General features: G+C 45.1%; 1 protein-coding gene across 1 annotated transcript; it reads left to right on the top strand.

Annotated features, from left to right (window-relative positions):
• Positions 1 to 39,223: 39,223 nt before the first annotated feature.
• On the top strand, positions 39,224 to 45,472 carry LOC148513815 (lysozyme C-like). Its single transcript, XM_088481250.1, has 3 exons — positions 39,224 to 39,362; positions 42,996 to 43,154; positions 45,390 to 45,472. Exons 1-3 carry the CDS (start codon positions 39,224 to 39,226, stop codon positions 45,470 to 45,472), a joined length of 381 nt encoding a protein of 126 aa, XP_088337376.1.
• Positions 45,473 to 72,089: the final 26,617 nt, after the last annotated feature.

Here is a 72,089-nt window from a genome sequence, read left to right as displayed (position 1 = left end):
TATGGCCAGCCTGCGGGGGTACTGAAATGGAGAGAAAGAGAGCAAACAGGGGCAGTATGACACTAGGCATAGAGGTCCCATTGTGGGAATATAATAAGATATTAAGGGGTAGCTCCTTTGGCACTGCTATATTTATGTATAGGACTTAGGATCTGACTTTTATCTCATTGGAATCATTGTTATTAGTCATTAGAGGATATTGTATTATATATTCTGATCGTTTAACTTAAATTGACAGAATACATGTGCTAGAGTGAGATTCCACAGGGTGCACAGCTTATTACTGCAGTTATTGCACCAAGTTTTACAATTTTATTTTCTAAAATATCGTGATGTCTGCGGAATATTATATCTTCCCCATAATGGTGTTTAAAAATGTGAAATTATAGTAGGTAACTGTTTTTTGGTGCTGTACATGACAAATAAGAACAATACAGGGAATTACATATTTTCAATCTTTAATAATGAAGACCTAAACACTTGGTATTATTAGTGGACAGTCAATATAATATTTTAATATATACATATTTTTCCATCACAATTCACTTCTTATGATTTGGGTCAGGAATATCTTCTCCCTGCTGCAAAAACTTTTAAAAGTGGTTGGTTTATTTCATAAATGTTCTAAGAACTTTTGATGCATAATAAGATGTACCGAAAATATAATGAGATCACCAGAGTATTATAAAGCAAATATGGCTCCTTATATTCTTCTCTTTCTGCTTATATAATTGTAAGGTAGTTTAACTGAGACCAAGGATGATACCTTTGTGTTGAACTGAGCTGTACTGCAATGTACCTACAACAGCAGGTAAGTGAGTATTTCCCTACTTGTTCAAGCTATTTGAAGGCACTTTCAGATACACACAAAAATCTAAAGTCCTGAATCTCCATCACAAAGCCAGGTAGGCTCCATCACACAGGTTATGAACATCAATGATGGATCAGGAGATTGTAATATTTAGGAAACCCCTAAAACCAAATTGGCTACATTTTCTTATAGCTGTCAGAATCTGTCTGGCCCTTAAAGTTACAAGACGTTCCTCATGTTGATATTAACACAAGCCTGAGGTCTGTACTATGGGCCTGATTCAGAGGCCTTGCAAATAGCGAGCGCTCGCCCTGAATCAGGATGGCCGCTTTTTTTTTAACCCGGCCTCCTGGCCGCTCGCTAAGCTGTGGGTGACCACCCACAGCTTTAGCGGGTTGGCAGGTGATGGTCGCGATTATTGCAACCATCGGGCTTGCGACGAGACCCTTGTGGTAGGGTCTCGTTCCGGCAAGCCCCAGTGAGCTTCTTGCTCTAACAGAGCAGGAAGCTCACTACTGACATCATGAGTGATGTCAGTAGGGCTGCCCACAAATGACAGGTGTTCTTTCAGGAATGCCTCCGCTTGTCCAGCCACCCCCCCGACCAACCTACAAAATGGGGCGAGCTGTTGATCAACATCAACAGCCACCCCGTTTGTAGTGAGCCCAGGAGCGAGTGAATTTCTCACTTGCTACGGGACTTGCGCACGCACGCGCCATGCGCTGCATGTGTGCAGTGCCCCACCATTGACCCGCTTGCGAACGGGTCTGAATCAGTCCCTGTGTCTGTTGTCCTCAGATATCCCCAAATCATTAACCAATGCTTTCAAATTCATATTATAGATTGTCATGGGTCTATAGCATAAAGTACATGTGCTACATAAAATGTATTTACCAAAATTTACAAAACTGGTGTTAAATTTTTTTATTTTATTTTTTTAGATATTTAACAAAAGAATGTAAAACAAATATTACTGACATGTTTATGCTTAATTTGTGAATTAGTAGTTTTCTTCATACAGTATGCGGCAGAAATGGGAACTTTTTGAATTTGTCCAATGTTCTGTTGCCATCCGTTGTTAGGAGAATTAAAAAATATCCACCTAGATTCATACTATTAGGCGGCAAATGGTAGATTGAAAATTAAGATAGAAAATTAGAAACTAAGTTATGTACATTATACATGTTTAACGGTGGACACGTTTCTTGTTAGCACCTCTATGTATTTTCCTTATGCCATCTATTTTTACCATGCAAACCGCTATAGAAATTTTCTTTAAGTTGAACAAATTCCCTTTTATTACTATACCATACCCAAGCCTCAAAGTGTGTGTGTAAGTGCTCCTAAAAAAAATTGAAATGAAAGGATAACTTCATTTATTTGTCACTCCACAAAGTTATGAATTTTGTAAATCATTTTTCAACTGTACTGTTGTCACAACAGGATATTTGTCACACTACAGTCTGCAAAGGATGACCTTACGTTAGACCCAAGTGAAACTACAGCATAGCATTATTTGATATATTTTGCTTCTGATATCATTTTGTTATACATCTTTCTATAACAGATCTTATTCTGCTTCCAATTTAAATTCAGTCTGTAATATTGCTCAGACTATGACTGAGCAAAACTACACAACTGATAATTAATTCTCATCGGATTCCGGGATCTTCATAACTACAAGATAATACTCTTCCTATGTCTCCTTATAATGTACATCATGACAGTAAGTGGAAACCTTCTCATTGTCACTTTGGTGTCCACCAGTCACCTGGCACAGTCCCCCATGTACTTCTTCCTCTGCCACCTCTCCTTATGTGATTCTCTGTTCTCTACCAATATTGTCCCCAACATGATGCATGTGACTCTGGAAGGAGGTAGCTCCATCTAATTTTCTGGCTGTATCACCCAATTATATATTTGTGGAGCTTTCACAGCCACAGAATGCTATCTCCTCACTGTCATGTCCTCTGACCAATTTTTATCCATATGTGTTCCGTTGCGTTATGCCCCTGTTATGGAAAGTAGCGCCAAGCGTTTGCCTTGGTCATAAATCAAGGGCCGGCTGGCTTGTCCGTTAAAAGGTGCTGTAACCCCCAAAGTGCACTCCAAAAAAAATGTTTTTATTTATTTTTGTGCTTGTGAATTGTGTGTGCTGTAGCCGTACATGCATCAACAAAGTAGCATCAAGCGTGTGCCTGTGTCATAAGTAAAGGGCTGGCTGGCTTGACCATTAAAGGGTGCTGTAACCCCCAAAGTGCACTCCAAACAAAATAAAAAATTATTTTCTGTGTTTGTGAATTGTGTGCACTGTGTCTGCATGTGCATCAACAAAGGAGCAGGTCAAGCATGTGCCTGTGTCCCATAAGTCTGTTAAAGGCTGGTGTAACCCCAAAAGTGCACTCCCAAAAAAATAAAAAATATTATTTTCTGTGTTGTGAATTGTGTGCACTGTAGCCGCACGTCCATCAGAAAAGGAGCAGCGCCAAGCGTGTGCCTGTGTCATAAATCAAGGGCCGGCTGGCTTGACCATTTAAGGGTGCTGTAACCCCCAAAGTGCATTCCAAAAAATAATTTAAATTCTTCTGTTCTCTGTTTGTGTGTGCCTTAGCCGCACATATATATATATATATATATATATATATATTCCAAACGGCTCCAATTGTAGAAAAAGGAACCAGGACCAGCACACCACAAATTACTTGACATTTAATACATCACCAAGCATAGAAAGGTACATATACCAACTGAGTACAAAAATAGAATGGGTAGTACTTAGCATTTCAGATGCAGCATGATAACCGGGGAGCTGTGCTCTGAACCCGGACAAGCCCCGACGGCCGTTTCGTCAAGCTTCATCAAGGGACTACTGACTAGCTGTTCAGAACAGGAATAAATACCTTAAAGATGATAGAGCAATACCACTCACCTGTGCACAGCAACAGGTGGCACCATCAGGTGCAGGCAGGGTCCACACGCTCGTGCATGTCCCAGTCCACCGCTACCTCCGTCATGTTCGGCGCGCCTATTGATGACACGACCGAGGTGACCATGGCAACGGCTAACAACAGGATGCCGCAACATTGCACCCGGCCAACACCACGGCCATCATATGCAGGCACAGGGCTACTGCTCACAAAAAACGATACACACATACATAAATATATGGGTATACACAACAATACAACAAAGACTACATCTATATTTAGTGACAACAATTATAGTATAATCATCTAGAAGCAGCAACAGGTATAGTTAGCATTAATCATAGAATATATATGACATGTATAACAGTTGTCACAAAGGGTCACATAATGCCAAAAACCATGAGTTTAGAGAGCTCAACCATATGTTAATCATTATCAGCATCAAAAAATGTTATTATATATTAATTGATGATAAATAACAAAACTTAATAATTTTAACCCAAAAAAGCAGAAAAAGAGAATTCCTCGTTTAGTCCATGGGGAACCATGGTCCCAAGCTTGTAAATCCAACTGCATTCCTGTTTCAGAAGCATCCTATGCCTGTCTCCACCTCTCTTAGGAGGAGGCACATGGTCAAATGGCATGAAGCAAAATTCATTAATTGTGTGTCCACTTAGAACAAAGTGTCTCGCCAATGGAGGCGTATTGCTCTCTACCTGTGTGTAGGCTTTTTTAATTGAAGATCTATGCATAGAAATGCATTCCTTAAGCATGCAAATAGTCTTGCCTACATAGAGCTTTTTGCATGGACAGATGATAATGTAGGTTACAAATTTAGTATCACAACTCATTCTGTGATGAAGATTGAACACCATTCCACTGCTAGGATGTGTAAAAGTACTACACCCATCCTCATGTATTTGCAATTGACACATCCCGTGCATCTGAATGCTCCACGTTGTAAACTAGCCAATTGGCCCTATTGGAAAAACGAGAACCAATGTCAGCTGTGGTTATTCTTTCTTTTAAATTTCTACTTCTCCTGTAGCAGAAAAGAGGTTTGGACCCACATATTTCTTTTAAAACTGGATCAGTTTGCAGGATGTGCCAGTGTTTTAAAATGGACTGTTTAACAATCCCTGAGGTAATGGAGTACATGCTGCCGAACACCAACCTGGTGTCGGGTGGTGGCCGTGGTCTGGGTTTTAAAAGGTTCTGTCTGTTTAAGGATAAACATCTCTCTATTTGATTGATCAACTTCAATTTTAGAATATCCACGCTGGACAAATTTTTGTCCCATCGCCAATAGCGCCTCATGGAGTTTACTCCTATCCAATGTAATCCGAGTTACTCTAACAAGCTGAGAAAATGGTAATCCTCTTTTGAGAGGCATAGGATGAAAACTGGATGCTTCCAGTAAAGTATTTTTATCTGTAGATTTAGTGTAAACAGTAGTTGAAAAATTACCATCAATTATTTTGATACAAATATCCAAATAGTCAATAGTATCCAAACTGTATTTATACAAGAATCTAATAGACCCTGGCAATTGGTTGAGACTCTCAACAAACTCCTTGAGAGCTGTCTCTCCTCCAGTCCAAAGAAAAAACAAATCGTCAATAAACCTGACATAAAAAGAGATATAAGCCGAAAAAAATCTGTTTTGCATAATGTGTCTCTTCTCATAAAAATACATGTATAAATTAGGATAGGAAGGGGCCATATTGGACCCCATAGCTGTACCCTTTAGTTGAAGAAAAAAAGCATTATTAAACAAAAAATAATTTTTATGCAAAATAATTTCCATCAACAGTAAAATAAACTCTATGGGTGGACCTACATAATGCAGACTAGAGGAGAGAATCTCTCTAGTGGCATTCAAACCATCTAGATGTATAATATTGGTATAGAGACTTGTGACATCAAGCGTCACTAAAATGCAGTTAGTGGGTGGTTGGCCAAAACAAGTTAATTTGTTCAAGAAATCAGTGGTGTCCTTTAAGAAAAAAGGAGTTTTCTGCACAACTGTTTGAAGAAAATAGTCTACATATTGTGACAAGCCTTGACAAAGCGAACCTTTAGAACTAATGATGGGTCTACCTGGGGGTCGAATCAGCGACTTATGTACTTTTGGTAATAGATAAAAGAGAGGCACCTGGGGAAACTCTTTAGTCAAAAAATGTGCAGTATGCTCATCTATCCAACCATTGTTAAGACCAAGGGATATGACAGCATCAATCTCTGCCTTAAATTTATTAGTGGGATCAAATTCTAATTGTTTATAACAGCTGTGATCGTTGAGTTGACTCATGGCCTCGCTCACATAGTCATCATAGTCCAACACAACCATGCCTCCACCCTTATCAGCGGGTCGGATGACTATGTGTGCATTGTCCCGCAACCCATTAATAGCCAAATCCTCACCTCTGGAAAGATTTGACCGAAAAATCTTTGCTTTACGAACAGATGTAAGTGTGTCATCCCTGACAAGTCTCATAAAAGTCTCAATTGAGGCGTTATTAGAAGGAGGATCAAAGGTACTAGCCAGTCGAAAGGGACTGGTCATCAAAAAAATCTTTGAGTCTAAGAGATCTGTGAAAATTATAAAGTTTTTTCTCATAATCAAAATCATGCTGTCTAAAAGTTTTAACAAATGATAACTACTTAGGCAAAACCAATAGTTCATCAGGAGTAAGGACATGTTTAGAGAGATTGAAAACTGTTATTTCTTTGGATTTCTGGGACCCCTGCCCCCTCTTTTTGTGTTACTGGCCCCCTCTCCTACAGCATCTCTTGTTGATGGGCCGCCCTTTATTCTGTTTTGTGTAGGATTGCGCCCTACTAAAAAAGATCATTTATTCTGAGTAGAGCTATCAGAGTCACTATGCGAAGTGTGTGACTCAATTTCAGTGAAATTCACCTCCATTCTCCTACGTGGCCCAGGGCCAGTACGCCAAGGACGTCTGGTACCCTGATTCACTAACCACGGGTAAACCTTCATTTCTTTGTAATCATCGCAAACTTTCCTATATTTAGCTTTCTTAAAGGAAAGCAATTCAGTTTTAAAATGATTGATAGTACTATCTAATTTGGCCAACCAATCACCACCAGCATCTGTTCTTAAAACATCTAGACCCATTGCTTCACAATCTGCAATTTCTTTCTTAACATTTTCAATGTCAGCATTAACCTGTTGTACTACTAAAACCATTAAATCTAGGCTACATTGATTTAAAATCATGCATCATTGGCGGCAGAATTCTTTGTTACTTATGCCCAATGTCGGTTGATTACGAATTCTGAAGCCTCCAGGAATTAATCCTTCTATATGATACTGTGATAAAGTCATGCCATGTAGCTCCAATTCAACAGCTCTCTTATGCAATTTAATGAGGTCAGAATAAATTTCAGCAGGTGTATCAACATCAAAGGCCAGTTGGGATGTGTTAGCAAATAATATTTTTGACACATCCTTATCCAAAAACCTCTTGGTGCCAGTGAAATCAGCAGCCCCTAGATCCATGTTTTAAGATGATTTATGTAGCATAAAAAAATCTCACTTGTAGAGTATGTCATTAATGTCAATCATAAAGTACACTGTCAATGAGTACCAAATGTATATCCAAAAAATCAAAAATATATATATTTGTTCTCAGTACTGGTGCAATCCGGATACATGAAGTATGATATATATAGAAGACATAGAACACACACAGCTTATATATTTCCAGCGGGTGCCATGTCAGCGGGATCCATATACCAAACGGCTCCAATTGTAGAAAAAGGAACCAGGACCAGCATACCACAAATTACTTGACATTTAATACATCACCAAGCATAGAAAGGTACATATACCAACTGAGCACAAAAATAGAATGGGTAGTACTTAGCATTTCAGATGCAGCATGATAACCGGGGAGCTGTGCTCTGAACCCGGAAAAGCCCCGACGGCCGTTTCAACAAGCTTCATCAAGGGACTACTGACTAGCTGTTCAGAACAGGAATAAATACCTTAAAGATGATAGAGCAATACCACTCACCTGCGCACAGCAACAGGTGGTACCATCAGGTGCAGGCGGGGTCCACACGCGCGTGCATGTCCCAGTCCGCCGCTACCTCCGTCATGTTCGGCGCGCCTATTGATGACGCGACCGAGGTGACCATGGCAACGGCTAACAACAGGACGCCGCAATATTGCACCCGGCCAACACCACGGCCATCATATGCAGGCACAGGGCTACTGCTCACAATAAACGATACACACATACATAAATATATGGGTATACACAACAATACAACAAAGACTACATCTATATATAGTGACAACAATTATAGTATAATCATCTAGAAGCAGCAACAGGTATATATATCTCAATTAATATAACATAAATGGAGGACCAAACTATGTCCCCTAAAAATAAAATAAGGAAAGATCATGAACCACTTCCTCCTAGTGCTGAAGCTGCTGCCACTAGTCATGACATAGACGATAACATGGCATCAATGTCATCTGCCAAGGTCGATGCCCAATGTCATAGTAGAGGGCATATAAAATCCCAAATGACAAAGTTCAGGAAAATGACCTTAAAAAAAAACATTTAAATCATCTGACGAGAAACGTAAACTTTCCAATATGCCATTTATGACACGGAGTGGCAAGGAACGGCTAAGGTCTTTCCCTATGTTCATGACTAGTGGTTCAGCTTCACATGATGATGGAAGTCCTCCTCCCACTACAAAAATCAAACAAGTTAAGCTGGCAAAAGCACAGCGAAGAACTGTGCATTCTAAGAAGATATCACAAATCCCCAAAGAGAGTCCAAGTGTGGTGGTGGTTGCGATGCCTGACCTTCCCAGCACTGGACAGGAAGAGGTGGCTCTTTCCACCATTTGCACACCCTCTGCAAGTGCAGAAAGGAGCACCCACAGTCCACCTGCTGATATGCAAATTGAAGATGTCACTGTTGAAGTACAACAGGGTGAGGATACTGGTGTAGCTGGCGCTGAGGAAGAAGTTGGTGAGGAGGATTCTGATGGTGATGTGGTTTGTTTAAATCAGGCTCCGGGGGAGACAGTTGTTGTCCGTGGGATGAAAAAGTCCATCACGGTCATGCCTGGGCAGAAGACTAAACATTCCACCTCATTGGTCTGGCAATATTTCTATCCAAATCTGGACAACAACTGTCTTGACATATGTATCATATGTAAATGTGAAATAAGTAGGGATGTTAACCACCTAGGAACATCTTCCCTTATACGGCACCTGCAGCACATTCATAAAAAGTTAATGTCAAGTTAAGAAACTTTGGCTAAGACCGTATGCAGTCCAGGGACACCTAAATCCCTTTGTCGTGTTGTATCCAAGCGCCTGCAAACCACACCGTCAACTCCCTCCTCGTCAATTTCCTCCTTAGTCAGAATCGGAAGTAGTCCTGCAGGCCATGTCACTGGTATGACTGACTCTCCTATCCGGGATTCCTCCGGAGGATCCTGCATTGCTACGCCTCCTGCTGCCACTGCTGCTGTTGCTGCTGGGTGTCATTAATCATCCCAGAGAGGAAGTAGGAACACCACTACTTTTACTAAACAAATGACCCTCCAACAGTCCTTAGCGAGGAGGATGAAGTACGACAGCAGTCATCCTGAAGCAAAACATATAACTGAGGCCTTGACTGCTATGTTGGTGTTAGACGTGCGTCCAGTATCTGCCATTAGTGCAGTGGGATTTAGACAATTGATGGAGGTAGTGTCTCCCTGGTTCCAAATCCCGTCTAGATTCCACTTCACTAGGCAGGCGATACCGAGACTGTACAGAAACGTCAGAAAAAGTGTCCTCAGTGTCTTGAAAAATGCGTTTGTACCCAATGTCCACTTAACCACGGACATGTGGACAAGTGGAACAGGGCAGACTAAGGACTATATGACTGTGACAGCCCACTATGTAGATGTATCACCTTACGCAGCAACAACAGTAGCATCACCAGTAGCAGCATTTCAGAAACACCAGCTCGTTCCAAGGCAGGCTACGCTGTGTATCACCGGTTTCAGTAAGAGGCACACCGCCGACAACCTATTAGAGAAACTGAGGGAATTATTGCCCAGTGGCTTACCCCACTTAGACTCTCCTGGGGATTTGTGATATCTGACAACACCACCAATATTGTGCGGGCATTACATCTGGGCAAATTCCAGCAAGTCCCATGATTTGCTCACACAATAAATTTTGTGGAGCAGAATTTTCTGAAAAGCGACAGGGGCATGCAGGAGACGCTTTGGGTGGCCCGAAAAATTTATGGCCACTTTCACCATTCAGCAACTGCATGCTGAAGACTGGAGCACCGGCAAACAATCTTGAACCTGCCATCCATCAGCTGAAGCTTGAGGTTGTGACGCAGTGGAACTCAACCCTCTATACGCTTCAGAGGATGGAGGAGAAGCAAAAGGCCATTCAAGCCTATACATCTACCTATGACATAGGTAAAAGAGGGGGTATGCACCTGACTCAAGCACAGTGGAGAATGATTTCTGTGTTGTGCAAGGTTCTCCAGCCCTTCGAACTTGCCACACGTGAAGTCTGTTCAGAAACTAGGAGCTTGAGTTAGGTCATTCCCCTCATCAGGCTTTTGCAGAAGCAGCTGGAGAAAGTGAAGGAGGAGCTAAGACGGAGCAATTCCGCTCGGCATATAGGACTTGTGGATGAAGCCCTTCATTTGCTTTGCGAAGATTCCAGGGTGGTCAATCTGTTGAAATCAGACCACTACATTTTGGCCACCATGCTCGATCCTAGGTTTAAAGCCTATGTGATGTCTCTCTTTCCAGCCGACACAAGCCTGAAGCCAGCAGAGGTGCAAAGACCTGCTGGTGAAAACACTGTCAGCTGAAGCGGAATGTGACACGTCAACAGCTCCTTCTTCATTTTCTCCCGCAACTGGGGCTGCCAGGAAACAACTTAGTTATCCTAAGCAATCTGCTGGTGGTGATGCAGGGCAGGCAGGACCAAGTTTGGACATATGGTCCAGAATGAAGGACCTGGCAGCAATTTCTGCCATGTCTACTGTCACTGCATATGATACTGTCACCATTGACAGAATGGTGGAGGATTACATTGGTGATAGCATCCAAGTAGGCATGTCAGACAGTCCGTACCTGTACTGACAGGAATAAGAGGCAATTTGAGGCCCCTGTACAAACTGGCTTTATTTTACCTGAGTTGCCCCCCCTCCAGTGTGTACTCTGAAAGAGTGTTTAATGCAGCTGGGAACCTTGTCAGTGAAAGGCGTAGGAGGTTGCTTCGACAAAATGTGGAGAAGATGATGTTCATAAATATGAATTATCAACTCTTCCAGGGAGATCAGCCTCCAGAACGTACAGAGGGACCTATGGTGATGGATTCCAGCGGGGACGAATTAATACTCTGTGAGGATGAGGATGTACATAACACTGAAGAGGGTGAGGAATCGGTGGATGAGGACGACATCTTGCCTCTGTAGAGCCAGTTTGTGCAGGGACAGATTAATTGCCAGCTTGTTTTGTGGGGGCTCAATCGAACCAATCATTTCAGTCACAGTCGTGTGGCAGACCCTGGCACTGAAATTATTGGTTTGTTAAAGTGTGCATGTCCTGTTTATACAACATAAGGGTGGGTGGGAGGGCCCAAGGACAATTCCATCTTGCACCTCTGTTTTTTCTTTGTATTTAGTACTGTTTGGGGCCTAGTTTTTCAAACTGCCATTCTGTCTGCCACTGCAGTATCACGCCTAGATGAGCCACGTGTTTGTGCCACCCACTCATGTCGCTTAGCATAGTCATCCAGCTACCTCGGTGCAACCTTTTGGACATAAAAACACTATTGTGAGGTGTGAGGTGTTCAGAATAGACTGGAAATGAGTGGAAATTAAGGTTATTGAGGTTAATAATAGCATAGGAGCAGAAAAACCCACAAATTCTGTGATTTTAGCTTTTTTTTTGCTTTTTAAAAAAAAAAATACAGATCCAAAACACAAAACCCAGAACCCAAAATACGGAAGGGTGGTTTTGGCAAAACCTATCCAGATCCAAAACACGAAGAAAGATCCAGATCCAAAACCAAAACACAAAACATGAAAAGTGTCTGGTGCACACCCCTAGTTCCTACTATGGGTCACTGCTCAGTACTTATCTAATTCCATCAGGGGAGCACTCAAATAATATAAACAAGTCTTTGTCTCTTTTACACACATTGGGAACCCCATTGTTAAATCCTGTTATATGTTGTCTCAGGAATGAAGAAATATGAAAGCAGTTTTACTGATTATTCTATAAGACATCTATTAAAAAGTTAATATACATGTACAATAGTGTAATTTCGTATGTAAATTCTTGTTTTATTTCAATGTACCCTAGTCTTCTCATGTCTCATTTTTCCCTGGCCATCTATTGTCTCGTTATCCCCTGACCCTCTTATGTCTCATTCTCCCCTGTCCCTCTCATGTCTCATTTTCCCCTGGCCCTCTCATATATCATTACTCATTGGCCCTCTCATATCACATTCCTCCCTTGTCATCTCATGTTTTACTCCTCCCTAGCCCTCTCATGTCTCATTGCCCCCTGACATTCTTATGTCTCATTGATTACTGACACTTTTATGTATCATTGCCCCCTGACACTCTTATGTCTCATTGCTCCTTGACCCTCTTATGTCTCATTGCTCCTTGACCCTCTTGTCTCATTGCCTCTGTCCCACTCATTGCCCTTGACCCTCTCCTGTGTCATAGTTCCCTGGCCCTCTCCTGTTTCACTGTTCCCTGGCCCTCTAATGTACCATTGCCCCTGGCCCTCTCTTGTCTCATTGTAACCTGGCTCTCTCCTGTCTCATGGCTCCTGGTCCTCTCCTGTCTCACAGCCCCTTGTCCTCTCCTGTCTAATTGTTCCCTGGCCCTCTCATGTCTCATTGCCCCTAGTCATCTCCTGTCTCATTACCCCTGGCCCTCTCATGTCCCATTGCCCTTTTCTCTCTTATATCCCATTATCCCTATCCCTCTTAAGTCCCATTGCCCCTATCCCATTTATTGCCCCTGGCCCTCTCCTGTTTCATAGTTCCCTGGCTCTATCCTTTCTCTCTGTTCCCTGGCTCTCTCATGTCCCATTGCCCTTGGCCTTCTCCTGTCTCATTGTTCCTTGGCCTTCTCATGTATCATTCTTCCATGGCCTTCTTCTCTCTCATTGTTCTCTTACCCTCTCCTGTCTTATGGCCCCATGCCCTCTCATGTCCTTTTGCCCCTAGCTTTCTCCTGTCTCATTACCCCTGCCCCTCTTATGTCCCATTGCCCCAAGGCCTTTCCTATCTCATTGATCACTGGCCCTCTCATGTCTCACTGTACCCTTGTCCCATGGCCCCTGGACCTCTTCTTTCTCATTGCCATCACATTCATACCCTCACACTTCATTTTCCAATTTACAGGTCATAACAATATGTTTTGCTCCATCACTAATGGCTTGATACCGAGGTGGATGCAGTGTTGATGGTGTATGCATGCAGCTGATGTTTTAGTCTGCACATGCCTCTGAGTCTCACCGCGCATGCATCCCAATTGTCTGCACGGAGAAACACATATGAGAATCAGATGCACAGTGCCATGCCCAGATGTATATAGGCTAAAACTGCTGTAACTTGGGCCGGTGGCTAAGGGTAGCGGGTGAGTGGAAACATAAAGGCAATAAATACATCCTCTTCATACTTCTCTCCAAGGTTTTGACAAGACCTACCCCAGGGCATGAAGTCTAGTCCACTTGATGGTATTTACCATTGACCCCTCCAAGCGGGATGTGGGTTTTGCCACACCAAGTGAACAGGTCGCGGCCCCTGAGGCAGGTACCTGGAGAAAACACTGAGATAGATATGGGAGGACTATATGAGCACTGATGAGCAAGGAAGATGCTCCAAAGACTGATATGTGAGTAGCAATGGTAATCAGCACCTGGTAAGGGATGCTGAATAGCGATGTTAATCAGGACTTGGTATGAGATGCTGAGTGACAAAGGTAGTCACCACTTGGAATGAGACATTGAGAATCAATGGTAATGGACAGTTGGTATGAGATGCTGAGTGACAATGGTAGTCACCACTTGGATTGAGACATTGAGAATCAATGGTAATGGATAGTTGGTATGAGATGCTGAGTGACAATGGTAGTCAGCACTTGGAATGAGACACTGATAATTGATGGTAATCGATAGTTGATATTTGATGCTGAGTGGCAATGGTAATCAATAGTTGGTATAAGATGCTGAGTGGCGATGGTAGCCAGCACTTGGTATAAGACACTGAGAATCGATGGTAGAACTTGGAATGAGACACTGAGAATCAATGGTAATCAATAGTTGGTATGAGATGCTGACTGACAAAGGTAGTCACCACTTGGAATGAGACACTAAGAATTGATGGTAATCGATAGTTGGTATGAGATGCTGAGTGATGATGGTAGTCAGCACTTGGAATGAGACACTAAGAATTGATGGTAATCAATAGTTGTATGAGATGCTGAGTGATGATGGTAGTCAGCACTTGGAATGAGACACTAAGAATTGATGGTAATCGATAGTTGGTATGAGATGCTGAGTGATGATGGTAGTCAGCACTTGGTATAAGACACTGAGAATCGATGGTAGAACTTGGAATGAGACACTAAGAATTGATGGTAATCAATAGTTGTATGAGATGCTGAGTGATGATGGTAGTCACCACTAGGAATGAGACACTAAGAATTGATGGTAATCGATAGTTGGTATGAGATGCTGAGTGACGATGGTAGTCAGCACTTTGAATGAGACATTGAGAATCAATGGTAATGGACAGTTGGTAAGAGATGCTGAGTGACAAAGGTAGTCAGCACTTGGAATGAGACATTGAGAATCAATGGTAATGGATAGTTGGTATGAGATGCTGAGTGACAATGGTAGTCAGCACTTGGAATGAGACACTGAGAATTGATGGTAATCGATAGTTAGTATGAGATGCTGAGTGATGATGGTAGTCAGCACTTGGAATGAGATACTGAGAATCAATGGTAATCGATAGTTGATATTTGATGCTGAGTGGCAATTGTAATCAATAGTTGGTATAAGATGCTGAGTGGCGATGGTAGCCAGCACTTGGTATAAGACACTGAGAATCGATGTTAGAACTTGGAATGAGACACTGAGAATTGATGGTAATCAATAGTTGGTATGAGATGCTGAGTGAAAAATGTAGTCACCACTTGGAATGAGACATTGAGAATCAATGGTATTGGATAGTTGGTATGAGATGCTGAGTGACAATGGTAGTCAGAACTTTGAATGAGACACTGAGAATCGATGGTAATCGACAGTTGGTATGAGATGCTGAGTGACAATGGTAGTCAGCACTTGGAATGAGACACTAAGAATTGATGGTAATCGATAGTTGGTATGAGATGCTGAGTGATGATGGTAGTCAGCACTTGGAATGAGACACTAAGAATTGATGGTAATCGATAGTTGGTATGAGATGCTGAGTGATGATGGTAATCAATAGTTGGTATAAGATGCTGAGTGGCGATGGTAGCCAGCACTTGGTATAAGACCCTGAGAATTGATGGTAGTTAGCACTTGATATGAAACACTGGGAATCGATGGTAGTCAGCACTCAGAGTGAAACACTGAAAATCAATAGGGATCCTAATTGCAGAGTTGCACTGAGAAATGTAGACACAGGAATACACTGAGAATTTGTAGGGATCCTAATCACAAAGTTGCACTGAGAAATGTAGACACAGGAATACACTGAGAATGGGTAGGAATTCAATCGCAGAGTTGCACTGAGAAATGTAAGGAGATGTAAACACAGGGTGCAGCTTGACAGCTAAATTGGTAATCAGCTAGAAGGCTGACATATGTAACACATAAAGCCAGCTAGAGAGCTAAGCAGCACACTAAAAGACAACACAGGAACTGTTACATGAAACACTGGAGTTCTATGAGAGAGCTAAAGTAACACGCTGAGAGTTAGCATGGGAGTTAATACAAGTAAAACTGGAGGTCAGCATGAGGGCTGAAACAACACACTAGAGATACTTCATGGAAAACACCAGAGAGCATAACAATCACTGGAAGAGCAAAGTTGAACAGCAGTTTCCTGTTCCTGGAGTCAGACTTAAATACCCTTAGGTAGCTGGTCATTGGATGAGAGGATCAGTTGAGTGACTGCAGGGCTACCATTGGGGGAGACTAGTCAGATGATATGGACCAACATGGCTGTGCCCATGCTCGCTACCATGGGAACTAGGATGCACACATGGAAGCCCTAGCAGACCCCGGGTAGAATACTCAGTCACCACTCACCTCCACTCTCAGCAACTGAAAACCAAAGCCCAAAGACCCCGGCGAAGAGGTGAGTAGCGGCCGATCCCAGGCCGCATCCTGACAAACAGTCTGAGAATTTTAATGCCCATTCCTGGGAAGAAACAGAAGGATGGCGAAGACGTTACCAGCATGACATGGGCATTCAAAGGTGCACAGGCACTAACACAGGAGGCCCTACTCGGACACTGAAACAGCACCTGTCATTGGTCAATTTTCATAAAACTGTCGCATCGACTGCGCATGCAGACGCACCAGCGGACACAGCAGCATCCAGCTCTGATTCTATTATATTTCCCTTTAAGGACAAGGTAAAATAAATGGAAATGGTTACATGACACACCAGAAGAAATACCCAATACTTTGTATTGTACCATAGCATGAACTTACAGTACGGGTGTAAGGAAGTGTAATATAACCAGCTACTGTGACTTATATGCAGGTAATAAACAGAATTTATATATCCAAGATTGTAAAGAGAATTGTGACCATTATATACAGAGGTGTTTTGTTTTTTAATGGAGATTTTACTGCAGTAAATTTTATTTTAAGACAGTAAATTATGTGTATAAACATTTATTCTGCTTGACGCTCTCCATGAATATTTCTTACATGATTCCCTAGATTAAAACAAAATGTGCATAGAAAAAGAAAAAACAGCCATAATACAATAACCCAGTAACCCCTTACAGGGACTAATACAGATGTGTCCTCAGTTACTGGTTGTCCAGATGTCATTTGGTCAGAGACACCCGGCACAGCTGAGATTCTCTGAAAGCTGCATTGTAACAAATATTTCTTTTAATTTTGCATCTTTGTTGCATCACAGATGCAGCAAAACACCACTTTAACCGCACAGGAATTAGTTTTACACACATACAAAGCCACAGGTGAATCACAATGTAACTTGGTGTGAGGAGAAGCTGCGGCAGCTGAATCAGAGCCTTTCGTACTAGAGATGAGCGGGTTCGGATTTTAGAGATCCGAACCCACCGAATTTCTCGGATCCGAGCCAGCTTGGGTTTTCGCCAGACTCTGATCTCAAAACGTCGTCATCCCACTGTCGGATTCTCGCGGGTTTTGGTTTGTATAAAAGTTCCCCGATATCACTGCCATTTTCATTCCGGCTGTGGAAAGTGAAGAGGGAGGGGGCAGTGCATATGATCGCTGTGCTTTACTGTTCATAGGGGCTGGCTACTGTTGTCACTCAGTGGCTGGCTACTTAATGTCCATATGGGGCAGGGCTGGCTGTGGTCCATATAGGGGCTGGCTGGATGTTGTCCTGTCCATAGGGACTGGCTGGCTGTTGTCATGTTCATAGGGGCTGGCTGTTGTCCTGTTCATAGGGGCTGGCTGGCTGTTGTGCATAGGGGCTGGCTGTTGTCCAAATAGGGGCTGGCTGGCTGTTGTCCATAGGGGCTGGCTGTTGTCCTGTCCATATAGGGTCTGGCTGTTGTCCATAGGGGCTGGCTGTTGTCCATTTAGGGGATGGCTAACTGTTATCCTGTCTACAGGGGCTGGCTGGCTGTTGTCCAAAGGGGCTGGCTGGCTGTGCTATGTCCATTAGTGATGGTTTTAACCCCCAGTGTGAAAAAAATATTTGTTTTTTTTGTGCCCGTTAGCCACATTTATCAGCAACATAGGTGTGCAGGGGTGCTGCCTGTGTCATTTATCAAGTGGCTGCTGCCTCATTCAAGGGTGCTCTTCACCCCCAGTGTGAAAAAAATAAAATCAATTTTTCTATGTGTGTTCACATTAGTCACACTCAGCAAGGTAGGTGCGCAAGGGTGCTGTGCTGTCTGTTTCATTTATCAAGGGGCTGCTGCCTGTTTCATGGGTGTTTCCCTCCCCAGTGTGAAAAAAAAAGTTTTTTATTTCTGTGTGTGTGTGTGTGTGCGCGCAAAAGCCACACTTCCCAGCAATGTAGGTGCACAGGGTTGCTGCCTGTGTCCTTTATCAAGGGGCTGCTGCCTCATTCAGGGGTGCTCTTCCTCCCACCCAGTGTGAAAAAAATATTAAAAAAAAATTCTGTGTGTGTGTGCGTTTTAGCCACACTTATCAGCAACGTAGGTAGGTAGGTATGCTGCTTGTGTCATTTATCAAGGGGCTGCTGCCTCATTCCGGGGTGCTCTTCCTCCCCATCAGTGTGAAAAAATAAAAACATTTTTTCTACAATATGTGTGTGTGTGTGCACATTTTCCACACTTATCAGCAAAGTAGGTGCACAGGGTCATTTATCAAGGGGCTGCTATCTGGTTCAGGGGTGCTCTTCACCCCTTGTGTGAAAAAAATAAAAAATAATTTCTATGTGTATACACACATTAGCCACACTTATCAGCACAGTAGGTGCGCAGGGGTGTTGCCTATGTCATTTATCAAGGGGCTGCTGCCTCATTCAGGGGTACTCTTCACCCCCAGTGTGAAAAAAAAAATTCTGTGTGTGTGCATGTTTGCCACGCTTATCAGCAATGTAAGTTCACAGGGGTGCTGCCTGTGTCATTTATCAAAGGGCTGTTGTCTTATTCAGGGGTGCTCTTCACCCCTTGTGTGAAAAAAATAAAAAATAATTTCTATGTGTATACACACATTAACCACACTTATCAGCACAGTAGGTGCGCAGGGGTGTTGCCTATGTCATTTATCAAGGGGCTGCTGCCTCATTCAGGGGTACTCTTCACCCCCAGTGTGAAAAAAAAAATTCTGTGTGTGTGCATGTTTGCCACGCTTATCAGCAATGTAAGTTCACAGGGGTTCTGCCTGTGTCATTTATCAAAGGGCTGCTGTCTTATTCAGGGGTGCTCTCCCCCCCAGTATGATTTATTTTTCTGTTTGTGGTTGTGTGCATTAGCCGCAACTTAGATGCACTATAATTGCTTGGTGACACTGCTGTAAGACTGCAGTGAGTATGGAGGACAATCACATGACAGGAGAGTAGGATCCACATACCAGTCTTTTAGCTGCCCACAACAGTCATGATGATGATGCAAGTCCATCAATGTCATCTATGAAGACCAATGCACCAGAGCTTAAGTCAGGCCATGTAAAAAAAATCAACTTTTACCCTGTTAAATAAAAAAAAAATCTAAAGATAAGTCATCTTTAGAGATACAAAAAATTAGCAATATGCCATTCACTACATGAAGTGGCAATGAAAGGATAAGGCTTTGGCTTTTATTTATGACTGGTGGTTCTAGTTGTGATGATTAAAGACCTTCTGCTTGTAGAAGAGGAACAATAAAAATTTAAATTGTCTCCGAAAAATCACAGCTCCCTGAGCAGAGTCCAATTGTATCCGTAGTTGCCATGTGTGAGTCTAAACTTTCTAATACTGTACTTGAAGAGGATCCTCCTTTCACCATTTGTGTGTCCTCTGCAAATGTGTGGATGAGCAGCACAAGTGAACATGCTGATGTAGAAATCGAGGATGCTTCTGTGGAATTGCACCAGGAGGATGAGGAGGATATTCACGTAGGTGATAACAACAAGGATGATGAGGATGTTGATGATGATATAAAGGAAGTTGATGTCGAGGATGTTTGTGTAAAAACTGCAAATCAGGCAATAGTTGTTGCCCATAGTGGGAAAAATCCCATTGTTTCCATGCCTAGGCAAAAAAATCCACTGCTCTTGTGTGGAATCATTTCCACCCAAATCCAGACAACCATTGCCAAGCCTTTTGTAACTGTTGCCATGTAACAGTGAGTAGAGGTAAGAACCTTAACCATCTGGGAACCTCCTCCCTGTTACGTCACTTGCAGCAAATTCATCAAATTGGAAAGGGTATTTCAAATTCTGAAACTTTGGGGACAAAAAAACAAACAACAGTCAGTCCAGTGTCACCTAGCTGCTCCCATCTATCTGGATCCAAGCACCTACAATTTCCACCACCAACACCAGCATCATCATCAACTTGCTCATTCGTGATTGGAAGTAGTCCTGCATCCAATATCAAAATGACTGACTCCTCTCCTATACGTTGTTCCTCAGAAGAATCCATTAGTGCTATGCCTGCTGCTGCTTGAGTGCTGCACCTGCTGTGAGTGGATCTTCATCCCAGAAGAGGACCAGAAAGAACACTACTTTTAGTAGTTCAACTAAACAATTGACTGTCAAACTATCCTTTACATTTGCGAGAAAGTATGACAACAAACATTCAGCAACTGCATGTCGAATATTGAAAAAGCAGCAAGAACTGTTGAATTTGCCCTACCATAAGCTGAAGCAAGAGGTAGTAACTAGGTGGAATTCTACCCTCTATATGCTTCAGTGGATGGAGGAACAGCAAAAGGCCATCCAAGGCTACACAATGGCCTATGACATAGGGAGAGAAGTGGGAATGCACCATAGTCAAGCACAGTGGAGGATAATTTCCGTTTTGTTCAAGGTTCTCAAACCCTTTGAGCTTGCCACATTTGAAGTTAGTTCAGACACTGCCAGCTTGAGTCAGGTCATTCCCCTCATCTGACTTTCACAAAAGCAGCTAGGGAAACTGAAGGAAGAGCTGAAATGGAGTGATTACACCTGGTATGTCAGACTGGTAGATCAAGCCCTTCATTTGCTTTGCCAGGATCCAAGGGTCATCAATCTCCTCAAATCAGATCACTATATTTTGGTGACCACACTTGATCCTAGGTTTAAGTCATACCTTGTGTCTTTCTTTCCGATGGATATAACAAAGAGCTGATGGTGAAAAATTGTCAGCTCAAGCGGCAAGTGACACAGCATCATCTCCTCCTTCATTTTCTACACCTGCCAGGAAAAAACTGCATTTTCCGAAGAGACCCACTGCTGGTAGTGATGCAGATCAGTCAGCAAAAACTAATGACAACTGGTTGGGTCTGAAAGAACTGGCTACAATGAGTGACAAGTCTACCATGACTTTACCTTATACGGTCACCATTCATAGAATGGTGGATGCCTATTTTAGGGATAGCATCCTAATAAGCATGTCAGACAGTCTATTTCACTACTGGCAGGTAAAAGAGGCAATTTGGAGTCCCTTACACAAACTGGCTTTTCTGTACTTAAGTTGTACTCTGAAAGAGTTTTCAGCGCAGCCGGGAACCTTGTCAGTGATCGGCGTAGGAGATTACTTCCCCAGAATGTGGAAAAGATGATGTTCATTAAAATGAATTACAAATTCCATGAGGAAGACCAATTATCAAGTATCAACTATTCTCACTTCAGCCAGTGGCTGCACCAATTATCAAGTATCTATTACTTCAGCCAGTGGCTGCACCAATTATCAAGTATCAACTCTTCTTACTTCAGCCAGTGGCTGCACAAACTATCAATTCTACAGCCAGTGGCTGCACCAATTATCAAGTATCAACTCTTCTTACTTCAGCCAGTGGCTGCACCAAATATCAACTTTCAATTCTTACTTAAGCCAGTGGCTGCACCAATTATCAAGTATCAACTATTCTTACTACAGCCAGTGGCTGTACCAATTATCAATTATCAACTCTTCTTACTTCAGCCAGTGGCTGCACCAACTATCAATTCTTACTTCAGCCAGTGGCTGCACCAATTATCAACTATCAATTCCTCCTTCAGTCAGTGACTGTATCAATTATCAATGTTCAATTCTTCAATCCTCAAGGGGTACCCCAACCATCATCTTTGCACATTCCTCAACTCTATTTATCACTCAGTTTTGAGCCAGCTAGCTGAATGCAACCTTTTGGCCCTTAACTAGATGAAAAAAAATCAATATTGTGAGCTGTAAGTTCCTTAAAATTGACTCGAAATGAGTGGAAATAAATGTTATTCAGGTTAGTACAAAAACAAAACAAAAACAGGCCCATTTTATGTGATTTTAGCTGTTTTTATTATTTTTTAAAGGAAAAATCCAGATCCAAAACCAAAATAAAAAAAAATAAATAAGAGAGGTTTTGGCAAAACCAATCCAGATCCAAAACCAGAGGAGGTATAGATACCAGCAATGTAGTTTTGTCACTCATAGTGGTTTTATTCTTGAGAATAAGTTGCGTACACTGAGTGAGAAAGACACTTGGTGCGGCTGAGTCTCACAGGACCTGGTTTGCCGACGGGGTTATTTGGCGTGACTGTGTATCCACAGAAAGAAATTACACATCTGTAAAACAATTTAAAAACTCAGCATATACAGTAGCATAATTCAAAGTTGTGACATGCTCACTATGAGAATAGAAAGTGTGGCCGCATTGTGTGGATGTTAGCACACTGCACCAAAGTAAGAAAACTGTTACTGTGCATGCGCTGGATCATCCATACTCACACTGGCCAGAGGGCCTGATTCAGCTTTGGACAGAATTGCAATTCCACCCTTGCAATTATGGTAATTCAGCAGGTGGCATCAAACCTCCTATATACATTACTTGTCAGAGCTGCGTTGTTCAACACAGCATCAGATAATCTGCGGGAACATCATTGGGGTCATGCAAGATGACCAACGCAGTTGCTCAAAAGAGGCCAGGAAATCTCCTTCAGCAAACTGGCCTCTCACCCCCCCTCCAACGGTGGTGATACACCTCCGTTTCAGGAAATGGAGCCCTTCGCCGCCCCCTCCAGCCCAGAAATGGCAGCAGACTATCAATCATTAACAGTATGCTGAACACGCAGGACCCATACTGCACATGCGTAGTACAGGTCAGGCACCTGCGCAGATTCCCAACCATCGGGAATCTGCGTTCAGCACCACTGTGCACTGCTATATCAGGCACAGAGATCACAGAGATCACAGAGGTGTATACAGATTGGTCCGTACATTAATGGACCAAACTTTCCGTGAAATTGATGTTTCTTGGCGGTGACTGGGCGGCAATCTTGTTACCACATGGAACTGTTCCATGTCATGGGTGTATCATGGACTTGTCGTGGGTGTGTAAGCTGACTTCCCTGCTCAATCATAGATGAGAATAGATGGACATTTTGCACCCAGCATGGTCTGGGAGTAAGTTAAGATATTAATGACGCCAGCTGCAGCTGTGGAGGTAAAGACAGTGGGCAGGAACAGCTTCCGCATGCAGATGCATAGATCTTCAGCAGGTATGGGCTCTGTAGAGAGAAGAAATATGCCACCACTCAGTTTTACCCATATTGTACATGGTACCATCTGTGTGGCAATAGTAATGCCATATACAGATGGGTCCACATACATCCAGCCTCCTTGCACTTTAATTAGCCCTTCCAGTCGCGCCATGCCGTGGCATGACTCAGTAGCGCCAAGCATCTTTTTGTGTGTATTTTTACCTTCAAATGTGTCTTATTTGCACAATTATGCAAATAGATAGCACAAGCAGCTTCTGCTGATTAAAATGATATGCGGCATGCCTATGTTCTGTGTGTGTCTGCGGATGTATCTGCAGGCAAAATGCTACATAGCAGTGTCGGCGGCTGTAACCCTGTAATGTAGTGTTTCGCTACCGAGTCACACTGAGCTCCCACGTTATGTATGGAGCGACTTGTAGCATACGGAGGATAGATGTACAGTATGTGGGCACATCTGTATGTGTACAATACAGAAAGACTTTTGCTATCAGCGCTAACAATAATATATTGCAATTCTGTGTGTATCCAGTAAAAAGCATGGGGATTAGGTTCATATTTTCATTCAAACATTCAAGCTTACAGCCTATTGTCAAAGGGTATACAGTCAATATCCTGACACATGGGATGCCGACACTTAGAATACCGATCAGTAAGTGCATCACGGTCCCCTTTATTTGCAAATTAAATAATCTGTTAATTAAATGTGTCCAACAAACCTCCCATTGCTGGAACCTGCTCATTGAGAAATGTGCAGTACAGCTCAGTGAAGGCCGATTGGGAGGAGCTGCTGCAGATGGGCGTGATCAGCATCTCACGCCATACATGCAAAGCAGCTCGATTCACAGGCGGACGGTTATAGATAGAGACAAAACTGAATAGTAAAATGTTCATAAATTAAAATGTTCATATGTTGGAGTGGAAGGGGGGGGGGGTGGTTGGGTTCCAGGCACTCAGAATACGGCATGCAGGCACTTGGAGAACCACAAGTGCCAATAGGCTTGGACAGTAAGTGGCCACTGGCACCTATACCCCCACTGTGAAGAAAATATTTGAAAATATGTTACGGACATTAAAGTATTTAACCCTTTATCACTCACTCACTCAATCACTCACTCACAGGGCAGGTTGCAGCAAAGGGAGAAATGCAGTCAAACCCCGAAAATGCAGGTTTGACCGCATTTCTCTTATGCGATGCATTCCGGGGCTTGGATGCTATGGGTAAAGCCATCTCCTGATTGGCATTACCCTATAGAAGCCAGTGGGCTTTTTTGGGGAGAGTGCTGTGAGAAGGATCCAATCAGATCTCTCTGAGAATCTCCCACAGCATGCACATCATTTTGCGCATACACAGAAGAATGATAGAGGGACTTCCGGGCCATAGACCCAGAAGTCCCTCATTTGCAATAGACCGCTCTTACTGAGAGAGTAGCCCTTTGCAAATTCTTTCATGCATACCAGCATAATGGATGTCAGCATGCATGCGATCAGCATCCCACTCACACTACATACAGGGCCGGTGCGATACAGTTATCATGCCCTGCACAGCAGAGAAGCGCTTGGCTGGAGAGGTGCCACCACACCTTCTCCATTTGCCGGATGCCTTCTGAGATTTGGGGGTCTATGTATTGAGCAGTGATAAGAGACAGAGGGCCTGATTCAGACCCGCTCGCGAGCGCTCGCAAGCGGGTCGATGGTGCCCTAGTGCACATGCGCATGACGGAGGGAGCTCCGTCGTGCGCATCCACGAGACCCAAATAGCGACGGCCAAGCCGTCGCTATGGGTTTCGCACCAAAGGGGGCGTGCTGTCGATGGTGAGTGACAGCACACCCCCTATGGTGGGCGTGCCGGTGGCGTTGCTGCCCAGACGGAGGCGTTCCCATGGGACTAGTGATGTCAGTGGGAGTGCTTTTGGCTCTGATAGAGCCAAAAGCACTCCTGGGCTTGCTCAGCGAGACCCTACCACAGGGTCTTGTCGCAAGCCTGATGGTCACGATAGTCTTGACCATCGCGACCATCTATTTGGCCGCTCGCATAAGCTGTGGGTGGTCACCCACAGCTATGCGAGCGGCCAGGAGCCCGCTCCAATTTTAGGTAGGAGGGCCCTGATTCAGAGCGAGCGCTCTTGTCAGAGCGTCCGGCTCTGAATCAGGCCCAGAGTGAAAAGTGATGTCTGTGATAAGGTGCCAGCCAATCAGCTCCCAACTGTCATTTTTCAAACACAGCCTGTAAGATGACAGTTGGGAGCTGATTGGCTGACACCTTGTCACAGACTTATCACTTTTCACTCTGTCTCTTATCACTGCTTAGTACATAGACCCCTTGGTTACCAGTGGGCAGTCAGCAGCCCAATCCCTGCATCTGGGGGCTGGAGCTCACTCCTAAACTGTGAGTTTCTGGTTTTGTTGTGGGCCCGGGGTGGTGACAGGAGCAGACACAGAAGCAGATTTTATGAGTGGTTTGGCAGACATGAACAAAGGGAGAAAATAAGTCCAGGTAGTGGCAGATAGGAGCAGTCTAGTATCCGGGTCTTGTGAGGGTGGTGAAAAATGACTTGTCCAGCAGTGTGAGTTTCTGGTTAATAGGGAAATGTCCAGTTAATGACAGGCAGGGGAAATCAGGTGTAGTGGTTGAAATGAAAAATGCAGGCTAAGGGAAAATCATCCAGCAGAGTGTCAGTGGAGGCAAGGTGCAAGGTGCAGGGTGCACAGCAGACTCAGGTTCTCAGGCAAGGGAAACCTGACCATCTGGACAAAGTATAAACAAGATATATAAATTCACAATCTCTTCTCTACAAGCAACTGTTGTCTGCTCAACCTGGACATTACTCACTGGACTCACTCTAAGAACTTAACACTTTACTTGCTAATATTTGGGCTGGCTCTCTGATTTCACAAATATTTTACAGCATAATGTACTGTATCTGTGCCAATTTCAGTTTATCTCCACCTTAAATATTTGCCAAGCCTGTCTTCTGTCTTCTAACACAGTTTACCTTAATAATCAATTTCTTCCCCACTAAATCTCAATTTTTCCTTCCCTCAATTATAACCTTTTATCAATACACAAATACACCTTCTTCCACTGTACTTTTACTTGATTCTCTGCAAATCTCCTGCACTTTCTCTTACATTCATACTTTATTCCTACACTAGATTTCCTCCCCAAACACCATGACCATGTTTTCATCCAATTCCTCCTCCACTCAGTGTCTACCTGATCCACTACTTTGCCCCCTTCTTCCACCTTTATCATTTCCCCCTTAACTCCTCCACCTCCTCCTTCCTTTATCTCCCCTCCTCTGTCTGCCTTCCTCCCTCTCCTCTCCCATTACTCCACATTTGTTCCCTTCTACCCCACCTGGGTCCTACTACCCCACCGCTAATCCTTCCTCCAAGCCTCCTCTCCATGCCATGCCACCCCACCTCCACCCACATCTCATTAAACTCCCTCCCTGCCCACCCACCACCTCCAGGTTCCCTTCCCAACACTGGTGCCCGCACAATCTCTCCACTACATTCATCTCGGTCACCCAAATTAATCTCACCTTCTCGTCACAGCAACCCTGATAATCTCATTCACATCTCTCCCATAAACACTGTCCCTCTATCTTGTGCCCTCTGGAATGCCAGATCAGTCTGTAATAAACTGGTTCCCTCCCATGACCTTTTCATTTCCAAAAACTTGCATCTCCTAGCCATTACTGAAACCTGGATTTCACCCTCTGACACCACTTCCCCTGCAGCTCTCTCTTCTGGGGGCCTCACCTTCTCTCATACCCCTTGCCCCGTGGATCGCCATGGTGGTGGTGTGGGGGTCCTTCTATCCCCAGGTTACTCCTACCAACTCATACCCTCTGAACCATCCCTTACATTCTCTACATTTGAGGTTCATACTATACGCCTCTTCCAACCAGTACACCTGCGAGTAGCTGTCATTTACCATCCTCCTGGCCCTCCCTCTAAGTTCCTTGACAACCTTGCTTCTTGGCTCCCTTACTTTCTCTCCTCTGACCTCCCCTCCATTATCCTTGGTGACTTCAATATTCCAATTGATATCCCCACAGAATCCTCTGCCTCCAAACTCCTTACCCTCACATCTTCATTTGGTCTCTCACAATGGACCTCCTCACCCTCACATGTGAGTGGGCACTCACTTGATTTAGTCTTCACTCACCGCTGTAATATTTCTAATTATTCCAACTCCCCATTCCCCCTCTCTGATCATCACGTTCTCTCTTTTAACCTATCTCTCTCTCCCTCCTCTCCTCTACCTCCAAAGGCCACCACCACTAAACGTAACATTGAGGCTATCAATGCCATTTCTTTATCTTCCCTGCTTGACTCGCTTCTCTCACCTATCCTCTGCCTCTCTCCTGCCCTGAACAAGTTGCTTCCATATACAATGCCTCCAATACTTCTGCTTTGGACTCTGTTGCAATGACAATCACTACTCACCCTCGCAGATCCACACTACAACCCTGGCATTCCAAATGCACCAGATATCTGCAAAAGTGTTCAAGAACCGCCGAGCGACAGTGGACAAGATCACGCTCTAAGGCAGATTTTCTCCACTTCAAATTTTTGCTCTCATCCTACAGTGTTGCCCTTTCCCTATCTAAACAGTCCTATTTCAAGAACCTCATTTCCTCCCAGTCCTCAAATCCCAGCGTCTCTTCACCACCTTCAACTCCCCCCTCTGTCCAACCCCTCCCCGCCTCCCCTCCTCACTCACTGCCATTGACTTTGCTACCTACTTTACATCCAAAATCGATTCCATACATCAGGACATCAAATCCCACCAGTCCCCCTGCTCTACACCTCCTTCTTTCCCTGATCACCCATCGCCATCCATTTCACCGACTCTGACAGCCTTCTCCCCTGTATCTGGAGAGGAAGTCATGGCTCTCATCCAGTCCTCCTTTCTATCTCCCCCTTGACCCTATCCCTTCACGTCTCCTCCGCTACATCTCTCCTTGTGCCTGTTCCCATCTTGCCCACCTCCTCAATCTCTCCCTCTCATCTGGCACTGTCCCTTCTGCATTCAAACATGCGATAGTCTCCCCCATTCTTAAAAAACTTTCCCTTGATCCCAACACTCTCTCCAACTACCGTACCATCTCTCTCCTCCCTTTTGCCTCCAAGCTCCTTGAGTGTGTTGTTTACAAATGCCTCACCGCCTTTCTTTCCTCCCACTCCCTCCTTGATCCTTGTCAGTCTGGCTTCCATTCTCTCCACTCCACTGAAACTGCCCTCACAAAAGTCAGCAATGACCTCCTTGCTGCCAAATCCAAGTGCCACTACTCTCTGCTTATTCTCCTTGACCTCTCTGCTGCATTTGACACTGTTGACCACCCTCTCCTGCTGCAAATCCTTCACTCCCTTGGTTTACGTGACACTGCTCTCTCCTGGCTGTCGTCCTACCTCTCAGACCGGTCCTTCTCTGTCTCTTCTCATGACTCCTCTTTCCCACCACAGCCTCTTACAGTAGGTGATCCCCAAGGTTCCGTTCCTGGATTTCTACTATTCTCCCTCTATAGGTGAACTCATCAGCTCTTTTGACCTCCATTATCATCTCTATGCTGATGATACTCAGATCTACCTTTCCTCCCCTGACCTCTCCCCCTCTCTCCTCACTCGTATCTCCAACTGTCTCTCTGCTATTTTTTTCCTGGATGTCCCAGCGATTTCTTAAACTTAATATGGCTAAGACTGAGCTGATCATTTTTCCACCCTCCAACATAACCTCACTTCCCACTATTTATTTAACAATTGATGGCACAACTATCTCTTCTATCCCCAAAGTGCGCTGTCTTGGAGTTATCCTGGATTCCTCCCTCTCCTACAAACCACATATCCAGAGCCTCTCACAGTCCTGTCGCTTCCATCTCAAAAATATTTCCAAGATTAGACCCTTTCTCACCCAGGATGCCACCAAAACCATCATACACTCACTGGTCATATCAAGATTGAACTACTGTAACCTTCTCCTATCTGGCCTCCCCAACTCCCATCTCTCTCCACTCCAGTCTGTCCTCAGTGCTGCTGCTTGACTCATCTTTCTCTCCAAATGCTCTACATCTACCTCCCCTCTCCTTCATGCCTTCCACTGGCTCCCCTTCCCTTTTAGAACCCAATTTCTTACAAAGCCCTCACCCATTCCTCTCCCACTTACATCTCTGATCTCATCTCCCTCCACTCTCCTGGCCGCCCCCTTCGCTCAACCAATGCACACCACCTCTTATGCCAACTGATTACTTCCTCCCACTCCCACCTCCAAGATTTTGCCCGTGCTGCTCCCGACCTTTGGAACTCTCTCCCTCTCCCTATCAGACTCTCCTCCTCTTTACAATCCTTCAACGGGCTCTCAAGACCCCACTACTTCATCAAAGCCTTCCAGCTCCCATCCTAACTTGCTGCAACATGCTCCTTCCTCCGTTTACCCCATCTGTGTCACACCTGTTTGTCTGCCCCAAATTATTTGTTTATTTACTTTGTAAGGCGCTGCGGAACACTTGTGGTGCCATATAAATAAACGATAATAATAAATAATAATAATAATAATAATAATAATAATAATAATAATAATAAAGGGGAAGGTAATGGAGGATGCAGGGTAGTCCAGCAGGGTTGGAGCAGACAAGCAGGCAGGCAGGTAGCATTACACAGGAACAGATGGTGAGCACAGGGAACTCTCTCTCTCTCAGCTATGCTGAGAAATACGTTGCACTGGCCATGAAGTGAGGCTCTGAACCTCCCTAAATACCAAGTGCTGTGCCATGACTGGCCAGAGAGAGCATGTGACAAACCAGGATTGGGTGATTAGGTCACATGACCGGAGGCAAGATGGCGGCGCCCATGCCGGAGCAGAACAGTAGCACCACCAGGCCTCACCAGCCCAAAGTGATAACATGCCCGCACATAACCACGCACAACCCCTCGCCAACCACCAGTGCCACCGCCAGACGCCCCCCACTATAGTGACCTCAACAGGTAATACCAGTCAACCACCATGCCGAGAAACTCTGTTCGTGACATAAACTCTGCCTTCCAGCTCCCACAGTGTGTGTGGAGTGCGAGGAGTTGTCAGACCGTGGTGGTTGCATGAGCGGGGCTTCAGGTAAGTACAATCAGGGGTGCCGAGATGGGGGTGGCGGGTACTATATACCAGCCCGACGCTGCCCCTACTCCCTGTTCCTTCCAGCAGCCCGGCACATGCTGCTGTGTGCTGAGCTGCAGTGGGAGACTGCTCGTGGCTCCTAAGCAGCAACTGCAGCAGTCTCCTATGCCTGTGGGGGGGAGCGATCAAACTGATCATGCCCCACCTGGCTGTGAGCCAGGCTAAGGGGCTTACAGCACCCCGCCCCCAGCACTGCAAAAATTATTATTTACAGGGTATTTATTTAAACATGAAGGGGCGTGGCCTCATAGGCTCAATTAAGTCATGCCCCCTTTGCCATTCTTAGCCAATCAGTGGGTGGCACTGTCATAGAAATCATCTGCTGATTGACTAAAGGTGGGTACACACTATACAGATATATCTGCAGATGATGGTTGTTTGTACAGACTGAACAACCATCATCTGTGTCTGCTCGCAGGTCCCAGCGACCAGGGGGCGTGTCCCGGCAGGCGGGGGCGTGTCCCGGCAGGTGGGGGGCATGTCCCGTCCCCCACCTCGTGGCTGCAGCTTTGTGTGTACAGGCGGTCTGCCGACCACCCGTACACACCTGCCAATGGACAGATATGTCTGCAGACATATCTGTCCATCGGCTGTGCAGCACAGCCAATGCGATATGTCGGTGAACACTGTGTTCATCGACATATCACATGTACCCACTGCCCGATGGGCAGTAGATACATTGGCCGCTCAATTGATCGGCCAATGTATCTGTCAGTGTGTACCAAGCTTAAGAGTGCTGATTGGCTAGTGCATATTTTAAGATACGTACAAATTATAATACATAACATGGGCACTTCTTCTGTGTACTCGATATGCATGGATTTAAGCAGCTGGCAAAGTAGTCATTACTGGCATAATGTGGACAGGACAATGCTGGCTTAAAATTGGCACAACTATCATGATAGGGTAATGCCATGCCCACCAATAGCTGACCTAGGCCAGGGTACTGATGCTGGGTGTGGCCTAATCGCGAGAGGCATGACCACGCCCCCTTAGGGGAGAAAAAACTAAAGAAAAATTCTATTTGCAGTGCTGTGAAGCGACACTGTGCACCAGGTAGAGGTGTGCTGTGAGCCGCTCTTTCCAGTGCAAATCCAGGGGCGGTGCAGTCTGTGTGATTACTCCCCTATACAGGCAGTGTAGCCTGCTGCTGCTGCTCAGTGGTAGCAACAGTCTCCCTGCTCCCCCTGCAGCCCGGCACATAGCAGCATGTGCTGGGTTGCTGACAGATAAGAGGAAGTGTGGGACCCGGGTCCCCGCCAGGCTCTTCCAACAAGTCTGGGTAATTAATACCCCCACTCTATGAGCCCCTGGGTACTGTTGGCATTAGCTTGGTACTGCTAGTATAATGTAGGGACTGTTGGTATGTAGGGGCAATACTGTGAAAATGTATTTTTTTTAATGCAGACACAATAATGTGATACAATATAGGGGGTTGTCAGTTACTGCAATTAGGAAAATTCCCCACATCCCCATAAAAGCACAGATACTGATTTGCATAACCATAAGCCAACATCGTGCGATGCACCACAGCCTACATTAATTCCCCATCTCAGTTAATTATTCACCAGAAAGTAACGATAGACACTTATTTTATCCAGAGTTGGAAACGATGTGGATTGTAGGACAGATTCATCATCACAATTATTACTGCACAGGGGGCTTTAATATAAATGATGTCTTTTAGTTCCTCTTTAGATCAAAGTTTGCAGTAGAGATGCCCGAACTATTCATACTGGTTCCAATTTCAACAGAAGGAACTCAGCTTCTGATTCAGACCTCTACGCTGTGCCGATATTTACAGAGTTCAGTGAATATCAGTGAACTGCGCATGCATCTAAGTCGCAAAGCGCACACGTCAAAGCACATTACCAATGTAGCTCACAGTGGGGCTTTATTCGCAAAGCTATTGACAGTCTGGGTGCATTTTGGGGGAGATAATGGGGGAGTGCTGGCAAAATCTCAGTCCTGTTGCGGTTGCATCTGTGTATGATCCCGTACTCAGTAAACATGGCTCCAGCGTCTCAGTATACACGGCCATTCTGCACGACCATAGGGTTTGTTCAGGTGGCCAATTATCAAAGGATCTGCATCTGAAAATGAGTCTTTGTACTCGACCACTTGAATCTGCTAAACTCCCTGTGGCTGTCTCGATAAATCTCCCCGTGTCTGCGACATTTTCCTATTTTCATACTGCAGCTGCGATAGTATTTTGGCACATCTCTGGATCAAGCACAAGATGTCAAAACAATTATAATAATTCAACAACAATATTTTGTACTTTCTAACTGGATGTTCGAGATTGCAGCTTGCAGGAAAAAGACATCGAAATGAACTAGAATAAAAAATTATTTCCTGTTCACACATAAATAGCTGTATATTATATTTTTTATTTTATGTTTTATGAACAGTAAGCTTTTATGAGGAGACGTCTCTTGTAGTTGTCACGCTGTGATGTTATGATATCGTACCTGAATTCTGGTTATTTTACAAGCATCTGAAAGACAGGACAACGCTTCCTTGTGGGGCAGACACAGGAGGGGTAAAGTTCTGTGTGACTGCTTTATTGGGCAGTAAATGGGGAAAGACAAGGGAGTGGCTACAGAGGAGACGCAGGATAAATATCAGCATTTTCCATGTTCTGCACATAGATCTGGAGCTGGCAGAGGATCTTTGTATCGTTACACTTCCTGCAGGTATTTATCTATTATATCCACCTGTCTTTCATTTTCTACTATAGCACTTTGTCTTATTACAGAGGTTCCCAAACTCCCCCAATAACAGTCAAGGTTTTAAGGATATCCATGCTTGAGCACTCATTAGTACCCCAGTCAATCTGATTTAACCACCTATACTCAAGCATGGATATCCTTAAAACCTGGACTGTAATGGGGTAGTTTGTCTGTCTTACTACATAACAACATAAAAGATGAGAGAGTTTTCAAAATCATTCTGTAAATTATTTGACCTTATAAATTGCACAATGAGTGACAGTACAATAACATCCTGTGGCCGACCCTAAAAACTTGAGTGTGTCACATTTCATCTTGATTTTTCTGACCTATATATATATATATATATATATATATATATATACTAGGGGTGAGCGGGTTCGGATTTCTGAAATCCGAACCCCCCCGAGCCCCCCCCGATCCGAGTCAGATCCGAGTCAGGCTCAACTTTTCCCGCCTGACTCGGATCTGAAATCGAGGCAATACGTCATCATCCCGCCTTCCGGGTCTCGCGGGTTTTGGATCCTATATAAGGTACCCGCGTCGGCGCCATTTTCCCACTCGGCTGTGGACAGTGAAGAGGGAGGGTGGGAGTTAGGGCTGGCTGGGCTGTGTAGTGTAGTGTAGAGTAGTGCAGAGTAGTGTTGTGCTGTGCTGCGCTGTGCTGCTGTTGTCCACTACTTCAAAGTCCATAGGGGCTGGCTGTGTTGTGCTGTGCTGCTGTTGTTAATAGGGTCTGTGTCCACTACTTCAAAGTCCATAGGGGCTGCCTGGACTGTGTTGTGCAGTCAGTTCTCCATAGGGGCTGTGTCCACTCCAAAGTCCTGTGCAGTGTCCCAGTCCTAAAGGGGTGCTGTAGTGTTGTCCAGGGGGTGCTCTGTCCATCAGGGGTGCTCCCCCCAAGTGCTAAAAAAATAACATTTTTTGTGTGTTTGTGAATTGTGTGCGCAGTAGCCGCACGTGCATCAACAAAGTAGTGCCAAGCGTGCGCCTGTGTCATAAGTAAAGGGCCAGCTGGCTTGACCGTTAAAGGGTGCTGTAACCCCCAAAGTACACTCCAGTCTGAACCAAAAAAAAATTATTTTCTGTGTTTGTGAATTGTGTGCGCAGTAGCCGCACGTGCATCAACAAAGTAGTGCCAAGCGTGCGCCTGTGTCATAAGTAAAGGGCCGGCTGGCTTGACCAATAAAGGGTGCTGTAACCCCCAAAGTACACTCCAGTCCAAACCAAAAAAAAAATTATTTTCTGTGTTTGTGAATTGTGTGCGCAGAAGCCGCACGTGCATCAACAAAGTAGTGCCAAGCGTGCGCCTGTGTCATAAGTAAAGGGCCGGCTGGCTTGACCATTAAAGGGTGCTGTAACCCCCAAAGTACACTCCAAACCAAAAAAATATATATTTTCTGTGTTTGTGAATTGTGTGCGCAGTAGCCGCACGTGCATCAACAAAGTAGTGCCAAGCGTGCGCCTGTGTCATAAGTAAAGGGCCGGCTGGCTTGACCGTTAAAGGGTGCTGTAACCCCCAAAGTACACTCCAGTCCAAACCAAAAAAAAAATTATTTTCTGTGTTTGTGAATTGTGTGCGCAGTAGCCGCACGTGCATCAACAAAGTAGTGCCAAGCGTGCGCCTGTGTCATAACTAAAGGGCAGGCTGGCTTGACCGTTAAAGGGTGCTGTAACTCCCAAAGTACACTCCAGTCCAAACCAAAAAAAAAATTATTTTCTGTGTTTGTGAATTGTGTGCGCAGTAGCCGCACGTGCATCAACAAAGTAGTGCCAAGCGTGCGCCTGTGTCATAAGTAAAGGACCGGCTGGCTTGACCGTAAAATGGTGCTGTAACTCCCAAAGTACACTCCAGTCCAAACCAAAAAAAAAATTATTTTCTGTGTTTGTGAATTGTGTGCGCAGTAGCCGCACGTGCATCAACAAAGTAGTGTCAAGCGTGCGCCTGTGTCATAAGTAAAGGGCCGGCTGGCTTGACCGTTAAAGGGTGCTGTATCCCCCAAAGTACACTCCAGTCCAAACCAAAAAAAAAGTTATTTTCTGTGTTTGTGAATTGTGTGCGCAGTAGCCGCACGTGCATCAACAAAGTAGTGCCAAGCGTGCGCCTGTGTCATAAGAAAAGGGCCGGCTGGCTTGACCATAATAGGGTGCTGTAACTCCCAAAGTAAACTCCAGTCCAAACCAAAAAAAAAAATATTTTCTGTGTTTGTGAATTGTGTGCACAGTAGCCGCATGTGCATCAACAAAGTAGTGCCAAGCGTGCGCCTGTGTCATAAGTAAAGGGCCGGCTGGCTTGACCGTTAAAGGGTGCTGTAATCCCCAAAGTACACTCCAAACCAAAAAAATATATATTTTCTGTGTTTGTGAATTGTGTGCGCAGTAGCCGAACGTGCATCAACAAAGGAGCAGCGCCAAGCGTGCGCCTGTGTCCCATAAGTAAATAGCCGGCTAGCTCTTTTCTTAAAGGGTGGTGTAACCCACAAAGTGCACTACTCTCCTGCAAAAATCAAAAAATATTTTCTGTGTTTAGCCGCACGTATATATCAAATCGATATAACATAAATGGAGGACCAAACTTTCTCCGATAAAAATAAAATAGAGAAAGATCAAGAACCACTTCCTCCTAGTGCTGAAGCTGCTGCCACTAGTCATGGCATAGACGATAACATGCCATCAACGTCGTCTGCCAAGGCTGATGCCCAATGTCATAATAGAGGGCACATACAATCCCAAATGACAAAGTTCAGGAAAATGACCTTGAAAAAAACATTTAAATCAGCTGAAGAGAAACGTAAACTTGCCAATATGCCATTTACGACACGGAGTGGCAAGGAACGGCTAAGGTCGATCCCTAGTATGTTCATGACTAGTGGTACAGCTTCACATGACGATGGAAGCCCTCCTCCCACTAAAAAAATCAAAAGAGTTAAGCTGACAAAAGCACAGCGAAGAACTGTGCTTTCTAAGAAGATATCACAAATCCCCAAGGAGAGTCCAAGTGTGGTGGTGGTTGCGATGCCTGACCTTCCCAGCACTGGACGTGAAGAGTTGGCTCTTTCCACCATTTGCACGCCCCCTGCAAGTGCTGAAAGGAGCACCCACAGTCCACTTGCTGATATGCAAATTGAAGATGTCACTGTTGAAGTACAACAGGATGAGGATACTGGTTTAGCTGGCGCTGAGGAGGAAGTTGGCGAGGAGGATTCTGATGGTGATGTGGTTTGTTTAAATCAGGCTCCGGGGGAGACAGTTGTTGACCGTGGGATGAAAAAGCGCATCACGGTCATGCCTGGGCAGAAGACCAAACAATCCACCTCTTTGGTCTGGCAATATTTCTATCCAAATCCGGACAACAACTGTCTTGCCATATGTACCATATGTAAAGGTGAAATAAGTAGGGGTTGGGACATCAACCACCTAGGAACATCCTCCCTTATACGGCACCTGCAGCACGTTCATAAAAAGTTACTGTCAAGTTCAGAAACTTTGGCTAAGACCATAAGCAGTCCAGGGACACCTAAATCCCATTGTCCTGTTGTATCCAAGCGCCTGCAAACTACACCGTCAACTCCCTCCTCGTCAATTTCGGTTTCAGTAAGAGGCACACCGCTGACAACCTCTTAGAGAAACTGAGGGAAATCATCGCCCAGTGGCTTACCCCACTTAGACTCTCCTGGGGATTTGTGATATCTGACAACGCCACCAATATTGTGCGGGCATTACATCTGGGCAAATTCCAGCATGTCCCATGTTTTGCTCACACAATAAACTTGGTGGTGCAGAATTTTCTGAAAAGCGACAGGGGCGTGCAGGAGACGCTTTGGGTGGCCCGAAAAATTTCTGGCCACTTTCGCCATTCAGCGACTGCGTGCCGAAGACTGGAGCACCAGCAAACAATCTTGAACCTGACCCGCCATCACCTGAAGCAAGAGGTTGTGACGCGGAGGAACAAGCCTATACATCCACCTATGACATAGGCAAAGGAGGGGGTATACACCTGACTCAAGTGCAGTGGAGAATGATTTCCGTGTTGTGCAAGGTTCTCCAGCCTTTCGAACTTGCCACAGGTGAAGTCAGTTCAGACACTGCCAGCTTGAGTCAGTTCATTCCCCTCATCAGGCTTTTGCAGAAGCAGCTGAAGAAAGTGAAGGAGGAGCTAAGACATATCGATTCCACTCAGCATGTGGGACTTGTGGATGAAGGCCTTCATTCGCTTTGCTGGGGCTGCCAGGAAAAAACGTAGGTATCCTAAGCAACCCGCTGGCGGTGATGCAGGGCAGGCAGGACCAAGTTTGGACATCTGGTCCGGACTGAAGGACCTGGCAACAATTTCTGACATGTCTACTGTCACTACATATGATACTGTCACCATTGACAGAATGGTGGAGGATTACATCGGTGACAGCATCCAAGTAGGCATGTCAGACAGTCCATACCTGTACTGGCAGGAAAAAGTGGCAATTTGGAGGCCCCTGTACAAACTGGCTCTATTTTACCTAAGTTGCCCCCCTCCAGTGTGTACTCCGAAAGAGTGTTTAGTGCAGCCGGGAACCTTGTCAGCGAAAGGTGTAGGAGGTTGCTTCCACAGAATGTGGAGAAGATGATGTTCATCAAAATGAATTATCAGCTCTTCCAGGGAGACCAGCCTCCAGAACGTACAGAGGGACCTGTGGTGGTGGATTCAAGTGGGGACGAGTTAATACTTTGTGAGGATGAGGATGTACACACTGAAGAGGGTGAGGAATCGGTGGATGAGGAGGATGAGGACGACATCTTGCCTCCGTAGAGCCAGTTTGTGCTGGGACAGATTAATTGCCAGCTTGTTTTTTGGGGGCCCAAACGAACCAATCATTTCAGCCACAGTTGTGTGGCAGACCCTGGCGCTGAAATGATTGGTTTGTTAAAGTGTGCATGTCCTGTTTATACAACATAAGGGTGGGTGGGAGTGTGCCGACCACTCGTGTCGCTTAGCATAGTCATCCAGCTACCTCGGTGCAACCTTTTGGACATAAAAACACTATTGTGAGGTGTGAGGTGTTCAGAATAGACTGGAAATGAGTGGAAATTAAGGTTATTGAGGTTAATAATAGCATAGGAGCAGAAAAACCCACAAATTCTGTGATTTTAGCTGTTTTTATGCTTTTTTAAAAAAAGATACAGATCCAAAACACAAAACCCAGAACCCAAAACACGGAAGGGTGGTTTTGGCAAAACCAATCCAGATCCAAAACACGAAGAAAGATCCAGATCCAAAACCAAAACACGAAAAGTGGCCGGTGCACACCCCTAATATATATGCACACAACAGTAACTGCCGGTTGGCGCTTCAATTCAAAACAAAAAATAAATAATACGGATAATCCTTATATTCTTTATATTATATAATACAGTCCCTTGGAGGCTTTAAAGGTTCCAATTCTTTTTCTTTTGGAGATGTAAATGGCCAATATTCGTGCTTGTTTTTCAGAACTGGTCATTGAATTTGTGTAATAGAGTTGTTTATCATCCTCTTAGAGGTACTACAAACAATCCCTCATACCAGAAAACACCCCAAATAGGCCCAATGCCAATATTAATAATAATACAAGAACATTAAAATGGATTTTTATTAAAATTTCACAATATCAGATGGACAGAAGATCTTACATAGATATGATGATATGTCAACATCCGCTACATGGATAAAATTGATTTTTCTACCCCTTCCAACTGAGGGAAATGTTTATAGTGTAATGTCCACCGGTCACATAAACCCTGCGCGTTTCGTCTTTTACCAAGACTTCTTCAGGTGTAAATCTCAGAATAAATGTACATACATGTGATCACAGTATGACAGTGTTCTAGATGATTCTCAGAATCAATTGATATATGACCTCGCAATTGATACCGGTAAGCAAATAAGAAAGCTGGCTAAACCCATGCCACATTGTATACTTACAAATATCATTGACAAGGATGACATTGATGAACAAATATACTGAATTAATTTTATATTCAATTTATATTGAATGTGTGTCTATTAGGAATTATTAGTGTCTTCATACTGCTTTACTATATTTCACTTTTTCTTATAATAAAAAAATATATTCTAAATATTCCTCTGATTGTTATTCAACAGTGATAGGTTATGATTTTTTTTTATTATTGAATAGAAATCGCCTGGATCCTAGGTTAGCCTCTCAAGAACATGAAGATCATCTTATACCTTGCTCTCTTTCTGTGCTTGCACCTCGGATCAGAGGGAAAAGTCTACACCAAATGCCAGCTATACAAGATCATCAAAGACAGAGGGCTGGCCGGGTATTGTGGCTATAGCGTAGCTGACTGTATGTACATCATTATCTAAGTGAATAATGTAAAGTTCAATGTAACATGACAAGCTGTATATATGAATGGAGTAGGTACTGTGTATAACATTAACAGCAGTCAATTTAAATTAGTATTTTGGGAGTTTTACATCTTCTTTACCCCAAACCAATACACCCCTTGTGCTTGCGCTCCCAGGACCCTGGCCTCATACCTCCTGTAAAATGGGAACGCTGTCAGGGAAAGCCCCCCCTCCCAAAATCCGCAGCATGCCGATCATGCTGCACTTCGGAGGCCCTGCAGATGAGATCACAGGACCCGTTCTGCACATTTGCAGACCACTAATCTTTCTAGCTGTGTGCTATCTACTGGGGTAGCTTACATCTCTGAATCATGTCCACAGTTCAGAACTGACAGCTCCCACCCACTCTCACCTGCCACCACCGCCATACTTACAAACTGTGATGCAGCACAGAAGGACTCCATAAGCAGCTCTACTCTCCCACAAGTCACGTGTGACTCAGCGTGAGCTTCCTCGCGGAGTGGTGGCAGCAACAGCAGTTACACAGCACAGCTGCTGCTGGGGAGGAGAGGTGGGGGCAGCAAAATCTGTAGGCACTCTGCCAGTCTCACATCAGTTGGAGGGATACAGGAAGTCTAAGGACAGGATGCACTAACATAGTGCGCCACTTACCACCAGACACCAAAATAGTGTAACATGATAACCGCTTCCTAGTATTCTCTACCTTCCCCGGTCACCCTCTGCATCTTCTTGTCTGCCTCTCCCTGCCACCTTTTTCCTGTCACCCTCTGCCTTCTGCTATCACCCTCTGCCTTCTGCTATCACCCTCTGCCTTCCTCTGTCAGCCTCTGCCTTCCTCTGTCACCCTCTGCCTTCCACTGTCCCCCTCTGCCTTCCTCTGTCACCCTCTGCCTTCCTCTGTCACCAGTTGACTTCTGCTGTCACCCTCTGCCTTCCGGTGTCACCCTCTGCCTTATGCTGTCACCCTCTGCCTTCCTCTGTCACCCTCTGCCTTCCTCTGTCACCAGTTGACTTCTGCTGTCACCCTCTGCCTTCCGGTGTCACCCTCTGCCTTATGCTGTCACCCTCTGCCTTCCTCTGTCACCCTCTGCCTTCCTCTGTCAGCCTCTGCCTTCCTCTGTCACCCACTGCCTTCTTCTCTCAGCCTCTGCCTTCCTCTGTCACCATCTGCCTTCCTCTATCACCCTCTGCCTTCCTCTATCACCCTCTGCCTTCCGCTGTCACCCTCTGCCTTCCTCTGTCACCCTCTGTCTTCTGCTGTCACCCTCTGCCTTCCTCTGTCACCCTCTGCCTTCCTCTGTCACCTTCTGCCTTCCACTGTCACCCTCTGCCTTCCTCTGTCACCCTCTGCCTTCCTCTGTCACCTTCTGACTTCCGCTGTCACCCTCTGCCTTACACTGTCACCCTCTGCCTTCCTCTGTCACCCTCTGTCTTCCTCTGTCACCCTCTGCCTTCGCGTTGTCACACTCTGCCTTCCTCTGTCACCCTCTGCCTTCCTCTGTCACCCACTGCCTTCCTCTGTCACCCTCTGCCTTCTGCTATCACCCTCTGCCTTCCTCTGTCAGCCTCTGCCTTCCTCTGTCACCCTCTGCCTTCCACTGTCCCCCTCTGCCTTCCTCTGTCACCCTCTGCCTTCCTCTGTCACCAGTTGACTTCTGCTGTCACCCTCTGCCTTCCGGTGTCACCCTCTGCCTTATCCTGTCACCCTCTGCCTTCCTCTGTCACCCTCTGCCTTCCTCTTTCAGCCTCTGCCTTCCTCTGTCACCCTCTGCCTTCTTCTCTCAGCCTCTGCCTTCCTCTGTCACCCTCTGCCTTCCTCTATCACCCTCTGCCTTCCTCTATCACCCTCTGTCTTCTGCTGTCACCCTCTGCCTTCCTCTGTCACCCTCTGCCTTCCTCTGTCACCTTCTGCCTTCCACTGTCACCCTCTGCCACCCTCTGCCTTCCTCTGTCACCTTCTGACTTCCGCTGTCACCCTCTGCCTTACACTGTCACCCTCTGCCTTCCTCTGTCACCCTCTGTCTTCCTCTGTCACCCTCTGCCTTCGCGTTGTCACACTCTGCCTTCCTCTGTCACCCTCTGCCTTCCTCTGTCACCCACTGCCTTCCTCTGTCACCCTCTGCCTTATGCTGTCACCCACTGCCTTCCTCTGTCACCCTCTGCCTTCCTCTGTCACCCATTGCCTTCCGCTGTCACCCTCTGCCTTCCAGTGTCACCCTCTGCCTTCCAGTGTCACCCTCTGCCTTCCGCTGTCACCCTCTGCCTTCCTCTGTCACCCACTGCCTTCCTCTGTCACCCTCTGCCTTATGCTGTCACCCACTGCCTTATGCTGTCACCCACTGCCTTCCTCTGTCACCCTCTGCCTTCCTCTGTCATCCTCTGCCTTCCGCTGTCATTTGCTGCCTTCCGCTGTCACCTTCTGCCTTCCTCTGTCACCCTCTGCCTTCCACTGTCAACCATTGCCTTCTTCTGTCACCCTCTGCCTTCCACTGTCACCCGTTGCCTTCCGCTGTCACCCTCTGCCTTCTGGTGTCCTTCCGCTGTCACCCTCTGCCTTCTACTGTCACCCTTTGCCTTCCTCTGTCACCCTCTGCCTTCCGCTGTCACCCACTACCTTACTCTGTCACCCTCTGCTTTCCGCTGTCACCCTCTGCCTTACTCTGTCACCCTCTGCTTTCCGCTGTCACCCTCTGCCTTCCTCTGTCACCCACTGCCTTCCACTGTCACCCACTGCCTTACACTGTCACCCTCTGTCTTCCTCTGTCACCCTCTGCCTTCTGCTGTCACCCTCTGCCTTACACTGTCACCCTCTGTCTTCCGCTGTCACCCTCTGCCTTCCGCTGTCACCCTCTGCCTTCCTCTGTCACCCATTGCCTTCCTCTGTCACCCTCTGCCTTCCTCTGTCACCCTCTGCCTTCCGCTGTCACCCACTGCCCTACACTGTCACCCTCTGCCATCCGCTGTCACCCTCTGCCATCCCCTCTGCCTTCCTCTGTCACCCTCTGCCTCTCTCTGTCTGCCTCTCCCTTCCACCTTCTCTTTGTCACCTTCAACATCTCCATAGGTCATTCCCCCTAGAGTGATCAACAGAAGAGAGTCCTCTTTAGGTTTTTAGGAGGGAGGGGTAGGGACGGTGCTAAAGGAAACATTTGCCCTAAGCTCCAAAAGGTCTAGAACTAGCCCTGTTTGGACACATTGTTGTAGATGTACTAACTTAGCCTTGGATAGAGAAAAAGTTAAGAGAGATAAAGTACCAACCAATCAGCTCCTAACTAAAGATAATGATTAAGCCAGGTGCAATTCTATAATTTATGCACGCCCATGCACCGGCGTTCAAATGGGCAAGCACGCCAGCGTTTCTCCGACCACTCCCCCGTTACCACCCCCATATGTTGACGTCCCATCCCTCTGTTTGCAATGGCTTTGTATCTGCATAGGTGAACGCAGAGCGATCGCAATGCTAACTTGCGCAAGTGCACTGCGATGCATATGCTTGCGCAGCATGCACCACTGACCAATCTGCGTACTAATGAGTCAGGCCCTTGGTCCATAAAATAGCTGAGAGCACTAGAATGCTGAAATACTCACTTTGTCATTGAATTATGCACAGGGATATGCCTTGCCAATCATGAAAGTAGCTACAACACTGCAGCTGTGAACAACAATGGGCCAAGCCGAGATTATGGGATTTTTCAGATCAACAGCAAGTGGTGGTGCAATGACGGGAAAACAGTAGGAGCTGTAAATGCATGTGGGATAAGCTGCCAAAGTAAGTATTCAGATATTTGATTAATATTAAGCTCTTTTACAGAAACAGATGGCTGCTTTGCCTGTAGAAAGCCTTATGTATACGCCAATATATACCAGCTGAAGTACCCCGCGTTGCCCGGGTTTAAAGTTATTATGTTTAATTATATGATGTCATCCAAATCCATCCAGTGGAAGGCCCAGAACAAGCTCCCAGGTCAAAGTTCTGCCCAGCGTACACCGGAGGTCCAACCGGGACCTCAACTCCCCTAGTATGTCTTCTGGGATCCAATGTTAGCACTCTGTGAAGTTTTCGTCCAAATCCATCCAGTGGAAGGCTAAGAACAGGCTCCCCCAGATCAAAGTTCTACCCAGTGTACACCAACAGGAGGTCTGTCCAGGACCCTAACCACTCCAAAAACTTGCCAGGATCCAACTGGACCACCTCACATTGGTGTCATCCCAATCAGTGTAGCGGTGTCCGATTGCATAACCAAACAAACAAATCAGCAGACCAATTAATTATATATATGTATATATATATATATATATATATATATATACACAGTATATAAAAGAGATGTGCAGGTTCAGTTTTACTCGGATCTACTCGGATATGTTCGGATCTCAAAAAGTACATCATATTGGCTTTCCAGCTGTCACGTGTTTTGGATAGCCAATAAGAGAAATCCAAACTAATCCGAATTTGAGATGATTTGGCGATAAGCACCAAATAAAACCGAACCCGCACATCTTTAATATATATATATAATGTGACAAGAATCACATAGACTGGAGTAAAATCCAACAGAAGTTTATATTTCTCACCAGAGGCAGATATACAGGTCAGTGCAGTGTTCGCAGGCAAGATGTTATAGTAGGTACACAGGTACACAGTATCTACCATACAGCAACACAGTTCTTTTAGTGGACCCTCAGATCCAGGATCCCTAACACTAGTCACTCCCGGGCTTATAAACTGGGCGACTATTTCACCGTCAGGATCATTGTGGATTTGTACTGACACAACTTTAAAGACAGATGACAGATATTGCTAGTTAGCCTTACCTGTGGGTTACAACTGATCCCAGGAAAACCTGGGCACGATGTCATCACAATGCTGTTTATTGCTCCATCTCTGCACAGACCTGCTGCTCCACATGCTGTCCCTGACACACTATATATATATACATATATTTTATATATATATATATATACTGTATGTATATATAAAAATAAACGCCAGATTACAATTCTTTTAGAAATAAGTACATAGGGGTTTAACCACACGAAGAGCCTAATGTACAACAGCTGAAACAGTTTATATTTACTGGATAATACAGAGTTCTGGTACAACTAGTAAGTCATGCTATAGGGTAAATGTTAAACTGTAAGCCCAGGCCTCTAGGGGCGGCAGCTGTCAAAGTCCTTGGAAGCCTGGGCTGCTTGTTAATTTATGCACATGTGTGGAATCGTGATCCCGGCATGCACAGATTAACACTGATTAAATTGCTTTCAACATTTTGTTTTCAATTATTTATTTGAACGTGAGGAGTCTGCGGGCGCAGTCTTAATGATGGACTTGAGCAGCTGATATTTTAAGTCTGAGCATGCATCCGAGTTGCACTGTGCATTCGTCCCAATCATTACCATTGTGGGATGCAAAACAAATTTGGATACAGACAGAGGCAATTTCGGTTGATGTTCTTGGGAGGTAACATGGGGGTGGATAGCTAGATGTGGGCGTGTCACAGTCTGTGATGGGGACTCATTCTGTAGTTACCCTGAAATTGGCAACCATGTTCAGATGGACATTCTGTGCCTCTACAGAGCTCGCACAATGTCCGATGGTGCCACCACTGTGCAACCAATGATGCATCTTTGTACGCACGGTGGTGACTTTGCACCGCAGCCGATGGTCATCTCTGTATGAATCCCATCGGCTGCGGACTGGGTATGTATATTCCGCGAGAAAGGACATGTTCACTTCTAATCTTATGACTTAGCCAAACATCTGTTCTAACATACAATGCTAACAGGGCAGTGTGTTTATTGATAGAATTGAATGACTTGACATTTTGAATACACCTTCATATAAATATGGCAGCGTGTGGTGAGCAATAATTCTTATATCATTTAAAATGGTGAGAGAGAGTGCAGTTTATTGTCCTGTACAGCATTAAAAATGTTTTATTTTTATCATAATTCTTTCTACTCTAACATATACTCACCCCAACATAATAATTTGGTTATTTAGAGCTTCTGTATGATAACATCAATGATGATATTGACTGTGCCAAAAGAGTTGTAAGGGACCCCAATGGCATTTCAGCTTGGTAAGTCATTGCTGTTATTGTTTTAATATTGTTAAAACTGATAGAGAAGTGACTAGTAATGGAGATGTGAGGGGACAAGCAGTTTGTGTATACATATACGGTTGCATTCTCACACCCTGATGACAAAGCCATATCGGCTTTAAAACGTCGGCTCATTAAATATGCACTTCAATTTTTAATACAAGCCCAGTTGAGTGCCGCCTCCTTCTGTTCTGGGAAGACCTGCTCGGCGTATGTGTATATATATATTAGGGGTGAGCGGGTTCGGAATTCTGAAATCCGAACCCCCCCGAGCCCCCCCGATCCGAGGCCGATCCGAGTCAGGCTCGACTTTTCCCGCCTGACTCGGATCTGAAGTCGAGGGAAACGTCATCATCCCGCCTTCCGGGTCTCGCGGGTTTTGGATCCTATATAAGGTACCCGCGTCGGCACTATTTTCTCACTCGGCTGTGGACAGTGAAGAGGGAGGGTGGGAGTTATCGCTGGCTGGGCTGTGTAGTGTAGTGTAGTGCAGAGTAATGTTGTGCTGTGCTGTGCTGCGCTGTGCTGCTGTTGTCCACTACTTCAAAGTCCATAGGGGCTGGCTGTGTTGTGCTGTGCTGCTGTTGTTAATAGGGGCTGTGTCCACTACTTCAAAGTCCATAGGGGCTGGCTGGACTGTGTTGTGCAGTCAGTTCTCCATAGGGGCTGTGTCTACTCCAAAGTCCTGTGCAGTGTCCCAGTGCTAAAGGGGTGCTGTAGTGTTGTCCAGGGGGTGCTCTGTCCATCAGGGCTGCTCCCCCAAGTGCTAAAAAAATTATATTTTTTCTGTGTTTGTGAATTGTGTGCGCAGTAGCCGCACGTGCATCAACAAAGTAGTGCCAAGCGTGCGCCTGTGTCATAAGTAAAGGGCCGGCTGGCTTGACCGTTAAAGGGTGCTGTAACCCCCAAAGTACACTCCAGTCCAAACCCCCAAAAAAATATTTTCTGTGTTTGTGAATTGTGTGCGCAGTAGCCACACGTGCATCAACAAAGTAGTGCCAAGCGTGCGCCTGTGCCATAAGTAAAGGGCCGGCTGGCTTGACCGTTAAAGGGTGCTGTCACTCCCAAAGTACACTCCAAACCAAATAACAAAATATTTTTTCTGTGTTTGTGAATTGTGTGCACAGTAGCCGCATGTGCATCAACAAAGGAGCAGCGCCTAGCGTGCGTCTGTGTCCCATAAGTAAAAAGCCGGCTGGCTCATTTCTTAAAGGGTGGTGTAACCCACAAAGTGCACTACTCTCCAGCAAAAATTAAAAAATATTTTCTGTGTTTAGCCGCACGTATATATCAAATCGATATAACATAAATGGAGGACCAAACTTTCTCCGATAAAAATAAAATAGAGAAAGATCAAGAACCACTTCCTCCTAGTGCTGAAGCTGCTGCCAAAAGTCATGACATAGACGATAGCATGCCATCAACGTCGTCTGCCAAGGCCGATGCCCAATGTCATAGTAGAGGGCACATACAATCCCAAATGACAAAGTTCAGGAAAATGACCTTGAAAAAAACATTTAAATCATCTGAAGAGAAACGTAAACTTGCCAATATGCCATTTATGACACGGAGTGGCAAGGAACGGCTAAGGTCGATCCCTAATATGTTCATGACTTGTGGTTCAGCTTCACATGACGATGGAAGCCCTCCTCCCACTAAAAAAATCAAAAGAGTTAAGCTGGCAAAAGCACAGAGAAGAACTGTGCTTTCTAAGAAGATATCACAAATCCCCAAGGAGAGTCCAAGTGTGGTGGTGGTTGCGATGCCTGACATTCCCAGCACTGGACGGGAAGAGGTAGCTCTTTCCACCATTTGCACACCCCCTGCAAGTGCAGAAAGGAGCACACACAGTCCACTTGCTGATATGCAAATTGAAGATGTCACTGTTGAAGTACAACAGGATGAGGATACTGGTGTAGCTGGCGCTGAGGAGGAAGTTGGCGAGGAAGTTTCTGATGGTGATGTGGTTTGTTTAAATCAGGCTCCGGGGGAGACAGTTGTTGTCCGTGGGATGAAAAAGCCCATCACGGTCATGCCTGGGCAGAAGACCAAACATTCCACCTCTTTGGTCTGGCAATATTTCTATCCAAATCTGGACAACAACTGTCTTGCCATATGTACCATATGTAAAGGTGGAATAAGTAGGGGTAGGGACGTTAACCACCTAGGAACATCCTCCCTTATACGGCACCTGCAGCGTGTTCATAATAAGTTACTGTCAAGTTCAGAAACTTTGGCTAAGACCGTAAGCAGTCCAGGGACAACTAAATCCCGTTGTCCTGTTGTATCCAAGCGCCTGCAAACCACACCGTCAACTCCCTCCTCGTCAATTTCCTCCTTAGTCAGGATCGGAAGTAGTCCTGCAGGCCATGTCACTGGCATGACTGACTCTCCTATCCGGGATTCCTCCGGAGGATCCTGCATTGCTACGCCTCCTGCTGCCACTGCTGCTGTTGCTGCTGCTGGGAGTCGTTCATCATCCCAGAGAGGATGTAGGAACACTACTACTTTTACTAAACAATTGACCCTCCAACAGTCCTCAGCAAGGAGGATGAAGTACGACAGCAGTCATCCTGAAGCAAAACGTATAACTGAGGCCATGACTGCTATGTTGGTGTTAGACGTGCATCCGGTATCCGCCATTAGTGCAGTGGGATTTAGACAATTGATGGAGGTAGTGTGTCCCCGGTTCCAAATCCCGTCTAGATTCCACTTCACTAGGCTGGCGATACCGAGACTGTACAGAAACGTCAGAAAAAGTGTCCTCAGTGTCCTGAAAAATGCCGTTGTACCCAATGTCCACTTAACCACGGACATGTGGACAAGTGGAACAGGGCAAACTAAGGACTATATGACTGTGACAGCCCACTGGGTAGATGTATCACCTTACGCAACAACAGCAGCAGCGTTACCAGTAGCAGCATCTCAGAAACGCCAGCTCGTTCCAAGGCAGGCTACGCTGTGTATCACCGGTTTCAGTAAGAGGCACACCGCCGACAACCTCTTAGAGAAACGGAGGGAAATCATCGCCCAGTGGCTTACCCCACTTAGACTCTCCTGGGGATTTGTGATATCTGACAACGCCACCAATATTGTGCGGGCATTACATCTGGGCAAATTCCTGCACGTCCCATGTTTTGCTCACACAATAAACTTGGTGGTGCAGAATTTTCTGAAAAGCGACAGGGGCGTGTAGGAGACGCTTTTGGTGGCCCGAAAAATTTCTGCCCACTTTCGCCATTCAGCGACTGCATGCCGAAGACTGGCAAACACTCTTGAACCTGCCCCGCCATCACCTGAAGCAAGAGGTTGTGACGCGGTGGAACTCAACCCTCTATATGCTTCAGAGGATGGAGGAGCAGCAAAAGGCCATACAAGCCTATACATCCACCTATGACATAGGCAAAGGAGGGGGTATGCACCTGACTCAAGCGCAGAGGAGAACGATTTCCGTGTTGTGCAAGGTTCTCCAGCCCTTCGAACTTGCCACACGTGAAGTCAGTTCAGACACTGCCAGCTTGAGTCAGGTCATTCCCCTCATCAGGCTTTTGCAGAAGCAGCTGGAGAAAGTGAAGGAGGAGCTAAGACGGAGCGATTCCGTGTCGCTTAGCATAGTCATCCAGCTACCTCGGTGCAACCTTTTGGACATAAAAACACTATTGTGAGGTGTGAGGTGTTCAGAATAGACTGGAAATGAGTGGAAATTAAGGTTATTGAGGTTAATAATAGCATAGGAGCAGAAAAACCTACAAATTCTGTGATTTTAGCTGTTTTTATGCTTTTTTAAAAAAAAAATACAGATCCAAAACACAAAACCCAGAACCCAAAACACGGAAGGGTGGTTTTGGCAAAACCAATCCAGATCCAAAACACGAAGAAAGATCCAGATCCAAAACCAAAACACAAAACACGAAAAGTGGCCGGTGCACACCCCTTATAATATATATATATATACAGTATATAAATATGCAGGTTGAGTCTCTGATATCCAAAATGGTTGGGACCAGGGGTATTTTGGATAACGGAATATTCCGTATTTTGGAATATTTGCATATTATAATCAAATATCTTGGGAATGGGACCCCAATATACACACAGAATGCATTTATGTGTTATATACACCTTATACACAAAGCCTGCAGGTCATTTTATACAATATTTTAAATTATTTTGCTGCTCAAACAAAATTTTTGTACATCAATTGGATAAAAAAGCACCAAGCACCACGGGGCAGTGTACCGCTATATAATATACGTGTATTAGAATGTGTGAACAGCTGCCAACCACCTGGGAGTGATGCCACCACTCCCAAACGGCACAGTAGGTGCCGATAACCACAAAAAGATAAATAGGTGGAACGGCGCTATGCACACATGTTCATCATAAATACTGTATATGGTTTAAAACATTTATTAAAAATGTGTATGAATGAAATAATATTCTCATCATTTTAATTCATTTGCACCATATGTGGATGTACTACATTTAATAGTAGAGATTACAGCTTATGCAGACTGTTTATTTCTTGTATTTTAATATTGTATTTTGGTTATCTATTGTTTCACTCCAACACATTTTTAATAAATGTTGTACACCATATACATTATTTATGATGAACATGTGTGCATAGCGCCGTTCCACCTATTTATCTTTTTAAAGTTTTTGTACATACATAAAATTCAGTTATGTTTCATATACAGCCTATACACACAGCCTGAAGGTAATTAATTTTATACAATACTTTTAGTAATTTGTGCCTTAGACAGTACATTGAACCATCAAAAATCAAGTTTCATTATCTCAGTCATGCCAAAAAAAATCTGTATTTCGGAATATTTGGATGTGGGAGACTCAACCTGTGTATATTTATATATATATATATATATATATATATATATATATATATATATATATATATATGAAGTCGAGAATAGATATACATAATGTGGATAATGTAGAGTTAGACATATTTTGTCATAACATTCTAATTTTGTGCATACTCTGTCTGATTACATTATGGGAGAGTTCACACAAAGACAATAGCCAGACTAGAACACAGAGGCGTACTGTACATCTAGTGGCTGCTCAATCCATGGAGCTAAATATGCGCAGGTGATCGTGATGCTGACGATGAAGAATGACAGCTGCTTCTTACTGGCTGGGTGCATCTTAGGGATCACTGATACTATGGTGTCTATTTAAGAAGCAAAGCGAAAAGTGGCACAGAAAAAAAAATGCCAAAGGGCTGTCCTGGCAAGGTGATTTCAAAACACCATTCGCATTTGCAAAAAAATTATTGCATGCTCCGCGCAGGCTCCGAATGGCGTCAGTGCCATCAGATTTATCCCACCCATAATGTCTTGTGAAGATGACACTTCATTAAAGTATCATAAAAAAAAAGATAGGTCTAAGGTTTCTGACAGTGACACTTTATGGTGACACACCGAGAAGGTGGTTCTACTGCATACGTTTAAAACTTAGCACAAACATGTTAGGAAAAAATAAAGTGTATTTAGTAAGTTCTACAGGTACAGAAATCATAAATAATAACCAATATACTGTCACATAATGCTAGTGCAGTTCTAGCTATTTAGTTGTCCATTCCTGAGCTTCCAGTTGCTGTCACTGAGGCACTGACACTAAACAGTAAATAGCAATTCCCTAAAACGACTAATGACCCATTCCTATGTACAGGCCTCAGTAGCACCATTGTAGGCCCATTGTAGGTAACTGAATACAAGCTAAAGCATACTTGCCGACATTCAGCTCCCTCCTTTTGGGAGGGAGCTGAATACCTGCATACTGCGGGGGGAGGGCGTGGCCGGGCACTGGCGCTGTATTGGGGGTAGGGCCAGAGCGTGACTGCACAATTGCATCATCATGGCCCCACCCCCTCTTCACAATGCCAAAAATAAAGGCATTGTGAAGCAGGGGGCGGAGCCACGTTGACGCGATTCAGCTGTAGGGGTTTCTAGTAGTAGTCGGGGCAGGCGGTAGCCGGGAGGCTTGCCTGCCTTTCCGGGTGGTCGGGAGCAGCACCTGATATTCGGGAGGCTCCCGAACAAATCGGGAGGGTAGGCAAGCCTGAGCTAAATTGTTCTCTATAGTGCTAGCAATGTAAAATAGAGATTAGGCTGAATGTCTTCCTGTTTTTGCAGGGTATACAAAGTACCAAATCTGAACCACTTGCAGCAGTGGCGTAAATTCATCCCAGATGCCCGGAGGCAGGTTATAATTTGGTGCCCCCCATCACAGCATGTAGTATTTCGTGTGCAGATACACTCTCCAGGGAGGAGTGAGACAGAGAGTTGTGGGTGAGGAGGGCACCGGACATGCCACACTGACAAAAGACACCAATGAGTAGGGACAGGCTATAGATAGACAGAGGCAGCAGCTGATGATCTGACATGTAGCTCTCCACTAGTGTAAGGTGGCTTCTCAGGTGCCGGGAAGAGGTGCCACGTATTGGGCGGTTGTGACGGTAAACTCCGGGTACATAGTTACAGCCCTAAGGGGGGTGAATAATTTTGGCAATGGGGGAGGTGCCCCTTCAGAGCTGGAGCCCGGCGGCAGGCGCCTCCATTGTCTCCCAAAGTTCAGTCTGTGTCTGCCAGTCTGTGTCTTCCTTGTGGCTGATTGCCCTGTTTCCATTCCAACCAGAGACGATACACAGCATTGTCACAGACAGGTTACATCCAACCACACCCATCTGCGCTGTGACAGCGCCTTTTAAATCCTTAGGTCTCACTGTGATTTGCCTCTGCCTAGAACGTTTGGGGACCTCCCACAGTGACTCTTTACCACGTCGTGGTTGCATGTGTGGGACCTATTTGCTGCATGTGTCTGTTTAGATGAGGTGTGACCCAGAGGGATGACCTACTGAGTGAAAAGACGTCAGAGGAACATCATAATGGTAGTGTGGACGACTCCATCTGGGGAGATTTAAGAATACATACAAGGTTATACAAAATGTTACAAAGCATACATACACATACTGTATACATGTGAAAGTTAGAGAGGTGCGGTTCGGCTCTCCAGAAATCCAAATCCACACAAATTTTGTAAATCCGGATCATGGTTCTGATCTTTATTGCGGTTCAGAATTCGGAATTTAAATCTGGATTTCGGGTTACATGATTTTAGCTGTTTTAAAACTTTTTATCTATTTTTTTTTTAAATCCAGTTCCAAAACCAAAACCCTTGAGGTTGGTTTTGCAAACTAAATCCAGATCCAAAACCTTGAAGGAGATACAAATCCAAAACCAAAACCAAAACATTGGGGTCGGCGCACATCCCTAAAGTACAAATAATGCAAAGGCTGGGTAGAAGGGTGTGTCCGCCACCTGTCACCTTGATCTTGCCACAGTTTTCAATCCTACCTCTAGGGGTCTATAATCTCCGTTACTCTGGAGTGCTGTTCCGTCACTGACCCGTACCATTTAACGCCTTTGTCAGCAGGGCAGAGCACAGGCTCAATGTTCTCCTGCTTTTGGCAGGTGCGCAAAAAATAACTAAGGGCGACATGTATCAAACCTTATAAAAGAGATAAATAGGAGAAATTGCCATAGCAACCAATAAGTTTCTATCATTTTATAGACTGTGCGAGATGACTGATAACTAGAAACAGTTTGGTTGCTATTGACAACTTTACCACCAGTAGCAGAACTTGTGAGTGGTGGGCCCTGTTGCAAAAATATGCTTTGTGTCCTCTCCTTCACCCCACAACAAGGTAAGCCATGCAGTAGGTGACAGGGAGAGGCAGTGGGTGACAGGGAGAGTCAGGTGGGTGACAGGAAGAGACAGTAGGTGACAGGGAGGCAGTTGGTGACATGGAGGCAGTGGGTGACAGAGTGTCAGTGGGTGACATAGAGGCAGAGGGTTACAGAGAGGTAGAGGATGATGGACAGGCAATAGGTGACAGAGAGAGGTATAGGATGATAGGTAAAGTTAGATCAGGAAGTCCACTCGGCCTTGTGGAAGCTAGACCCTACCCCAGGGTCTCATCGCAAGGCCGATGGTCCGTAGAAAGCCGGGCCGAGCCCCGTTACTTTTTGGAATGGTGTGGCTTAACTGCAGAAGGCGTGACCACACCACCTTACAAAAATAAATAAATAAAAGATAGTATTTGCTGAGTGCTGAAAAGGGGGGCTGTTAGCCCCTTAGCCAGGGGCAAATCCTCCATCCCCGTTCTCCCTTGCACAGGCAGAGGAGACTGCTGCTTCCTTGGCCCAACTGCAGCCCAGCACACAGCACTGTGTGCTGGGCTGGGGAGACAGACTGCTGACAGGTAAGAGTTAAAGGGGGGAGTGGCAGACACGGGCCCTTGCCGGACCCCTCCAACAAACCCCGGGCCCAGGATTTAGCAACCGCTCCCCCCTCTCACTCGCCCCTATGAAAAACCAGCGTGCACACATAAAAGAGCATACACAGTACAATACGATCCACGCAATATATCGTATCGATATGCGGCGGAATGATATATTGTGCAATGAATCTTATTGTGTGTACCTGGCTTAAGTACATTTACACTTCAAAGAGCTAATTATTGCAGTGTAATGAACCGAGTCTCGATTCGGGTCTGCTGTCAGGCCAAGATTCAGAGCCGGACGCTCTCACAGAGCGCTCACTCTGAATCAGGGCCGGTCTTTTTTTTTTTTAGAACTGCCTCCTGGCCACTCGCATAGCTGTGGGTGACCAGGAGGCCGGGCTTGTGACGAGACCCTTGTGGTAGGGTCTCGTTGCTGCAAGCCTAAGAGATATTTGCCGAAATCTCTCCCACTGACATCACGAGTGATGTCAGTGGGGCTGCCCCCAAACGGAGGCGTTCACATGGGAATGCCTCCGTTTGGGCAGCCACTCCCCCAGCCTGCCCACCAAAGGGGGCGAGCTGTCACTCAACATCTACAGCTCGCCCCCTTTGTTGCGAGACCCGGAGCGGCGGAGTGCCCGTCGCTATCCGGGTCTCGCGCATGCGCACTGGCGCACCATCAACCCAGTTGCGAGCGCACAGCACTCGCGACCAGGTCTGAATCAGGCCATCAGTTCAGAAATCATGTAATTTGGACCTCAATCCAAAACCCGATTCCTGAACTGATAGCAGACCCGAATCGAGACTCGGTGCCACTTGGAACCCCAATGTGATTCAGAATTGGGACTCAATAAGTTTGGATGTGTTTGTACAAAACCAATGCTGGTTTTCACACAGTTGACTGATATTTTTGCTAATGCTTATTCACAGACGTCTAGGAAACCCTTTACTGCACTGGCAATTACCAAGGTGTGCAATGGCGTATGCAATTGTCTACGACATCGCTATGATTAGAGACAATGGCCCTCATTCAGACCCGGTCGCACTTGCAACCGGGTCGATGTTTAGGCCATGAGCACGTGCAACAGCCGCACTGCGCGTGCACAAGCCCCAGAGCGAGAGAGAAATTCTCTCGCTCCGGAGCTCACTACAAAAGGGCCTGTTTTATAGGCGTGGCGGGGGGTGGTTTCACAAACGGAGGCGTTCCTTAAGGAACGCCTGCCGTTTTGTGGGCGGCGACACTGACATCAGCAGTGATGTCAGTGGGGAGCTTCCTGCTCGATCAGAGCAGGAAGCTCCCTGGGGCTTGCGGTTGCAGAGACCCAACCTTAAGGTCTCGTCGCAAGCCCCGATGGTTGCTAAAGTATCCCACAACTTAGCTAGTGACCAGGAGGCCGCACTTACAAATACAAGTGGCCGCCCTCATTCGGAACGAGCGCTCGCTTATTGCGAGCGCCTCTGAGTGAGGGCCAATGTCTGTGATCCACGGGAGTTTCAGGGTGGAGATGGCAGGTGATCTAAATTGTTCTCTAAAAAAGGCTGTTTCATGAGGGTGTTTGGGATTGTCAAGGGCGTGTCTTCAATCTGGGCTGCCTTCCCAATTCACACGTCCACAGTCTTAGAGTTCATGGAAGTATGTGAAATGTGAAATTAATATCCTGAGTAACTGTGACCGGACGCCTTTCGCCTAGGCCATCCCTGGTCACGGGTTAGCGCTTTTTTACTCCCACTCACCGTCAGTGACCGCCTGTCACTGACTCTGCCCACTGCGCCGTGGGCATGTAACGATGCTGCCACCACCAAACTCTACCATCGGAATTTGGACCGCTTTTTGCATACAATCAGGCTCCTGCCTAGGCAGCTGGAACCACTTCTGCTGCGTATGCGTTGACCAACTGCGGACACACCTCCTGTTTGGTGTCGGCTGTTCCCACCTGATCCCTCACAATGGACCAGGTCTGCACGGTAGCTTGGCAGAGGGCTTGAACTTGGAGACACAGAGCTCTTACCCAGAACAGCAGGATAACGGAATAGCATTTTGCGCAATTCTGTTGGTCGCAGGATACAGATGTAATAGAATTTAAAGGCAAAGGTGTTTATTGCTCTCAGTCTTAAAAAAGACCCTCCCTTCGGATTGAAGGGCAATTTCAGCATACAATACAAGATGTTACAGCAATTCTTCTCCACACAAGATTCACAAGGATGTACAATATTACTAGGCACAAGCCCTTCTTTTATGCCACTCTAATACACATTTCCATAGGGGGTAAGCCCGCCCTGGGGTTTCCAACCAATCATCATAAGTACATGACCTGTGCATGTGCTGGCCACATGCACATTTAACATTGTCCCTTATGGCAAGGGGGAGTGGTGACTCCCCTTTGCCTGGGCTCACCCTCGGAGCTGGGCAACGCCCACGGCTTCGCTCCGTCTGGATACAGCCTGGGAAGATAAGGATCTCCCTCCAAAAATGGACTTCCAGGAACCTGCTAAGGGACCAAGCTTGCTAGCCTTGCCTGAATCTGAGCTCCAGAGGTGGCCAAGCAGGTTAACTGGGCACGGTTTCCTGGCCATGGAAGGGAAGCGATTTGAAGCTCCCTAAACCCACTTAGCTGGCTGCATTAGCCAGCTTCCTATGCACCCCCTCCATACCACTTCCAGGCATGAGGCTGCATAGGAGAACATTTTATTCCCCTAGGGAAGAGACTGGGGGACCTAGCAGCCCACAGAGAGCTCCGGATCCCCCTGGACCTTCACAGACCACAGGTAAGTGCATTTTCCTTAAATTATACATTAAACATATACATTTTATGTTTTTACATATACACCAAGCCTGTGCCCTGCATCAGGCTGTTACACACTGCAGCACTGTAGCCCTGGACCTGCTGTCCTGGCTCAGTGCTGCACAAATCATTTTGAATGCATTTATATTTATTTATTTTTTACACTGCCCAGCGCTCAGCGCTGGGTTCCCCTAGTCCTGCAGTCCTGGACTGCTGGGGCTCTCTGCTGTATCCTGCTCACAATGCTGGGGGTCCATGGAGCTGGCTCTCCCTGTCCCCCAGCGTGCAGCCACTTGGCCATGCTGCTGGGGCCCCCGGGAGCTAGGCTCCCAGTCCCCAGCGCACCCTCTAACACTGCACATGGAGCCGGCTAGCCCGGTCCCCCTGTGCACCCTATCTTGGCCAGTCACGATGCACTGGGAGCCGGCTTCTCCGGTCTCCCCATGTGTGGCCTCTCCTCCTGCACTGGGGTATTGGGAGCACGACCCCCAGCATGCAGCTATGGCAGTTCTCCCCACGGTGCCATGCACCGAGGGTTAACTGCCAGCCCCGCTGCGTTGCTGGGGCGCCGGGAGCATTGCTCCCAGTCCCCAGTGATCAGCATCACCTGGGGGAGCCGGCTAGCCCAGTCCCTGCCCCTTGAGCTAATTAGCCCTGCAGTCCGGGATGATCGTATCCCGGCTGCAGTAGCTCCCTGCTGTCCTGGGCACCAGGAGCTCTGCTCCCGGTCCCCAGCAGTCAGCATCCCACCCTGCCCTCCGCTGCCTGGCCTCAGTAAGGCTCTGGTGGCTGGCCAGCCGCGTCAGTCGGCTGCCAGCCACCAGGGAGAGAGGAGGGGGCCCAGCACGGTGAGAGCACACGGGCCCCCTCCTCTCTTAAAATGCCCCTGGCAGTCACCATAGCAGTTGCACAGTCCACTGAGCCTGAAAGTGGACAACGTAGGGCTTGTAATCTCTGTAGCATGCTGGTGCACAAGGGTAAGGCTGTGATTAGCATTGGCATATACTGTATCTGCAATGGGTGTTGAGACAGAGGCTGTACTAGCAAATTCATTAGCGGCTGTCTTTGGTTTACATACATTTCCATTGGTGAAATGCCCGCACATGTGCAGGACGAGTCCTGCGTGATTGCACGCAGTGCCCCCATTTGTCGGGCATTGGGTGGTGCTGCCCTGCATTCCCGGATTAGGGGTGTGTCACCCCCATTTCCTGGGAGTGCAGAGGCCAGGGTCTGTGTCGGTGAACTCAGATTTCCAACCCTTGCAAATGGGCAGGAGGCTGGCCAGTCTGAGTAAGCTTCAGCTTACTCAGATGGCCAATGTTGGAAACATCGCAATCGATGGTTGTGATGTTGGTCCTGAGTCTTTGGATGCAGCACTTGGATCGCAGATGCCTCCTGCAGCATTAACATATTTGCACATCGCTGCTGTGTCCAACGACTTTTTCTTTAAATGTGTCTTATTCGCAATGTAGATGCAGAGAAACACCACTAACAGTGCACTACAGACGCTGGGGTGCGACTTTAACCTCACAGGAGTTAGTGTAAAAACGTACAAAGTCACAGATGAAGCGCAACATAACTTGACGTGAGAAAAAGCCACAACTGTCATATCGACACATTTAATATACAGATTCAGACTCAGTCGCACACAAATGTACAAATGTCGCAAATGAAATCGATCAGTGTAATCTAGCAAAGTACTTCTGTCGCTTCCAGATGTTTTATATGCTCGAATAAGATGCACGTTTTGATGCTCCTCATGTTCAAGTCACCTGGGACCTGGCTCACCGAGAGGGGCAGTTTGGCGCAAATGAAGCCACAGTGCATGAGGACACATCTGTATAATTATGAGTAATACAAAAAAGAATCACAAAAATGCCTTTATATGTAACTCTGATTTTAGGGCCCAGTCTATTTTTGTTTGAGTGTTTGTTAGTTTGCAGACTGAGCTCTTACACCTGAAACAGCCGGATATTATCTACTAGTAGTTATTTAATAATTTGATGTTCTTCTAACTTACAGGGTCGCCTGGAAGAATTACTGCAAGGGGAAGAATTTGATTCAATATACAGCAGGATGCTAAAATACTTTATACAAACAGAGAAGTGTAGCTGTCTCTCAATACACCATATTGGCCTTTTAACAAAATTGTATTGAATATAAGATTGGCTACAGTAACTATTCAACTCATAAACAACCACTGTATGAAAATAAAAACCAAAAATAATAAAATGTTTTTAGCAAAACAATATGTGCTCATTCTTCATGCAAATTATAGATTATTTTAGTAGTAATATGAGTTTTCTTCAAACTGGATTTAGGACTGCTTACAAGATTTCTTTCACATACAGTATAGAAAGGCAGAGCGTTCTGTTGTGACAAATGATGTAATCAAGCGCCATCCACATAACATATCAGTTTCTAGGAGTCCAAGTACCCCTGGAAATTGTATTTTAAAGTCATGGATGGCTCCCTTATGGAGTTCCACCACCTGTTTGGTTTTCTGTCTTCCATACCTTTCCTCTGATTGGAGCTTGTTAAGGCTGTCAGACTGGATCATACCTCCCCTCCTGATTTTTGGCAATTTACTCCAAGCTATCCAGGCAGACCTCTTCAGTGATGGTTCCATGCTGTCCTATTGGTCTAGAAATAATTACATGAGATGTGGGAAGGACAGTGGACCTCATTCAGAGTCGGTCGTTGCGGCCGCACGGTCGTAAGGGAAAAGGGGCGGGATATGCAAATGATGCACTCGCAAGTTGCGTCCTTAATATCGAATCGGTAGCTGGACGACCATGGGGAGGATGCGGCCGTAAGACAAAAAAATACGTCCCCTTCTCGTACGCATTACACGTCATCTCCGGGCATATAAGGATTAATCGTGACAATCGGGAACCATCGGAACTGGTCGTGGAACTTAAGGTTGACCATACCCTCTCTTAAGCACTACGATCATGTCAGTGTAAAAACCTCCCATGTCACATGTGCCATGAGACTACTTTCTTAATTATGCACTCCCATAAAACGCCGTTCGCATAATGAGGCACGCCTGCGTTCGGATCTCCACTCCCCCATTTTCAAGCACCTTCCCCTGTTACCACCCACAAATGCCTCATCCTGTCACTCAAACTACCGACCTGGCTGTGTTCAAGGAGAGAGAAATTTCTGATCGTAGCAGCTAGTTTGCGCACGCGCTTTGTGAACTTTACACATGCGCAGTTTAGCGAACATCGGTGGTGTACGACCGTGCGGCCGCAACGACCGACTCTGAATGAGGTCCAGTATCTTTGGCTGGGCCACAACAATGGATCTTTCCCCTTGACTGTATCTTGGAGTTAACAACAATTTTTCCAGGATCTCAAGCAGAGAAGCATCACAAAATATGCAGTTAACAAATCTATTGTTCAGCCTATTATCAGAGTGTAGCTTACATTTTTTCATCAATATTATTGTATATATTTTCTGTCATTTGCCTGCTTATTTAATGCTAATTTAAAAATATAAATAATTTTTTTTTTAAATGACGCGGGGAGGGGGCTTGGCTGGGAACACTTGGCCAGTCTATAATATATACTGTACAGTAATGCAGCTATATGTGCATAATGAAAAGTTTTTATAAATATTAGAGATGAGTGGGTTCGGTTCCCACAGAACCAAACCCACCCGAATTTAGCATATCCGAGTCGGATCCAAGCAGGCTCGGAGGTTCCCGCCTTACTAGGATCTCGAAACTGAGGCAAAACCATAGAGTCGTAAATCTTGCGGTTCGCGAGATTTCGTCTCTATGATCAATGTAGTATATAAGGGACCACGCGACGGACGCCATTTCCACTCCGGCTGTGGTGACTGAACAGGGAGGGTGGGTAGTGTAGGGCTGGGAGAGGTGCTGGTGCTGTCTGCTGTGTCCTGGGCTGGTGACTGCTGATCCATTCTGGTCTCTGGTCACAGTGCTGTCACTATCACTGTGCTGTCTGTGCTGATCCTTTCTGGTCTCTGGTCACGGTGCTGTCCCTGTGCTGTCTGCTGATCCATCTGTGCTGTCTGCTGTGTCCTGGGCTTGTGCTGTGTCCATCTCTGGGCCCAAGTTCTGGAGTCCAAAAAAAAAAAAAGTAAAAAAAAAAAAAATCAAAGTGTCTTTTTATATTTTTCTGTGTGTACATGCGTGTTAGGCTTAACCACAGTAGCGCACAAGAGCCAGCCAGCAACGCACGTTGCAACCTTGTGCTGCCAGACTCCAGTCATGATCAATCGTTACTCTGGGGCCAAGTTCTTCTGGAGCTGACAAAAAATATAAATCATCATTTGTCGTTTGTTCTAATATTTTTGTGTGCGCACGACTGCACGTGTGTTAATTTTGTAACCGCACATTGGCAGCACTATTAGTGATTGTGACACTGCTTCTAGACTACAGAAAAAATATGGAGGGCTGTCACATGACAGGAGAGCAAGGCCAGGAACCACATGTTGTAGCTGCCGGCAGCAGTGCAAGGCCATCAACTTCCTCGACCTCTAGGAAGGCCCATGCCCCAGGGTTTAAGTCACGCCATCGATATGGTAGTAATAGTAAAGCAGGTTTTACTGAAAGTAAGAAAAAAAAATTTAAAGGATATTTGACTTTAGATAAACAAAAAATTGGCAATATGCCAATCACTACACGAAGTGGCAAGGAAAGGATAAGGGCTTGGCCTTCTCACTTTATGAAGAAGACTGCTGATTCTGATAGCCCTTCTGCTTGTAGTAGTAGTGGTGGTGGTCCAATTAAAAATGTGAACGTTGTTAAGACAGCTTCGGAAAAACCAACTCTGTGCCCTGAGAAATTGAAAATACAAATCCCCGAGGAGAGTGCAAGTGTGTCCGCGGTTGCCATGTGTGAGCACGACCTAAATACTAGTGTACTGGAGGATCCTCCAAGTTCCAACATTTGTGTGCCCTCTGTAAATGTGGGGAAGGGCAGTCAACATCTTGCAGATGTAGTCATTGAGGATGCTTCTGTGGAATTGCACATGGAGGAGGAGGATATTTTGGTGGATGAAGGTGCTAAGGATGATGAGGATGTTGATGGTGTTGGTGATGAGGATGTTGATGCCGAGGATGTCCTTTGTGTAAATAAGGCAACAGCTGTTGCCCATGGATTGAAAAAGCCAAAGCCCATTGTTGTCATGCCGGGACAAAAGACAAAAAAATCTACTTCTCACGTGTGGAATTATTTCCATCCTGATCCGGGCAACAGTTTTCAAGCCATATGTGCCCATTGCCATGCAAGAGTGAGTAGAGGGAGGGACCTAAACCTAGGAACCTCCTCCTTGTTTACATCACTTGGAGCGCATTCATCAAATATCAAAGTGTATGTTGCCAAGTTCCAAAACTCAAAACGTAACAAGTCCAGTGTCACCTACCTGCTCCCTCTCTGTGAGATCCAAGCGCCTTCGATCTCCAACACCAACACCTGCATCATCAACATCCTCATTCGTCAACGGGAGTAGTCCTGCTGCATCCAATGTTGGTGTTCCAAGCATGATTGACTCCTCTCCTATCCGTGATTCCTCAGAAGGATCCTTGATGACTATGCCTGTTGCTGCTGCTGCTGTTGCTGTCAGTGGATCTTCATCCCAGAAGGGGACCAGGAGGAAAACTACTTGTAGCGTATCCTCCAAAAAGCAATTAACTGTCAAACAATCATTTGCTAGGGCAAACAAGTATGACAGCGGATTACTGACGCCATAACAGCTATGCTGGTATTAGATGTGCATCCAGTATCCACCATTACTGCAGTGGGCTTTCAACAGTTAATTCAGGTCCTGTGTCCTCGATACCAGATCCCTTCTAGATTCCACTTCGCAAGAAGAGCAATTCCAAATCTGTACAAGGATATATAAAAAACCCTTATTAATGTCCTCAGAAATGCCGTTGTACCCACTATCCACTTGATCACTGATATGTGGACAAGTGGGACAGGGCAAACTAAGGATTACATGACTGTGACAGCCCACTGGGTAGGTGTATTGCCTAAAACAGCAGCAGCAGCAACATCTCCCAAAAGACAGCTAATACAGAGGCAGGCTACTCTTTGTATAACTGGTTTCACTAAGAGGCATACCACTGAGAACCTCTTAGAAAAACTCAGGGAAAGCATTGCTAAATGGCTTACCTCACTTGGACTCTCCTCGGGATTTGTGATTTCGGACAATGCCACCAATATTGTCAGAGCATTACATCTGGGCGAATTCCAACATGTCCCATGCTTTGCTCACACAATTAATTTGGTGGTGCAATATTTTTTAAAAAGTGACAGTGGCATGCAGGAGATGCTCTCGGTGGCACGCAAAATATCCGGACATTTTAGACATTTAGCGACCGCTTGTTGAAGATTGCATGACCAGCAGGTACTGTTAAATTTGCCCTTCCATCAGCTGAAGCAAGAGGTAGTAACTCGGTGGAATTCTACTATCTATATGCTTCAGCGGATGGAGGAACAGCAAAAGGCCATCCAGGCCTATACAGCAGACTACGACATAGGCCATGGAGGGGGAATGCACCTTACTCAAGCGAAGTGGAGAATTAATTTCCATGTTGTGCAAGGTTCTCAAACCCTTTGAACTTGCCACACGTCAATTTAGTTCAGACACTGCCAGCTTGAGTCATTCCCCTCATCAGACTTTTGCAAAAACAGCTGGAGAAACTGCAGGAGGAGCTGAAACGGAGCGATTGCGCAAAGTATGTCGGACTGGTGGATCAAACCCTTGATTCACTTCACCGGGATCCAAGAGTCTATTGAAATCTATTGAAATCTGAAAAATATATTTTGGCCACCATTCTGGATCCTAGGTTTATGTCCTACCTTTTGAGATTTATTTCCAAAAGACCAAAATCTAAAACTATGCAAAGAACTGTTGGTCAAAAAATTGTCAGCTGCAGCCGCATGTGAAACGCCTTTATCTCCTCCTTCAGTTTCAACAGCTGCCAGGAAAAAACTCAATTTTCCTTACAGAACGCCTTCTGGTCATGTAGATCAGTCACCAAAAAATTACATCTGGTCGGGCCTGAGAGAAGTGCCTACTAGTGACATGTCTTCTACCGTGACTATGTGTGATACAGTCTCCATTCACAGAATGGTGGAGGACTATTTCAGAGATAACATCCTAATAGACATGTCAGACAGTCCCTTTCAGTACTGGCAGGAAAAAGATGCAATTTGGAGTCCCATACACAAACTGGCTTTGCATTACTTAAGTTGCCCACCCTCCACTATGTACTCTGAAAGAGTTTTCAGTGCAGCTGACAACCTTGTCAGTGGTTGGCGTAGGAGGTTACTTCCTCAAAATGTGGAAAAGATGATGTTCATTAAAATGAATTACAAATTCCACGAGGAAGACCTCGACCAACAATTACATCAAAAAATGACAGAGGCGCCTATGGTGGAATCCAGCAGGGATGAATAATATTATGTGAAGAAGAGGATGTACACACTGATGGGGATGATGAGGATGAGGATGATTTGTAATATAAAGCCAGTATGTGTATGGGATTATTTTCTTTTCCATGTCCAAAGCACATTGGCAGCTTGTTTTATGGGGGTCCAAACAAACCAATCATTTCAGCCACAGTTGGCAGTACTTGTCACTGAAATGATTGGTTTGTTAAACTGTCCTGTTTCATATACAACATAAGGGTGGGTGGGAGGATCTTGCACCTTTTTCCTTTCCATTATGTGCTGGTTGGGGCATTGCTGCCTGACATTTTAAATTAATGTTATGGTTGTATGTATGAGAAATTATAGCGCCAAAGAGAAATGAGATTCCTTTAATTAAAGTTAAAACCCGTCATTCAGGTGATAAGTTTTTTCCAACAAAGCACTCCCCATAGGTGTGGGTGTCAGCTTATCAGTAAAAATATTAACAATGGTGATTTGTTAAAAGAAAAATATATAAATAATAAAACTGATGTAAAGCGCACTGTGCTAAGTAAACACAACCAAAGTGTAAATGATAAACTGAGCAATATCAATATATAAACGTAGTGTGCAGTTATCGCAATATAAAGTGTATAATGTGCATATAGAATAAATAAAGTGAAAAGTGAATAAAATGAGCAACGGTGTCCATCTTGCTTTTCAATAGTGATCAACATTGGCCATCTTGGTACTCCTATTTCTTATCATTAACGATAAGCCATTCCCTATTTATTTCCTCTCTCCCCCCCTTTTTATTCCCTCATGCTAACTGTTTTTTAACATCTGCCAGTGGCATTTTTATTTCTATTGTATGTTGTTGCCTTGTATATTCAGGGTTTTTTTGTAATTACATTTATATATACTTTTTATGATTATAAGAACTTGATTTTCACTTTATTTATTCTATATGCACGTTATACACTTTATATTGCGATAACTGCACACTACGTTTATATATTGATATTGCTCAGTTTATCATTTACACTTTGGTTGTGTTTACTTAGCACAGTGCGGTTTACATCAGTTTTATTATTTATATAATGTTATGGTTTGTTTAGAAACCAATGATTTATTTTGAAATTAATTTATGATCAATTTAACAGCCAAGGGCTGCACCCATTTAATTGTTTTTAAATTAATTTATGATCAATTTAACAGCCAAGGGCTGCACCCAATGAATTGTTTTTAAATTCATTTATGATCAATTTAACAGCCGAGGGCTGCACCCAATGAATTGTTTTTAAATTCATTTATGATCAATTTAACAGCCGAGGGCTGCACCCAATGAATTGTTTTTAAATTCATTTATGATCAATTTTACACGTGGCTATCACTGTCATTGGCGTAGCTGTGCAGGGGTGCTGTGCTCCTAACTGTCGAGGGGCTGTTGCCCAAATAATAAATAAACAATTTTTTTGTGTGCATGTCAGCCACACCTGTCATCGGCATAGTTGTGCAGTGGTGCTGTGCTGCTGTCTGTCAAGGGGCTGCATGAATATTGCAATGAAAACTTTTTTTTTAAGTTATTGGGTCACAAAAAGTTTTTTTAAAAATTTTAAACATAGCAGAAATGTTATCCTAACAGCTTATAAAGTTATATGCTCTAAAAAACTAAAGCCTATATTTGTAAAAAAAAACTAAAGCCTAATTCAGCCAAAAGAGAGACTGACACCAAGGCTAAACATAAGAGTCAACATCTGGATGTGAATTGTCTCATTTGCATGGGGAAAACACAACCCTCAGATGAGATGGATCTCAGCCAGTGGACAACATTGAAATCAGCATTAAAAAGTCAAAATGGAAGACTACAGTGTGGAGAATCTTTCTTCACAGTCAAGAGAGGCCTCAGAGAACAAGAAAAAAAAAGATGCTCTAGGTGCTGAACGTCAAGGGATTTCTCCATCATGTTCTGCAGTGTGGAAAGGTTTCATTCACATGTTTTCTATAAAGCAGTTCAAAGTTAAAGCCTTGAAAGTGTCTGGTAATTCCTGGCAAAGGTGGGTGTTATAGCCAAAGATTATTACAAGCAAAGGATTCATCTGTCTGGAATCTGTCTGGGAATTCATGGATCATATTTGGCCTGAATGCACTAAGATATCCAATGATTCTGTCACTGTGTTCTGTAGCCCACTAGTTTATTCCTACCTGAATGGCAAACTGAAATACGGAATAGTAAGCACAGACAACATGGAGGCCTTTGTTATTCCGCTGCCTGCATGCCAACTAATACCTCCCAGACTACACCCACTGGGGGGACCAGGTCTTGATAATGACCATCCCCATCTGCTGCTAGACCTACTTCTTCCAAACCAACCATGCTGGACTTACTGCCCAAAAAGGGTAAGCAGGGTACAGAAAGAGGAGCTAGATGTCCCCAAATACATTTTTTTTCTTCTATCATAGATGATGTGGAGAGAATAAGAGCTTCAAATGTTGGACTTGGAACAGGGGCTCCCACCTATTTGGCTTCCGTCCACAGAACAGAGCTCTGTTCCTCAGGAACTGTCTATGCCTGAGCTGATAGGTAGGTAGTCTCTGTCTGTTGGTAAACACCCTTCAGGAGATGGAAACCCAGAATAACAAAAACTATAATGTGTCCACTGATAACCAGCCTGATCCCTTAGCAGCAACATACCCCATATGGCCAACTCATAACATGACACCCAATTTGCAGCCTCCTCTTCCTTATTACACTAATTCAGTTGCCATGGTTGCTCCAGTCCAAGGTAGTGGGAACAATGGCAATTTGAAGGACACTAAGTAACTTTGTTTTTTATAATGTCCCTTTACAGGTTGGAAAAATTCCGTTACAGAACAGAAGATTTATTTTTGGAAAGCACGCTTCCTGGTCCCCTTCTGGGATGAAAAAAATGCCAGCAAGCAGGCATGGCGCAGCTGCACAGCGTAATACTTAAACCTTAGGTCTGAAATGCTGCATTTGCTGATCAGTTCTGCTTGTTCACAATATATCTCATATGGTTAAGTGGACAGTGGGAACAACGGCAGTTTGAACTATGTATTTTTTTATGTCCCTCTACAGGTTGGGAAATGCCAGTTTATAGAAGATTTGCAAAGCATTCTTTAAGTCATTTGTTTATTTATTTTTAGAAAGCACACTTCCTGGTCCCCTTGTGAGCTGTGAGGTGGTCAAAATTGACTGGAAACAAGTGGAAATAAATGTTATTGAGGTTATTAATACTGTAGGAACAAAAAAAGGCCAATTTTATGTGATTTTAGCTGTTTTTATTATTTTTTAAGGAAAAATCCAGATCCAAAACCAAAACCAAAACACGAAAACAAAACATGGAGGTGAGGTTTTGGCAAAACCAATCCAGATCCAAAACCAGGGGAGATCCAGATCCAAAACCAAAACACGAGGGTTGGTGCACATCTCTAATAAATATAAATGAGAGGACCTATAAACAGCAATCCCACCTCTGAAAAATATATAGAATAAATCAGATTATTTTACACAATGAATCAACAAGTATTCCACATCAATTAGGAGAATCCAGGAGTAAAACGACTATCGACTCATATATATATATATATATATATATATATATACATATATATATATATATATATATATATATATATATATATCTGTTTGCAGGGTAGATATATTCAGGGGCTAAGCCTTTATTATCTATGGATAAGCAAATAAGATTTGTATAGTACTGCACCCCCTTTTATGTATTGGAGACTTTTGCACTCCACGTCCCAAGATGAAAAGGCAGTCACAGGTGATGGTCACTATAAGTGTCCACCGATATCTTGTCACTTCAAACTAATATTAAATGGTAGCAGTTCCTCTCAGATCTGCAGGGAATCTTCTATTTTTAGGGTGATATCCACCCAAACACTCCGTCCCATAGGATTACATAAAAAAGAAAAAAATTGCTCCATATAGTTTAGTATTGCTTTAATTAGGGGTGTGCACCGGCCACTTTTCGTGTTTTGTGTTTTGGTTTTGGATCTGGATCTTTCTTCGTGTTTTGGATCTGGATTGGTTTTGCCAAAACCACCCTTTCGTGTTTTGGGTTCTGGGTTTTGTGTTTTGGATCTGTATTTTTTTTTAAAAAAGCATAAAAACAGCTAAAAATCACAGAATTTGTGGGTTTATCTGCTCCTATGCTATTATTAACCTCAATAACCTTAATTTCCACTCATTTCCAGTCTATTCTGAACACCTCACACCTCACAATAGTGATTTTATGTCCAAAAGGTTGCACCGAGGTAGCTGGATGACTATGCTAAGCGACACGAGTGGGCGGCACAAACACATGGTCCATCTAGGAGTGACACTGCAGTGGCAGACATGATGGCAGTTTGAAAAACTAGGCCCCAAACTGTACATAATGCAAAGAAAAAAAAGAGGTGCAAGATGGAATTGGCCTTGGGCCCTCCCACCCACCCTTATGTTGTATAAACAGGACATGCACACTTTAACAAACCAATCATTTCAGCGCCAGGGTCTGCCACACAACTGTGGCTATAATGATTGGTTCGTTTGGGCCCCCACAAAACAAGCTGGCAATTAATCTGTCCATGCACAAACTGGCTCTACGGAGGCAAGATGTCGTCCTCATCCTCCTCATCCACCGATTCCTCACCCTCTTCAGTGTTGTGTACATCCTCATCCTCACAGAGTATTAACTCGTCCCCACTGGAATCCACCACCCCAGGTCCCTCTGTACGTTCTGGAGGCTGGTCTCCCTGGAAGAGCTGATAATTCATTTTTTTGAACATCATCTTCTCCACATTTTGTGTAAGCAACCTCCTACACCTTTCGCTGACAAGGTTCCCGGCTGCACTAAACACTCTTTCGGAGTACACACTGGAGGGGGGGCAACTCAGGTAAAATAGAGCCAGTTTGTACAGGGGCCTCCAAATTGCCTCTTTTTCCTGCCAGTACAGGTATGGAGTGTCTGACATGCCTACTTGGATGCTGTCACCGATGTAATCCTCCACCATTCTGCCAATGGTGACAGTATCATATGTAGTGACAGTAGACATGTCAGAAATTGTTGCCAGGTCCTTCAGTCTGGACCAGATGTCTAAACTTGGTCCTGCCTGCCCTGCATCACCGCCAGCAGGTTGCTTAGGATACCTAAGTTTTTTCCTGGCAGCTCCAGTTGCTGGAGAAAATGAAGAAGGAGCTGTTGACGTGTCACGTTCTGCTTCAGCTGACAGTGTTTTCACCAGCAGGTCTTTGCACCTCTGCAGGCTTGTGCCGGCCGGAAAGAGAGACACCACATAGGCTTTAAACCTAGGATCGAGCACGGTGGCCAAAATGTAGTGGTCTGATTTCAACAGATTGACCACCCTGGAATCCTGGCAAAGCGAATGAAGGGCTTCATTATTATTATTATTATTATTATTATCCTTTATTTATATGGCACCACAAGTGTTCCACAGCGCCTTACATAGTACATAGAACTAATAGGTGAACAAGAAACAAGTAACTTACAGTACATTACAGTGCAGGACAAGGACACAACTTATATACATTGCTGAAATAGTGATTAAAGCACTCACAATAAGCTGCCGGGAGTTGGCAGTCACGTGTTAGGTGCCCTATGGGGAGTAGAGAGTAGAAGAAAATGTAAAGAGAAGCACATGAGGGAAGAGGTCCCTGCTCGTAAGAACTTACATTCAAAGGGGAGGGGCAGACAGACAGGCGTGACACAGAAGCTGGTTCATCCACAAGTCCCACATGCCGAGCGGAATCGCTCCGTCTGCGCTCCTCCTTCACTTTCTCCAGCTGCTTCTGCAAAAGCCTGATGAGGGGAATGACCTGACTCAAGCTGGCAGTGCCTGAACTGACTTCACATGTGGCAAGTTCGAAGGGCTGGAGAACCTTGCACAACACGGAAATCATTCTCCACTGCGCTTGAGTCAGGTGCATACCCCCTCCTTTGTCATAGGTGGATGTATAGGCTTGAATGGCCTTTTGCTGCTCCTCCATCCTCTGAAGCATATAGAGGGTTGAGTTCCACCGTGTCACAACCTCTTGCTTCAGGTGATGGTGGGGCAGGTTCAAGAGTGTTTGCTGGTGTTCCAGTCTTCAGCATGCAGTCGCTGAATGGCGAAAGTGGCCAGAAATTTTTCGGGCCACCCAAATCGTCTCCTGCACGCCCCTGTCGCTTTTCAGAAAATTCTGCACCACCAAGTTTATTGTGTGAGCAAAACATGGGATGTGCTGGAATTTGCCCAGATGTGATGCCCGCACAATATTGGTGGCGTTGTCAGTTATCACAAATCCCCAGGAGAGTCTAAGTGGGGTAAGCCACTAGGCGATGATTTCCCTCAGTTTCTCTAAGAGGTTGTCGGCGGTGTGCCTCTTACTGAAACCGGTGATACACAGCGTAGCCTGCCTTGGAACAAGCTGGCATTTCTGAGATGCTTCTACTGGTGACGCTGCTGCTTTTGCTGCGTAAGGTGATACATCTACCCAGTGGGCTGTCACAGTCATATAGTCCTTAGTCTGCCCTGTTCCACTTGTCCACATGTCTGTGGTTAAGTGGACATTGGGTACAACGGCATTTTTCAGGACACTGAGGACACTTTTTCTGACGTTTCTGTACAGTCTCGGTATCGCCTACCTAGTGAAGTAGAATCTAGACGGGATTTGGAACCGGGGACACACTACCTCCATCAATTATCTAAATTCCACTGCACTAATGGCGGATACCGGACGCACATCTAACACCAACATAGCAGTCAAGGCCTCAGTTATACGTTTTGCTTCAGGATGACTGCTGTCGTACTTCATCCTCCTCGCTAAGGACTGTTGGAGTGTCAATTGTTTAGTAAAAGTAGTGGTGTTCCTACATCCTCTCTGGGATGATGAACGACTCCCAGCAGCAGCAACAGCAGCAGTGGCAGCAGGAGGCGTAGCAATGCAGGATCCCCCCGAGGAATCCCGGATAGGAGAGTCAGTCATGCCAGTGACATGGCCTGCAGGACTACTTCCGATCCTGACTAAGGAGGAAATTGATGAGGAGGGAGTTGACGGTGTGGTTTGCATGCGCTTGGATACAACAGGACAACGGGATTTAGGTGTCCCTGGACTGCTTATGGTCTTAGCCAAAGTTTCTGAACTTGACAGTAACTTTTTATGAACGTGCTGCAGGTGCCGTATAAGGGAGGATGTTCCTAGGTGGTTAATGCCCCTACCCCTACTTATTTCACCTTTACATATGTTACATATGGCAAGACAGTCCTTGTCCGGATTTGGATAGAAATATTGCCAGACCAAAGAGGTGGAATGTTTGGTCTTCTGTCCAGGCATGACCGTGATGGGCTTTTTCATCCCATAGACAACAACTGTCTCCCCCGGAGCCTGATTTAAACAAACTACATCACCATCAGAATCCTCCTCGCCAACTTCCTCCTCAGCGCCAGCTACACCAGTATCCTCATCCTGTTGTACTTCAACAGTGACATCTTCAATTTGCATAACAGCAAGTGAACTGTGGGTGCTCCTTTCAGCACTTGCAGGGGGCGTGCAAATGGTGGAAAGAGCCACCTCTTCCCGTCAAGTGCTGGGAAGGTCAGGCATCGCAACCACCACCACACTTGGACTCTCCTTGGGGATTTGTGATATCTTCTTAGAAAGCACAGTTCTTCGCTGTGCTTTTGCCAGCTTAACTCTTTTGATTTTTTTAGCGGGAGGAGGGCTTCCATCGTCATGTGAAGCTGAACCACTATTCATGAACATAGGGATAGACCTTAGCTGTTCCTTGCCACTCCGTATCGTAAATGGCATATTGGCAAGTTTACGTTTCTCTTCAGATGATTTAAATGTTTTTTTCAAGGTCATTTTCCTGAACTTTGTCATTTGGGATTGTATGTGCCCTCTACTATGACATTGGGCATCGGCCTTGGCAGACGACGTTGATGGCATGTTATCGTCTATGTCATGACTAGTGGCAGCAGCTTCAGCACTAGGAGGAAGTGGTTCTTGATCTTTCCCTAATTTATTTTTATTGGAGAATGTTTGGTCCTCCATTTATGTTATATTGATATATACGTGCGGCTAAGGCGCACACAA

This window comes from Taudactylus pleione, unplaced genomic scaffold (genome assembly GCF_031769625.1).
Source record: "Taudactylus pleione unplaced genomic scaffold, aTauple2 ptg000268l, whole genome shotgun sequence".
NCBI lineage: Eukaryota > Metazoa > Chordata > Amphibia > Anura > Myobatrachidae > Taudactylus > Taudactylus pleione.
Note: the sequence above shows the minus strand (reverse complement) of the source record. Positions and strands in the feature narration are given on the sequence as shown.

Excerpts from the sequence above, each read along its gene's own strand:
- LOC148513815 (XM_088481250.1), top strand. The coding sequence starts at position 39,224 with ATGAAGATCATCTTATACCTTGCTCTCTTTCTGTGCTTGCACCTCGGA. Across the intron at positions 39,363-42,995 it reads TGGCTATAGCGTAGCTGACT|GGATATGCCTTGCCAATCAT; the intron begins GTATGTACATCA and ends AATTATGCACAG. Across the intron at positions 43,155-45,389 it reads ATGTGGGATAAGCTGCCAAA|AGCTTCTGTATGATAACATC; the intron begins GTAAGTATTCAG and ends TTGGTTATTTAG.